General features: G+C 42.1%; 1 protein-coding gene across 2 annotated transcripts; it reads left to right on the forward strand.

The window, feature by feature from the left end:
* Positions 1 to 5,085: 5,085 nt before the first annotated feature.
* On the forward strand, positions 5,086 to 43,100 carry RAD21L1 (RAD21 cohesin complex component like 1; the record flags this gene model as incomplete). 2 transcript variants are annotated; one of them, XM_080716354.1, is made up of 13 exons in its annotated part: positions 5,086 to 5,229; positions 6,823 to 6,952; positions 12,087 to 12,180; positions 13,767 to 13,873; positions 22,563 to 22,733; positions 23,959 to 24,054; positions 24,580 to 24,690; positions 26,052 to 26,278; positions 26,851 to 26,947; positions 27,982 to 28,106; positions 30,563 to 30,652; positions 35,149 to 35,226; positions 42,912 to 43,100. In XM_080716354.1, 13 exons carry the CDS (start codon positions 5,086 to 5,088, stop codon positions 43,098 to 43,100), a joined length of 1,659 nt encoding a protein of 552 aa, XP_080572480.1. The 2 variants fall into 2 exon arrangements, with proteins under 2 accessions (XP_080572480.1, XP_080572479.1); XM_080716353.1 differs by having other exon boundaries at positions 30,566 to 30,662; positions 35,141 to 35,226.
* Positions 43,101 to 72,089: the final 28,989 nt, after the last annotated feature.

Genomic DNA, 72,089 nt, shown 5'->3' on the forward strand with positions numbered 1-72,089 from the left:
GCTTTCATGAGAACCAAATTCTGCCTTACACTTTAATATGTTTGATAATTGGAAGAATGTTCCATACCAGCTGCTGATTCTGTATCTTGCAAATCTTACTTTCTTTCCCATGTACATGTTTCTCATGCTAGGCGCTACCACAATTTATAGTTCTGAGCCCTCAGGCATATGGAGGGTGAGTCAGCTTGGTGGGCGGCATGTTCCTGGAAGCCTTTCCCACTGAGATGGATAGCAAGGACTTAACTATAGATGGAAGTGTTGTGGACCATATAAATAGACCTATCTAAACCTAAATTAAACACTTGTGTAGCTCTGCCTCTAATTATCTCTCAGGTACTCCACTGCCACCAAAAGGCAGTGAGTATGAGAAAAGGACAGTTGTATGGGGACATCAGTCTTAAAGGATCACAGCTGAATATCTTACTTCTGCAAAGTTTACAGAAATACATGCCCATGTGAACTCAGTGCTGTTTTTCCCAGGGCCTTCGAAGGGCTCATACAGTGTGGGTCCTGAAACCAAAGATTCATTATTGCCAAGGAAAATCCACTACTATTATTATTGCACTATCATTTATGAAATGAAGTCATAATAATAAGGGAGAGATCATGGGTGGGTTCTTTTATTTTTTGGTGGTACTGGGGTTCCTGGAAGCCCTTCTACCTCCGGGCTACACTCCCAGACCTATTTTATACTGTTATTTGGAAACAGGGTCTCTTAAGCCAGCAAGGCTGGCTCCAAACCTGCACGATCCTTCTGTCTCCGCCTCCCAAGCTCAGGGATTACAAGCGTGCACCACGCCCGGCTGTGAGGTTCTTTAAAGAGTAAATTAGGTAACCTATGAAAATGCCCAGCAAGGAGTATGGACCTTATCAATGACTTCATATTGGATATTAATACTGTTCCCAATTTTTTTTTATTAGGGGTGAAATCCAGGGGCTTTTCTACCTCTGGAATATACTCCCAGATCTATTTTGTGTGTGTATGGGATGGGGGGACTGGGGATGGAACCCAGGGGCTTTCTACCTCCGGGCTACACTCCCAGACCTATTTTATATTTTGTTTGGAAACAGGGTCTCACTAAGTTGCTGAGAGCCTCACTAAGTAGCTGAGGCTGGCTTCGAACCTGTGCGATCCTCCTGTCTCAGCCTCCCAAGCGCAGGGATTACAAGCGTGTGCCACCACTCCCGGCCTATTTTATACTTTATTTGGAAACAGGATCTCACTAGGTTTCTGAGATCGATCCTCACTCAGTAACTGAGGCTGGCTTTGAACCTGTGCAATCCTCCTGACTCAGCCTCCCAAACCCTGGGATTACAAGTGTGTGCCACCACACCCAGCGTGGGTTCCAAAATTTATTAGTATTTACAATGAAGCTCAGGGGAACAAACCAACCTTTAGTTTTTATGCTCCGGTATGGTTCTGCTTAGATTCTAGCAATTGGCTGTAGCTATTTAAAGTTGTGCTATTCCAAGCTGGAAAATGTTTGTTATTAAGCACTTTGTATTTCTTACAATACTACCCTATGGTGCAGGTACTTTTATCATCATTCCCATTTTACAGATGAGAAAAACTGAGGTTTTAGGGACTCAATTATTTCTCCTGGGAGTGAGTGGAAAACACTGGGCTGTGTTATAAGGAAGGGTGCTCAGAGATCGAGATTAAGGTGGTCTTTCATAGTGAAACTATATGGCCCAAGCTTGGTTCCTGTTGTACCCTTACACAAGTGTCAGAGATCTGTTTTCAGAACCCTAGCACAGAGACTGGTCACTTAGACGGGGCGCCACGCCCCTCGCCCACAGCCCCGCCCCTCGCCTCCCCGGGGGCCACGCCCCTCACCACAGCCCTGTCACCCTCCATCTTTCTGTCCCGCCTTCACGTCGCTCCGACACACCCTTGCCCCGTCCTGAAGCCACGCCCCTAAAGCCCCGCCCGGAGCCCCGCCCCGAGACCCCCCCCGCCCGGAGCCAGGCCCTGAAAGCCACGCCCGAAGCCACGCCCCTAGAGCCACGCCCCGGGCACCACACCTCGAAAGCCGCGCCTCCTGAAGCCGCGCCTTCTGAAGCCACGCCTTCTGAAGCCACGCCTCCTGAAGCCACACCTCCTGAAGCCGCGCCTCCTGAAGCCGCGCCTCCTGAAGCCGCGCCCCCGTCCTGCGGCGGCCGGGTGCCTCAGAGCAGACGCTCGCCCGCTACACCTCACAGCCCGGGATCGGGCGCTGAGTAGGCGCCACCTGCGAGGCGGGGCCCCGAGGGCAAGTAGGCAGGCTGGGCGAGGGGCGGCCGCCGCTCCCCTCACTGCTCGCGGCGCGGCGAGGGCGGGCCTGAGGAAGCGCGCGCGGGCGCCGCGGCCTGCGTTCCTGCCGAGGCCCCGACGCCGCCCGCCGCGCTCCGGCGACGCCGCCGCTCCTCGCCGCTGACCCGGGTCTCGCCGCCCTCGAGCCTCCTCCGCGGCGCGTTCCCCCCAGGAGCCCATCCTTGCCCCTGCTTCCTTGTACTACCGTCAGCTTTACTTTGCAGGGAGCACAAAGAAAACGCCCAGGGCTCGAGGGGTACCGAAGGGGTGTGTTTCCTCAGGGGGAGGGGTAATGTGCGCTCAGGAAAATCATTATCTGAAGAAAATTAAGTTTCAGGCTTTAGTCCCGCGCGCGCGCGCGCGCACACACACACACACACACACACACACACACACACACACACCTGTTAGGTCTACTACAAACCTGGGAGCACTTTTTAAAGATAAATTGGAGGCCGGGCGTGGTGGCGCACGCTTGTAATCCCGCGCTTGGGAGGCTGAGACAGGAGGATCGCGCAGGTTCAAAGCCAGCCTCAGCTGGTATAAGAGACCCTGTTTCCAAATAAAATATAAAATAGGTCTGGGAACTTAGCCTGGAGGTAGAAGGCCCCTGGGTTCCATCCTCAGTATCACCAAAAATAAATAAATAAATAAATTGGAATTTATTCCAAGATACCCAAACACACCTTGGAAAGTAGAGCAAACGCAAAGCATGAGCCATAAACAGCAAGATCTCTAGGTGTCCCATGGAGGAATGTGGTTTGGTAAATGCACAACTGTTGGTTTGGGCATAATGACTTGACCCTTGCGGTGGAAATAAATGGGCATTGATCAAAGTTTACCTAAGTTTTTAATTTTGTGGCTGACTTTGCTTTTATATTCATTTTGGTTCAGTGCACTTTTTTCATCAAAACTTTAAATAGAAAAGAAATGCCTACAGTGGCAGTTTAAAATAACTTATATGTGAGCAATAATTCTTTTCTAGAAGTCAACCAAAGTGCTATAACATCGCTTCTAATACTTGCTTCCTGATAGTTATCAAAAATGGTACTAACTGGGCGTGGTGGCCCACGCTTTTAATCCCAGCATTTGGGAGGCTGAGACAGGAGGATCGCAGTTCATGGACAGCCTCAGCTACTTAGCGAGGCCCTTTGCAACTGTGAGACACTTTTTCAAAATAAATTTTTTTAAAAGAATTTAAAAAAATAGGGCTGAGGTTCTAATTCGGAAGTAGAACGCCCTAAGTTCCAACTCCAGTACCACACAACAACAACAACAACCACCACAAAAGATTGGTACAGAGCGGCGGCGCAAGCTTGAAATCCCAGTACTTGGGAAGCTGAGACAGGAGGATTGCAGATTCTCAGCCAGCCTCAACTACTTAATGAGGCCCTCTGCAACTTAGTGAGACCCTGTTTCAAACCAAAGAATATAAGATAGGGGTGAGGGTGTACCTTGGAGATAGATGTCCCCTGAGTTCAATCCCCAGTACTGAAAAAAAAAAAAAAAAGAATGGTACAAATTGTAGACATGTACTGTAATTTCTTTAAGTCAGGATTTTCCTCTACCATTCTTATTCAAGACATTTAAATTTGATTGTTTTCTTTCCTTCTGGTTCTTTTTCTATAATTTTTTCTTCAGTTTTTACTTTATAGTCCTTTGGAATTTTATTATTTTAACTTCAAAATTTAATATGTTGTTGAATAAACTAGAGTATCTTGAAGAGAATAGTGGAATTCAACACCTGGATATAAATTAATGGTCCAACTCTTGCCAAATTCTTTGTGTGTGTGTTTGGGGAGGGGTACTGGGGATTGAACCCAGAGGCATTCTACTTCTGAGCTACACCCTGAGCCCTATTTTATTTTTATTTTGAAACAGGGTCAAATGTTGATTAGAGTCTCACAACTGAGAGGTTGAGGTTGTCCTCAAATCTGCAATCCTCCTGTTACAGCCCCCAAGTGCTGGGATTACATGTGTTGCACCGCCATGTCTGGCTTCAAATTCTTAAGTTTAAAAAAAAAACCTATTTCTTAGTTTTGCCCACCTTTTCCTATTTTATTGTTTCTTTCCTACTTCTGTCACCTATTTTTTTCAGCCTTCCTCCTTTTTTATTTGACTGCATTTGTAAAAGAGCTCAAAATTCTTGTGGGATAAAAAATAAAATCTAAGAAGAAATCATTATTAGGACACATGTAAACCAAGTATGGTTTACAGTTTACTAGAACTGTCATTAGTTTATAATTTTATAAGCTACGTAAATATCAGTTATTGGCATTTATCTTAGAATACTCAATACTTTTAAGTTACAAACTAAAGTTTATAAAATATCAAAATTCCCAAACATTCTAGAGTGCTAGAGATTTATAATTTTATAAACTAAATAAGGTCTCTTTTTATAAGAAAATAAATTAACTAACATATTGAATTAGATAATCTGTGGCTTTATAAAATTCATTAAAAGTATTTTGCTTCCAGTACTTGGGAGGCTGAGACAGGAGGATCACAGGTTCGAAGCCAGCCTCAGTTATAAAGCCAGCCTCAGTTACTTAGTGAGGCTCTCAGCAACTGAGTGAGACCCTGTTTCCAAATAAAATATTAAAAAAAAAAGGTCTGGAAGTATACCCTGGAGGTAAAAATCTTCTGGGTTCCATCCCCAGTGTAACCAAAAAAAAAAAAGTATTTTACTTGCTATAAAATAGCACTGTAAGGTTTTCATTATTAAATTTTATTTTAACTGTATTTTCATGTTTTCTGTAGTTTGTTGAATATAACTAAGAAATACCGGCAACATGTTCTACACGCATGTGCTTATGAGTAAACGGGGGCCACTGGCCAAAATATGGCTTGCAGCTCACTGGGAGAAGAAACTCACAAAGGCCCATATATTTGAATGTAATCTAGAGAGTACCATTGAAAAAATTCTTTCACCTAAGGTAAGTTACTCATTAAAATGATAGTTTGTATTTGCTTGGACTTCTGGAGAGGAAAGGAATTAAAATACATTTATATCGCAAAACATTTCCAAGACAATTTTACTTCTCAAATGAACTCTTTTCTTATTGCATTTATTATCTGAAAATAATCATACATTAATTTCTACTGGTAATTGTATAAATTTATCATAGATTAGACCCTGAAGGATAAAGGCCATATTTTATGTATATGTTATAATCTTACTCCACAACAAAACATACATAGTGGATACCAAATAATCCCACCCACCCCCATATTGAGGATTAAATCCAAGGGCATCCTACTGAAATACACCCTCAGCCTTATTTTATGTTTTATTTTGAAACAAGGTCTCACTAAGTTATGAGGCTGGCTTCAAACTTGTGATCCTTCTGTCTCAGCCTCCCAAGTACTGGGATCACAGTCATGTGCCACCATACCTGACTTCATGAAAATATTATCTTAATATTTTATAATTTAAGTATCTTTCTGCTTGTGAGGATGAATTATAATAAAAAAGCTACTATGTGTTAGGCACTTCATTTATTAATTTTCACAAAAGCCCTCTGAAATCTATTTCTTTTAGCCCCAGAGAAATGTGTTAAGTAGCATGAACTTTTGAGTTGGTCAAGTTTATATTTATCCTTTCACTTAATAGTTATAATACTTGGGCATGCTACCTGAGCCCAAATTTTTTCTTCTATAAATAGATATTGTTACCAAAATTAACTACTATGTAAAAAACTCTTAGGACAATGCCTGGCACAAATTAAGTATAGTTAAATTGTAACTACTTTTTTTGTGGTACTGTGGGTGGAACCCAGGGCCTTTTTCTACCTCTGGGCTCTATTCTAGACCTATTTTATACTTTATTTGGAAACAGGGTCTCACTAAATTGCAGAGGGCCTCACTAAGTAGCTGAGGCTGGCTTAAAACCTGTGTGATCCTCCTGTCTCTGCCTCCCAAGCACTGGGATTACAAACATCCACCACCACACCCAGCTTGTAACTATTTATTAATCTGAAATTCAGGAAGGTTAAATGACTTGGCCTCAGCATTGAGCCAAGGGGTGAACCCAAATCTGCCTGACTATAGAGTTTATATCCTTCTCATATTAATAATATCATACTTAGTGCGACATTAGATTGCCTTTACTGAATAAGCAAAAGAAAAGTTAATCATTTTACAGGACGGGGTAAAAATTAAGTGGTTTAGCCGGGCGTGGTGGCGCACGCTTGTAATCCCTGCGCTTGGGAGGCTGAGACGGTAGGATTGCACGGGTTTGAAGCCAGCCTCAGCTACTTAGTGAGGCTTTCAGCAACTTAGTCAGACCCTGTTTCCAAATAAAATATAAAAAAGGTCTGGGAGTATAGCCCGGAGGTAGAAAGCCTCTGGGTTCTACCCCAGTACCACCACCAAAAAAACAAACAAACAAAAAAATTAAGTGGTTTACTTTAAATAAGAATATGAAATGCCTACTTTTTAAAGAAAAGAAACTCTTATGATTCAGTAATTTTCATAGGATAGAATTTATTAAACTGATTTTTATCTTAATCCTTCAAAATTATTTAAAGGTGAAAATTGCACTTCGTACTTCAGGACACCTGCTTTTGGGAGTTGTTCGAATCTATAATAGGAAAGCAAAGTATCTTTTGGCAGATTGCAGTGAAGCATTTCTTAAAATGAAGATGACATTTCGCCCAGGTATACATGGAGTGTCATTTGCCTCACTCTTCTTGATTTCCTTGTACATTTTTATGTTGGGTAGGCTCTTATACTTGGCAGTACACTGTAATTTCAGGTGTGTATAGTAAATACAAACTTCATTTTGATTGAACTGAAGTGTCCATGGTTAAAGATAAGTTATATTCTTTACCTTGTTATTTTCCTGTATTTGCAGGAAAAAAAAGGTTATGCTTTCCAAAACTTGTAATCTTTCTGTGTATTTATGTAAGAAATATACTAAAAATCACTAGACTTGTGCAAGAAACTCTGATGCTGTGTTTTTAATGGTCCATATAGTCTGAATTATTTGGCTTTGCCATTGTGAGAAAAAATAGAAATAATATGATTGACAAAATATAAATATCAATGATTATCATTGTTTTTAGAATTCTCAAGTTGCATGCTAAGTTTATAAGATATCATCAAAATTACCAGGCATTCTAGAGTGCTAGAGATTTATAGATGTTATGGTAGCTGTTTTCTTATCTAATTTATATATTCCTTGATTTTTTTATCACCTACTTTGTGCTAAACATTATATTAGGCCCTGGATATAAAGACAAACTAACTAAAGTCCCTTTCAGTTTGAGCTCGAGGAAATGAGATGATGAAAAAGCTTTAAAAACTTATTGTAATAATTATAGATTGTGATTGCGCTATAAAGGAAAATGAACAGAGCACTAAAACAGAAAATAACAGAAATTGACGTTAACTAGGGTAGTTGGGAAAAGCCTTTCTGAGGGAATAAAATTTAAGCTCAGATTTGAAAACCAAGAAGAACCCAGTCATGTAAAAAAGTGCTTGAAGGAATTACTTAACAGGCAGACAAAATTGCAAGAGCAAAAAGAAAAAGAGCTGGGTGTGGCGGCACACGCTTGTAATCCCAGCAGTTGGGAGACTGAGACAGGAGGATCGCAGTTAGCAGACAGCCTCAGCTACTTAGTGAGGTCCTCTGCAACTCAGTGAGACCCTGTTTCAAAATAAAGAATAAAAAGCCAGGCGTGGTGACACACTTGTAATCCCATCATTTGGGAGGCAGAGACAGGAGGATTGCGCAGGTTGGAAGCCAGCCTCAGCTACTTAGTAAGGCTCTTTGCAACTCAGTGAGCCCTGTCTCAAAATAAAGGATAAAAGCCGGGCTGGTGGCTCACTCTTGTAATCCAGAAGCTGAGACCACAGGATCGCCTTTTGCGGACAGCCTCAGCTACTTAGTGAGGCCCTCCGCAACTTAGTGAGACTCTGTTTCAAAAAAAGGATAAAAAATAGGGCAGAGAGCGTAGTTCAGAGGTCAAATGCCCCTGGGTTCCATCCCCAGACCTGCAAATAATAAATAAATAAATAAATAAATAAATAAATAAATAAATAAGCAAGCCAGGAGTAGTGGTGCATGCTTGCAATCCCTGCGCTTGGGAGGCTGAAACAGGAGGATCAGGCAGGTTTGAAGCCAACCTCAGCAAGTTAGTGAGGCTCTCAGCAACTTAGTGAGACCCTGTTTCCAAATAAAATATAAAATAGGTCTGGGAGTATAGCCCAGAGGTAGAAAGCCTCTGGGTTCCACCCCCAGTACCACAAAATAATAAATAAATAAATAAATAAATAAATAAATAAATAAATAAATAAATAAAATGGGGCTGGGGGTGTCGCTCAGAGGTAGAATGCCCCTGGGTTCCATCCCCAGTATCACAAAAAAAAAAAAAGAAAGAAAGAAAGAACCAATCCTTGACATTTTCAGGGAAGAAAAAGGCTGTTTAAAGAAAGTATGAGTGAGGAGAGTGTCCTCAGATGATGCCTGATAAGTTTATAGGGCTGGAAAAGCCCCAGTTGGAAATTTAGATTTTGTTTTAATGTACTAGGGAAGTCACTAAGTTCATTTTAAGCATGAGAGTATTTTTTTTATTGGTGCATTGTATTCATACATCATAGTGGGATACAAACTTTTGTAGACATACATGCACACATCGCCCAGTCAGCCCCCACCCGATCCCCACCCCATTCTCTCCCCATCCCTCCCTCCCATGCTTGGCTTAGTGGTTGACGTCTAGAATTATAGCAATTTATCCAAAATTAAAAATGATAATCTCACATAACAGTTTCATATGTCTGATACCAAGCTTTTGATGACTTAAAGATAACATTTCAATATTTCTTTTTTACTTTCTTTCTTACCAGAGAATATTTTTTTTCTATTTTTTAGGTGAAACTATCATATATTTATATATTTATTTTTCAGAAAAAAATCTATCCTAATATGGAATATGGACTCTAGGTACCCAAAACGATCTTGAAAAAGAACAAAGCTAGAAGATATATATTTTCTGATTTCAAACCATATAAAGCTACAATAATTGAAACAGTGTAGTACTATTCTAAAGGCAGATATATAAACCATTGGAGTTAAATAAAAGCCTAGAGCTAAATTCTTCCCTATATTGTCAAGTTATTTTTGACAAGGTTTCCACGAACATTTGGTGGTAGAAATAATAATCTTTTAACTAAATATTGTTGAAAAATAATAATTACATGGAAAAGAATAAAATTGGACCCTTACCTAATCCCATATACAAGTATTAACTCAAAATAGATAAAAGACCTAAATATAAATCTTAAGACTATAAACTTTTAGGAGAAAATCTGGGTCATAAAACCTCACAACATTGAAATTGGCAGTGATTTCTTGGATATGATTTCAATGGCACAGGCAACAGAAGAGTATACAAACTCCCTAAAAAATAAAAAAAAATATTGTATATACAATGACAATGTAAACAGAGTTAAAAGTTACTAATAGAATGGGATAAAATATTTCCAAATGCTATATCTGAAGGTATAGTAATATTCCAACTAGAAATCCTAAAAATTAACAACAATAAAAGCAAACAATACAATTTAGAGATAGGTAAAAGACTAACATAAATAATGAATCTCCACAGATAACCAATCTTAGTTGTCTGTTGGATGGAAAGTCTTGTTTCTCTGGTTCTGGTGTGTGTTACCTATTTCTTCTTTGTAGTTAATCTCTTTGAGTATTTTCTCTAGCGCTGGTTTTGAAGACATAAATTCCTTCAGTTTCTGTTTGTCATGGAAGCTTCTTATTTCTCTATCTAATTTGATAGAAAGTTTTGCTGGGTAGAAAATTTTTGGCTGGAAGTTGTTTTCTTTCAGAGTTTGGAATATGTTACTCCAAGCCCTTCTGGCTCTCATGAATTGGTTTGGGAAGTCTGGAGTGATTCTAATTGGCTTGCCTCTGAATGTCACTTGGCCTTTTGTTTTTGTTGCCTTTAAGATTCTCTGCTTGGCTTCCACATTGGTCATTTTGACAATTATGTGGCGTGGGGATCCTCTTCTCCGATCCTGTCTAAAGGGAGTTCTATAAGTTTCCTGGAGCTGTGTATCAACCTCTTGCTCTATGTTTGGAAAATTTTCTGCTATTACTTCCTTGAAGAGATTGTTGATCCCTTTGGTTTCACTTTCTTTTCCCTCCTCTATTCCAATTATTCTTAGGTTAGCTCTCTTAAAATGGGCCCATATTTCTTCAATGTCAGATTCCTGCTGTCGTATATTTTTTCCTAGATTAGAAACTATGCGTTCATTTTTGGAATGATCATCTTCTAAGAGCGAGATTCTGTTCTCCATGTGGTCTAATCGGTTGTTTGTGCTTTGAATTGAGGCCTTTACTTCATTAATTGCATCCTTTATCTCTTTTTGGCTCTCTCTGAATTCTTTTTAAAGCACCTCTATTATTTCTACAGTTATTTTCCTGATTTGATCTTCTAGAAATCTCTGAATTTCTGTTTTATCGGGTTCTGATGTTGTGGGGTTGTGGGCATTCATTACTCCAGTATTATTCCTCTTTCCCATGATTTTGGAAGTTTTTTTTTTTTTTTTTTTTTTTTTGGTGGTACTGGGGTTCCTGTAAGCCCTTCTACCTCCGGGCTACACTCCCAGACCTATTTTTGCATTTTTATTTGGAAACAGGGTCTCCTAAGCCAGCGCGCGGGGCTAGCTTCGAACCTGCGCGATCCTCCTGTCTCTGCTTCCCAAGCGCGGGGATTACAAGCGTGCGCCACCACGCCTGGCGATTTTGGAAGTTTGTGCCTTCTCTGGGTTCTTCCCTTGGGTCACTATGACTTCACTTAAGGTGCTGTGGATCTCGAGTCTGTAGTATATCAGACCCCACTACTCCTTTACTGGGTTGTATCACAGAGTCTCCAACCCAGAGAGTCGATAGAGGCTGCTTTAGACTGTGGGGGGTGCCAGGTTGCACGTTCTCCTATGGTGTGATATCTCTGCCACCGCCCCTCCCCCACTGGGTCAAGTCCCAGGGAGTATAGTACTGGGATTTCTCCTCTGTGGCCCACAATTTGACTCACTGTTCTTGAGTACGCAGATGTAGCTGTACTGGACTCGGTGAATTTGCTGCTGCTGCCGCCAGTGGCAATATGGCGCCGCTGCTACGCCCTCAGCCGTGAGGCTGGCGTATTTCTTCTTGGTTTTGAGTTCCACTCTGAATCCCTGCAGCGTGTGCTGAGCTCAGCCACTGGGAGCTTTAGATGCTCCCTGCGCCGAGAAATCCCACCTGGCTGTTCCGCAGCGGCTCACCTCGGCTTGCTGTAGTCGTCCGGTGAACTCGCCGCTGCCACTGGCAGTAAAGCGCTGCTGCCGTGTCCTCGGGCGTGAGGCCGGTGTATCTCCTCTGTGGCTCTGAGCTTTGTTCTCAGTCTGCTTTCTCTCTCGAGCCTGGGGATTTTTTTTGTTTCTCTGGTGATGGTGTTTTCTGGCTATGAAAGGCGCTGATTTTGTGGTAATGGAGATTGGTTGTTAGCGGGGCTTTTAAGCCCCGCTTTTCTCGGTCGCCAGCATGAGAGTATTTTGATCTTCTTGCTTTTAAAATATAGTACTCTGGATGCCTTATAGAGAATGGACTGCAGAGGGATAAGAATGGATACAGGGAAACCCATTAAATAGACTATGTAGTCTAAGGTAAAAACAACAATTGGGTTTGCTAACCTAGAGATTATTTTTGTATACAGTAAGAAAAATAAAGATTTAATTGGGAGTTTTTTATTTTATACCATATCATTGCTAATTGAATGTGTTTTTTTATTCTTTTCAGGACTGGTTGACCTTCCAAAAGAGAATTTTGAAGCAGCTTACAATACAATCACATTGCCAGAAGAATTTCATGATTTTGATACCCATAATATGAAGTAAATTTTTTATTTACTTTCCCTCAATTTGATTTTTGACTGTTCATTGTTTTCATATTCAGATTTTTGTGAGGACAAATGGAATGTAGTTATCAGTCAAACAAGTAGACATACAGTTGACAAAGACTTAAAATGTGAAATTATAACAAAAGTGTATCATGCAATATGCCAAGAAATGATCAGATGATCAAGTTAAAGATAAATATAAGATAAATAATAGAATTTAAAAGATAAATAATAGAAATTATAACAATAAAAGAAAATAAGATAAATATCGGTAAAGATATTTCTGATAAGGTAAGAACTGAAACATGAAGGAGGCAAAGAAAAAAATCAGTAGTGTGATAGAAGACTGTTCCAGCACACTGGACGTTTTCATGAATAGCAGGGAGGCAAGTGAGACTGGAATGGAGTGAATGAAGGGTGGGGAAATGAGATCAGAGAAGTAGCATTAGGTACAGATGATATGGGATGTTATAGGCCACAACAGGACTTTTATTTCACTCAGAAAAGCACAAAAGGGTGTCTTTGTGTGTGTGGGGGGTGCTAGGGATAAGATCCAGAGTCTCAGGCATACTCGACAAACACCGAACCACTGAGCTACACCCCAACCCCAAATGGAGGGCTTTGAATAGAGGAGTGACTAGAGCTGACTTGATTCAACATGCTCTCTCTGTCTACTTAATATAGGGAGGCTAGAGAGGAAGCAGGGAGTCTGAGAAGACTATTGCAGCAAATTCAAGTGAGAGAAGATAGTGATCAGTTCTAAGTCTTATCATGGTCTTATTATGGATATGTATGGAAGGCACAGCCAACAGGATTTGCTAGTTAATTGGATATGGCTCTAATAAGAGTAAAGGACTTTATGATTTGGGGCATGAGAATAGAGTTGCCACTTAATGAAATTAGGATAGCAAGGGAATGGCAGATTTAAGAAAGGGGGAGAGAAAGAAGTAAATTAGGTTTTGCACACAAGTTTGAAATAACTATTACACATCTGTAATATGTGTTTCCTTAAATTCAGATGTTGAAAGCTAATCCCCAAAATGGAACTTAGGTGTGATGAATAGGTCTTGAGGGTGAAGAAACCTCACAGATAGGACTAATGTCCTTATGAAAGAGACCTAAGGAAGGCTTCTTTGTACCATCTACCCCTCTGAGGACAGCAAGAAGGTGCCTTCTATGAGAAACAGGCTTAATTTTTGACTTCTCAACCTCTAGAACTGGGCACAGTACATTTCTATTGTTTATAAATTTACCCAGTCTCATGACTTAATCATCTCCTGAAGATTTCACCTCTTAATACCATCACATTGGTGATTAGATTTCAACTGAATGATTTGGGAGAACACAAACATTCAGGCCATAGCAGGAGTAAACATCCATTTCAAAGTCAGCACAATTAAGATAAGGACTAAGAAGCACAATTGGATTTGCCAACCTGAGTTTATAAATACTACTGTCAAGAAAATTAAATCTTTTATTTTTACAATAAAACCTGCTTTTTGTTTAGATTTTTTCAGGATACCACAAAAATTGTTGTGTTCTATTCTTATAAATTTTCTTCAATCTTATATCCTCTGTAGTGTGATTGATATTTCAGAACACTTTGCTCAGAACCAAAGCAGACCAGAAGAAATTACACTTAGAGAGGACTATGGAAATGATCTCCTTTTCCAGTCTGGGAACTTTGGTGAGCATATTTGAGAAATAAAAATCATAAGTCATAATCAATTATATTTGCACTTTTGTGATGACACAATGCCAATATAAATATCCATAGAACGAGTATTTTCATGTATAAATGTAATCCAAATAAATATCCCCTTGCCTTTTTCTAGTATAAATGTAAGCACGAGGATTCAGACTTCCTTTCTCAGTGTACAACCGTCTATTGACTAGCTACTATATATGTAGGTTGTCTACTCTTGTAGACATGGGAAGTACCAAAGTTTTTTATTTTCTTCATAAGGTGTGTGTGTGTGTGTGTGTGTGTGTGTGTGTGTGTGTGTGTGTTGCTGGGGATTGAGCCCAGTGCTGTTCTACCTCTGAACTATACCCCTGGCTCTTTTAACTTTGAAACAGGGTCTCACTAAGCACTTTCTGGCCTTGAACCTGCAACCCTCCCATCTCAGCCTCCCAAGTACTAAGATTACAGGCATATGCACCACTGCACCTGGATGGCAGTACCAAAGTAGTTTAAATAAGTTTCTTCCCTCAACACGCTTCAGGTTGGGAGACAGCAAATAAATAGTTGCTATAATTTATATATGACGTGTGTGTGTGTGTGTGTGTGTGTGTGTGTGTGTGTGTGTGAGAGAGAGAGAGAGAGAGAGAGAGAGAGAGAGAGAGAGAGAGAGACAGGGAATTTACCCCAGGGGCCTTTTACCTCTGAGCTACACCCCCAGCCCCATTTTATATATTATTTTGAAGCAACGTCTCACTAAGTTGTAGAGGGACTTGCTAAATTTCTGAGACTGGCGATTAACCTGCAATCCTCCTGTCTCAGCCGCCCAAGTGCAGGGATTACAAGCATGCGCCACCACGCCTGGCATAAACTGATTTTTGAAATTTTAAAATATGTTTGGGCAAGGTGAGTATACTTTAAAATTGAAGTGATAAGATGTAATGCAGTTATTTTTCTGGTATCTACCACTGTAGTTCTTATATATTTATATACCTTCTCTATTGGTTAGCAAACTCCAGGAGAGTAGAATCTATATCATATGCATCATTAAATTTCTTATAGTTTCCAAAACAGTGAACTGTCTTGGCTCAGGAAGGGAACAAGAAGTAGTGGTTGAGCCATCAAGTTTCTCACCCTTCTCACTTCAGCTTCTCACCCTTGCTCTCTTCTATAACTCTTGCTATCCATACTAGTATTTCTGAAGCAATCTGTGGTAGGATTAGTTTTTGCAATTTTTGCTGATTTCTGATCTTTCAATTGTATTTTACTTTTCTATAAAGAAAATAAATTACCAGAACTGAAAAAGAATTATTATAAAAATAAAAATGCAAACGTTAATTTTTTGTTATTAGAGTTAACATATTTAAAATTACTCTGTCAAATTACTATACTGCCCTAGAAATGCTTTACAATTTACTCTGCAAGTGCTACTGTTTTTCTTCAGGCCTGAAACTTTTTTTTTCACTGAATTTGTTTTTATTTATTTATTTTTTATTTATTTATTTTTATTGGTGCACTGTATTCATACATCATAGTAGGATACATACTTTTGTAGACATACATGCACACTTTTCCCAGTCAGCCCACACCCAATCCCCACCCCATTCTCTCCCTATCCCTCCCTCCCATGCTTGGCTTAGTAGTTGACATCTAGTATTATGGCAATTTATCTAAAATTAAAAATGATAATCTCACATAACAGTTTCATTTGTCTGATACCAAGCTTTTGATGACTTAAAGATAACATTTCAATATTTCTTTTTGCTTTCTTTCTTACCAGAGAATATTTTTTTCTATTTTTTTAGGTGAAACTATCATATATTTATATATTTATTTTTCAGAAAAAAATCTATCCTAATATGGAATATGGACTCTAGGTACCCAAAATGATCTTGAAAAAGAACAAAGCTAGAAGATATATATTTTCTGATTTCAAACCATATAAAGCTACAATAATTGAAACAGTGTACTACTATTCTAAAGGCAGATATATAAACCATTGGAGTTAAATAAAAGCCTAGAGCTAAATTCTTCCCTATATTGTCAAGTTATTTTTGACAAGGTTTCCACAAACATTTGGTGGTGGAAATATTAATCTTTTTAACTAAATATTGTTAAAAAATAATAATTACATGAAAAAGATTAAAATTGGACCCTTACCTAATCCCATATACAAATATTAACTCAAAATAGATAATAGACCTAAATATAAATCTTAAGACTATAAACTTTTAGGAGAAAATCTGGGTCATTAAACCTCACAACATTGAAATTGGCAGTGATTTCTTGGTTATGATTTCAATGGCACAGGCAACAGAGGAGTATACAAACTCCCTAAAAAATAAAAAAAATTGTATATCCAAAGACAATGTAAACAGAGTTAAAAGTTACTAATAGAATGGGATAAAATATTTCCAATTGCTATATCTGAAGGTATATTAATATTCCAACTAGAAATCCTAGAAATTAACAACAATAAAGGCAAACAATACCCTTTAGAGATAGGTAAAAGACTAACATAAATAATGAATCTCCACAGATAACCAATCTTAGTTGTCTGTTGGATGGAAAATCTTGTTTCTCTAGTTCTGGAGTGTGTTACCTATTTCTTCTTTGTAGTTAATCTTTTTGAGTATTTTCTCTAGTGCTGGTTTTGAAGACATAAATTCCTTCAGTTTCTGTTTGTCATGGAAGCTTCTTATTTCTCCATCTAATTTGATAGAAAGTTTTGCTGGGTAGGAAATTTTTGGCTGGAAGTTGTTTTCTTTCAGAGTTTGGAATATGTTACTCCAAGCCCTTCTGGCTCTCATAACTTGTTTTGGGAAATCTGGAGTGATTCTAATTGGCTTGCCTCTGAATGTCACTTGGCCTTTTGCTTTTGTTGCCTTTAAGATTCTCTGCTTGGCTTCCACATTGGTCATTTTGACAATTATGTGGCGTGGGGATCCTCTTCTCCGATCCTGTCTAAAGGGAGTTCTATAAGTTTCCTGGACCTGTGTATCGATCTCTTGCTCTATGTCTGGAAAATTTTCTGCTATTACTTCCTTGAAGAGATTGTTGATCCCTTTGGTTTCACTTTCTTTTCCCTCCTCTATTCCAATTATTCTTAGGTTAGCTCTCTTAAAATGGGCCCATATTTCTTCAATGTCAGATTCCTGCTGTCGTATATTTTTTCCTAGATTAGAAACTATGCGTTCATTTTTGGAATGATCATCTTCTACGAGCGAGATTCTGTTCTCCATGTGGTCTAATCGGTTGTTTGTGCTTTGAATTGAGGCCTTTACTTCATTAATTGCATCCTTTATCTCTTTTTGGCTCTCTCTGAGTTCTTTTCGAAGCACCTCTATTATTTCTACAGTTATTTTCCTGATTTGATCTTCTAGAAATCTCTGAATTTCTGTTTTATCGGGTTCTGATGTTGTGGGGTTGTGGGCATTTATTGCTCCAGTATTATTCCTCTTTCCCATGATTTCGGATGTTTGTGCCTTCTCTGGGTTCTTCCCTTGGGTCACTATGACTTCGCTTAAGGTGCTCTGGATCTCGAGTCTGTAGTATCTCAGACCCCACTACTCCTTTACTGGGTTGTATCACAGAGTCTCCAACCCAGAGAGTCGATAGAGGCTGCTTTAGACTGTGGGGGTTGCCAGGTTGCACGTTCTCCTATGGTGTGATATCTCTGCCACTGCCCCTCCCCCACTGATCAAGTCCCAGGGAGTACAGTACTGGGATTTCTCCTCTGTGGCCCGCAATTTGACTCACTGTTCTTGAGTACACAGATGTAGCTGTACTGATTTGGTGAATTCTCTGCTGCTGCCGCCGGTGACAATATGGCGCCTCTGCTACGCCCTCGGCTGTGGGGCTGGTGTTTTTCTTCTTGGTTTTGATTTCCACTCTGAATCCTGCAGCGTGTGCTGAGCTCGGCCACTGGGAGCTTTAGATGCTCTCTGCGTGGAGAAATCCCGCCTGGCTGTTCCGCAGCGGCTCCCCTCGGCTTGCTGTAGCCGTCCCGTGAATTCGCCGGTGCCGCTGGCAGTATGGCGCTTCTGCCGCGTCTGCCACGTCCTCGGGCGTGAGGCGGATTATCTCCTCTGTGGCTCTGTTCTCAGTCCGCTTTCTCTCTGGAGCCTGGTGATTTTTTGTTTCACTGGTGATGGTGTTTTCTGGCTTTGAAAGGCGCTGATTTTGTGGTAATGGAGATTGGTTGTTAGCGGGGCTCTTAAGCCCCGCTTTTCTCGGTCGCCATCTTCCCGGAAGTCTCAGGCCTGAAACTTTAAGATCACTTTCAACTACACTCTGTCAGCTTCTAACTAGTACGGGTTGTTTGTTTGTTTGTTTGTTTGTTTTTTGGTGGTACTGGGGTTCCTGGAAACCCTTCTACCTCTGGGCTACACTCCCAGACCTATTTTGCATATTTTTTTAAATTTGGAAACAGGGTCTCTTAAGCCAGCGAGGCTGGCTTTGAACCTGCGCGATCCTCCTGTCTACATCTCCTAAGTCCGGGGATTACAAGTATGTTCACCACGCCCAGCTACTAGTACGGATTTTTAAATAAAATCAGAAATATCTCTTAAGTCTTCTATTTACTTAGCTACCAATATAGTTCACCAATACCAAAGACCCACAATACTATGCTACTCTCATAAACATCTTCTTCTATTCTCTTCCCTGAGAATAGTTTATACATCTATGCAAGAGCAATTTTTTTTAATGGTACTCAGAATAGAACCCGGGGGCATTCTACTTCTGAATTATACTCCCAGCCCTATTTTTTTTTTATTCTTATTTTGAAATAGGATCTTACTGAGTTGAGGAGGTCCTCACTAAGTAGCTGAGGCTGGCCACAAACTGCAATCCTCCTATCTCAGCCTCCCAAATGCTGGGATTACAAATGTGTGCTACCACACCTGACTCCAATTCTTTTTTTTTTAGATTGCAATACTAGGGATTGAACCCAGGGTCATTCTACTTCTGAGCTATACCTCCCGCCCTATTTTTTGCTTTTTATTTTGAAACAGGGTCTAACTAAGCTGCAGAGGGCTCACTAAGTAGCTGAGGCTGGCTGCAAATTTGTGATCTTCCTGTCTTAGCCTCCAGAGTACCAGTATTACAAGCATGCGTCACAATGCCCAGTTTAAATTCTATTTTTTTATGGCTGAGTAAAATTCCATTGAGTAAGTATCCCACAGTTTTGTAATCCATTCATCTGTTGATGGACATCTTGTCTGGTTCCATAATTTGGCTAGGTGAATTGTGCAGCTATGAACATAGATATGCATTTACAGGGAAATGGATGGAACTGAAGGACATTATGCTAAGAGAGATGAGTGAGTCACAAAAAATAAGAAATCAGATGCTTTCTCTAATATGAAAAAGCTAGGGAGAAATGGGTAACAGGAAGAACTCTCGATGAAGAAGGAGATTCTATAGAGGAGCAAATAAGGTGACCTAACTGAGGAGATGGGGGAAAGGAAGAGGGAAACTCTCTAAAGCACATGATGTACTTAAACAAACTTATCAAAGTCAATCACTAAGCCAAGCATGGGAAGGAAGGATGGGGAGGGAATGGGGTGGGGATTGGGTAAGGGCTAATTGGTGATGTGTTCATGTATGTCTCCACCATCTTTTATCCCACTAAGATGTATGACTATAGCCGTGGTGGTGCACGCTTGTAATCCCAGCATTCAGGAGGCTGAGACTGGAGAGTCGCAATTTGCGGACAGCCTCAGCTACTTAGTGAGGTCTTCTGTAACTCAGTGAGACCCTGTTTCAAAATAAAAGAATAAAGCCAGGCGTGGTGGTACACACTTGTAATCCCTGCGCTTGGGAGGCAGAGACAGGAGGATCACACAGGTTTGAAGCCAGCTGCGTGTGCTGGCTTAGGAGACCCTGTTTCCAAATAAAAATGTAAAAATAGATATGGGAGTGTAGCCCGGAGGTAGAAGGGCTTCCAGGAACCCCAGTACCACCAAAAAAAAAAAAAAAAGCGACCCTGTTTTCAAATAAAAATATATTTTAAAAAATGGGTCTGGGAGTGTAGTAGCCTGGAGGTACAGAGGTAGAAGGATTTCCAGGAACCCCTTTTCCAGTACCACCAAAATAAAGAATAAAAAATAGGGCAGGGGGTGTAGCTCAGAGGTCAAATACCCTTGAGTTTGATCCCCAGACCCACAAAAACAAACAAACAAAAAAGATGTATGACTACAATGCACCAATAAAAAATTATTTAAAAGATAAAATTATATTTTTATATTTATTTATTTATTTGTGTGTGTGGGGGGGTACTGGGGATGGAACCCAGGGTATTTCTACTTCTGGGCTACACTCCCAGAAATATTTCATATTTTATTTGGAAACAGGGTCTCATTAAGTTGCTGAGAGCCTCACTAAGTAGCCAAGGCTGGCTTCGAACCTGTGCAATCCTCCTGTCTCAGCCTCCCAAGTACTGGGATTACAAGCATGCACCACTATGCCTGGCCGAATTCTATTTTTTTTTAAATATCACATTTCTCTGCTTTCATACTTTAGCTCCTTATGATCTATTGTATCAAACCCCTCTGCCTATCTTCAAAGCCCTTGACCAATTTGTCACCTTCTTTATTTTATCAATTTTGTTTTACTATTTTTCTCTATTCAATCAAGTGTTTTACCATCTAATTAATAGAAATAATTTAGTTGTTTACAATTCCGTATGTTCTAATTTTAAAATGTGGGAAGAACATGTTCCTAGTAGATCAACAGACCTGGGTTTAGATCTGGATTTTCTTTATTGATTTGCTGTGTAATACTGGACATATTATCTGACCTCTAAACCTTACTCCCATGGCTATAAAGTTGAGATACTACTAGGAACATCATTGATTATTTCCTTTATTCTCACCTTCAATGCTGTCCACCAAAATGCGATTCTTCTTGCCTTCAAAAATTATCTTGAGCCGGGCATGCTACCAAATTCTTGTAATCCCAGTTCTTGGGAGGCTGACACAGGAGGATCTCAGGTTCAAAACCATCCTCAGCAGCTTAGTGAGGCACTCAGCAACTTAATGAGACCCTGTTTCCAAGTAAATTATAAAATATGCCTGGAGATGTGGCCTAGAGGTAGAAGGCCCCTGGGTTCCATCCCCAGTACCACCAAAAAAAAAATTATCTTAATCCAGGCATGGTGGTGCATGTCTATAATCTCAGTTCTTGGGAGTCTGAGACAGGAGGATCACAGCTTCAAGGCCTCTCATCTATATAGAGAAACTGTTTCAAAATAAAAAGTAAACAGGAGTGGGGTGTAATTCTGAGGCATAATGCCTCTTAGTTCAATCTTCAGCATCCCCCAAAAGAAATATATATAATTATAATATTTTCTGTAATATCAGATTCTTGTGATCCCTTATGCTCAGAATGATTAACCAGGGTTGAATTTTCTTTTGGGAGCTATCAAAATACTTGGAATTGTGAACATATTGCTAATTATTTTTTAAAAGTCACTTAATCTTTTCTATTGAGCAAATGTTCAGTATAGTGTGACAAAGGTTGCTTTTTTTGTGTGGCGCTAGGGATGAAACTCAGGGGCTTTCTACACCTGGGCTACACTCCCAGACCTATTTTATATTTTATTTGGAAACAGGGTCTCACTAAGTTGCTGAGAGCCTCACTAAGTACCTGAGGCTGGCTTCAAACCTGCGCAGTCCTCCTGTCTCAGTCTCCCAAGTGCTGGGATTATAAGCATGAGCCGCCACACCGGGCTCAAAGGTTGCTTTTTTTTTTTTTTAACTCTTCCTTTCTAAAAGATATAGGTGTATAAGAATGTTCAAGGTGAGTGATACCTCATGCTATAAAAAAAAAATCTAACACTATCCCGAGATGTTAGAGGGAAGAAAAGATCAACCTCTGATCTCTGGGATTTCAGACTCCTGGACCTAAAAATACAAGTCCAAGGAAGGAAAAGAACATATTAAAACTGGCTTTTGGTCTTCTGAAACTATTGGTGTAATGTAATTACTATCAGAATGTAGTTTTGGAGTTAGAGCTGGGTTCAGGTCCTAGCTCTTGTCATTTATTAGAGTGTGACTGTACACAAATTACAAAACCTTTCTGCTATGTGTTTTCTTATTTGTATAGTGATAATTATAATATTAGTTTCTATTATATAATATAATGCACATAAGAAGCACTCAATTAATGTTAGCTGACTGGATTTGTTGTTTTTACTGACTCCTATCAGATTCAATAAGGACTTACTGAAAAAAATTGTTGTACGCCCATTTAATAGTTTACTTTCCATTTCCCTAAGAAGATGAATATGTTTCTTATTTTCTCAACTCCCATTATGGAGAGTTCAGGGATTGCCTTTAACTGATAGGAAATAATATTTGACCAAGCAAAACTTGATCTACCTAAAATAGAGGAAGTCATTTTACTACCATAGTACCATTCTACTACCATTTTATTTTCTAGAAAATGATTAAACTATATCACAACTGAAAATTCTAGATTTTCCCCCTGTTGTATTAGAAAGAGTATTAAACTAGAAATCTAGTCTCTGCTGATTAACTGATTTAATTTCTTTGAATAGTTTAGTTTATTCAGCTTTCATTTTCCTACTCATAAGTTGGGGCTAGATTATGCTATATAATATCTCAACTACCTTCTAAGCTTAAAATTTTGCTTTTCTATAACTAATTTGGCATTGCTGATATTTGTTTAGGGGAAGAATCTGAAATTCTCAGAAGACATAGCTTCTTTGATGACAACATATTACTGAACTCCAGTGGTCCTTTAGTTGAACATAGTTCTGGAAGCTTCATTGGAGAAAAGTCTTTGTTCTATGAGAGTGGAGATGGATTTGGAGATGAAGGAGCTGCAGGAGAAATGATTGGTATAATGTCTTATCCTATATAAATCAAATATTATTTCAATCAATTTATTATAATGTATTAATAGATTTATTAAACTAAATTTCAGATATGTTTCCATGTCATGTATGTCCACTTATTTTTATAAATGATTCCAAAGTCTATGGTATTTAAGCTAATACTAAGTAAATAGCCAACTATTTAAATACATTTTCCACAAAACTTGGAAACTACAGCCTGTTTTTATTTTTTATAAATTTCTAAGCTGGGTGTGGTGGCACACACTAATCCCAGCATTCGGGAGGCTGAGACGGGAAGATCGCGGTTTGCGGACAGCCTCAGCTACTTAGTGAGGCCCTCTGCAACTTAGTGATACCCTGTTTCAAAATTAAAAAAAAATAAAAAATAGGGCAGGGGGTGTAACTCGGAGGTCGAATAGCCCTGGGCTCCATCCCCAGATGTACAGGGGGGAAAAAAATTTCTAACTTTTAGAGGGGAAGGAGTAAGGTTAGTATATCCCTCACAAAATATATTAGATTATATGCTAGAAAACACAGTTTAATAAATTGATAGCTATATCATAGAAGTAGGGTCAACAAAAACAGGGAAAATTAAATGTAGATATTTTCAAAGATTGTTTATTAACTGTTCATATCAAATATTTTTTTAAGTTTTCCAATTCACATTAAAAGTCTGGTTATTCGCTGAGTGTGGTGGCACATGCTTGTAATCTCAGCATTTGGGAGGCTGAGACAGGAGGACTGCAGTTCACAGACAGCCTTAGCTACTTAGTGAGGCCCTCTGCAACACAGTGGGACCCTGTTTCAAAATAAATAGTAAAGCTGGGCATGGTGGTGCACGCTTGTAATCCCCGCACTTGGGAGGCAGAGACAGGAGGATCGCGCAGGTTCGAAGCCAGTGCGTGTGCTGGCTTAGGAGACCCTGTTTCCAAATAAAAATGTAAAAATAGGTCTGGGAGTGTAGCCCGGAGGTAGAAGGGCTTCCAGGAACCCCAGTACCACCAAAATAAATAAATAAATAAATAAATAAATAAATAAATAATAAAAAATAGGGCTGGGGATATAGGTTGGTGGTAGAACGCCCCTGGGTTCCATTCCCACTGTTACACAAAAAAATATATCTGGTTATTCATTCACAATGCTTTACATAACATAATGCTAATAACATTTAGTGAACCAAGGACAGATTAAAATCTGTATGACAGAAGTATATATTGTGTTTTTCAAGATAATCTATTGCAGGATGATGATAATGTTCTGTTAGAAGACATGCATTTGGACAGAGAAATTTCCCTGCCTCCTGAGCTTCCCAGTACTATAGTGGGTATGTTGAAGGTTTTCTTTGTGTAGAATGTGAACAGATACTAATATTAGAATTAAGCCTCAGAATTTGTTTAGGCATCAGTATAGTATATTGAAAGATAAAGAATTTTCACAAATTTTATTTTATACTTGCTTTTATAACAAATAGTCAATATAAAATATAAAGAATTAGGTATAAAAATAGTTTTGGTTCTTTATGAGTCAATTGATAAATAATTCAACAGAATATAAATATCCAAATTTAAAACTTATGCCAGCCATTTATTATAATTATTATCACTAATTTCACTTTTGCTGACTGTAGCCTAGCCTGAGATTGCCTCATGTGTGTAAGAGGGTGTTGATACTTGACCCACCCAAATATTATGGGTCCCCAATCATATAATCTCTTAAGCATTTTCACCTTAATTGACTATATAATTCTAGCAATTCATAAATCTTCCATTCACTTTTACTTTGTCATAGAGTCCTCTAGCTCACATTACTGTGTTTTTATATTTACTTTTTGGGTGCTGTTAATTACTAGAACCAGATAATTCAGATGGCATGTGTCTACCTGAAAATGAAAAAATGGATGAAACAACATTATTATCAAATGAAGAGGAAGGATTTGCTCTTGAACCAATTGATATTTCAGGTCAGAGACATTCATGATTTTTTATATTTGATATGTTGCTGTCGTATTTACTTGAGACATTTGAATAATCCACAAAATATTATAAAAGATCAATCTAGTAGTATTATATTTGTAATATAATAGGGTATGAAGAGTATTTGGATGATTTTGTTATATTCAGTACTGTTCAAATACTATCAGTTATAATACAGATTGAGAAACTGGAAATTTTAAAACGTGTTTAATTCAAAAAGTTATTGAGTCATCATTCTATGTTGGACACAGAATAATGAAGGCATGGTTCATGCCTTTAAGAAGTTTACAGTCTTATCAAGATAAATAAATATGCAATATAATATAAGCTAAGGAAGAATAAAAGGAGCAGAAGAAAGACACTATGTTCTCTAACATGTGAGCACCCAACATGATTCTACAAATAAACAATAAGTATGAATCTAATATATAACTAGATCCTTTTAAAAAAACATTCTAGTTTTAAGTAGTATAATTGACATGAATTTTAATTTATAAATTTAGGCAAGAAATATAACATCCAAGTTTTTTCTTTTCTGAACTCCACTCTAAGCCTCTATTCCACAGGACTGGCAGGAAATTCAACCTGCTTAGCAATCCTCTCTGCCCTAGTCATGGAGTACCAAAGTTTGGAGGAGGGGTGAGGGAGGTAAAAGTGAACCTCTGGTCATCAGCCACACCAGTTTATAGTGCCCACTGTCCCAGGTACACACCCAGCCCTTCTAGGATTTTGTTATGTTCCCAGAATTTTACTAAGGTGCATCAACAAGCAGGTTCCTGTTCCTCCTGGCCCCATATGATCTCAGATCTTCATCTATAGGGAAATAATCCTCTCTTCTACTTTACAACTTTATAAAAGAAAAATTTGACTTCTGCTTTCTTCCTGGTAAAATTCTCTAAAGAAATTAAATCCCATGGACCTAGCTATCTACTTTGAATTTATATGTGAATTTCAGTAGGAAAGAGAAAAATACACTGGACTATCACAAATTAAAGTTTCAAAAATTATTCTATAATTATATAAGCATTTTAAGGGACCTCCAGATTAGTTAACTTCTCTCAGTATAGACACTGCCCCGTGCTTCCTCAGTTGCCTTACTTAGCAGGTCAACAGAGACCCTTCTAAGCACTTTCTAGCAATACCTTTTAAAAATATATCAGCTGCTCAGGCACTTTTGTTGTGTAAAAACCTCACAAAGCATAATTTTTGGTGAAGAAAAGAGAGATTTTCTTCCCTATGCAATTCAGCAAGATGTATCATGGTAGACATTTCTTAGATGTGCAGTGCCTAGAATACCATTTTATAAAACTGTATAAACAATCACAATTATACTTTTTCTCATATTTAGACATTGCTGAGAAAAGAAAAAGGAAAAAAAGGAGATTGCTCATAGATCCAGTCAAGGAGATCAGTAGCAAAATTATGCATAAACAACTTGCTTCCTTTGCGGACACACTCATGATTTTGGAACTAGCACCTCCTACCCAAAAATTAATGATGTGGAAGAAGAAGGGAGGAGTGGATACACTTTTGTCAACTGCTGCCCAGGATTTGATTCATGCTGAATTGAAAATGGTGAAAGTTTACTTCCTTTTACAAGAATGAGGTGTTTGTTTATAAATAAAGCTTATTTGTGTACATATATGCAACAGAATTTGAACTTGTGAGGAATAGCCCTTCATTTTAAAATTAATTTGTTGAATATGTATGTATGAATTATAGCTTATACTTTTTATTTTTGGTGGTATTGGGGTTCCTGGAAACCCCTCTACCTCCGGATTACACTCCCAGACTTATTTTTATATTTTTATTTGGAAACAGGGTCTCTTAAAGCCAGTAAAGCTGGCTTCAAACCTGCGCGATCCTCCTGTCTCCGCCTCCCAAGCGCGAGGATTACAAGCGTGAGCCACCCGTCCGGCTCCCAGACCTATTTTTATACTTTTTAAATTTGGAAACAGGGTCTCTTAGGCCAGCGTGGCTGGTTTAGAAATTGCGCAATCCTCCTGTCTTCGCCTCCCAAGCGCAGGGATTACAAGCGTGCGCCACCACGCCTGGCCTTAGCTTATACTTTTTAGCTTGTATAATTTTGCTTTATTGAAGTGTTTTACTAATACAAAAACAAAAACTAAAAATGTATGTTTTTACAGTTATTTACAAAATGCTTTCTGTCCTCTGGCTATAAACTTGGAAGAAAATTGATGCAGAAGGAGTCAGTAAGAGAAGAAGTGGAAGACCAAAATATAGGTAAGACTTCCTAATTCTATTGATATTGAAGGGAATGCTCTAGAAACAAAAATTTCATTTGCTATTTCAGGACAAAAATGAAATCCAATTCTACTTTTTTTTCCTATGCATATGTGTGTGGTGCTGGGGATTGAACCCAGAGGGATTCTATCTCTGGGCTATACCCCCAGCCCTATTTTACTTCTTATTTAGAAACAGGGTCTTGCTAGGCTGATGAGAGTCTCACTCACTGCTTGCTGAGGCTATCTTCAAACCTGTAATCTCTTCTCTCAGTGTGTGCCACTATGCCTGGCCCAATTCCACTTTTTCAAGTGTAAATGCTATCTCTGGAAGAGCATTTTAACTTAAAATAGTTATTTCAGTATTATATTTTTCTCCTTTCAGATTAATTTTTGTTCCAGAGACTTCATTAAAGAGATGAAATATATATGCTTTGTGAACCTTTCTTATTCTAACTTTCTCACCTCCTCTCTTCTCAAATGTAGTACTCACCTTTAAAAAATAAGATAGTTATATCTAGCAAGATAATGATTCACTTTAAAATAACTAATATGAAAAACTACATAAGGATAGGAACAATACTTATTGCGATTAAACTGAGGCATAGATATTACCAGAGGGTACATGGAGTATTAACAATGACTGATTATTGTTGTGACAATCATAAAGCAAATAGTAAAACCAACTTATTTCATGAATGAGCTTTTAAATCACCCTTTTTGAAGACGTTAAAATCTACTGAACAATATACCACAAGGAACTTGAGCTATTCGTGTTGTGCTGTGAGTGAATTGTGAGAGTGAGAGTGGAGGAGGTGGCTGGAAGAGGATGTGGAGTAGAGATGATAAAGAGGCAGAGGAGGTGAATGGGAAGATGAATATGAGAGACTCAGGGGAACCATAAAAGTGTTTGTATACCCTTTGTTTAAATTCATGGATTCCAGGTGGTCACACGTTTTCTTTTGTAACAACCATATCCCAATTGAAGCTTGAAAGGTAACTTAGTAAAATATTTTTACTTACTTGATAATTCAGAGACCTCCATGATGGAAGAGCCAAATTCCCAGGAAAACTTATTTCAGCTCCAAGCTTGGGAAGATATAATTGGTGAATCAAAGGATAACTTTCATGAGGATACCAACAGAAATACCAACTCTGAGGTAAGTTAATTGGAGAATCACAAAAATTTTTTTCTGGTACAGCTATAGTGAAGGAATGGACTATTATATAGGACTAGTATATATCTAATTTATATTTATAGTTTATATATTGTTTATACATTGTTTATACATTTATAGTTTATACATTGTTCTACAGTGTCTTTAGAAGGAGCAGTATGACAGGGTAAAACATTTTCATCTGTAAGACAGTATTCAGTATTTTATAGATGTTTAGAATAGTGAATCACAGGATAAGGTAGTTTTTTGCACAATACATTAAATAAATTATAGTCACTAAATGAATGATAGAATCTCTTAGGAGTCTAGCCAATAAACCTAGGTTTTGTTTCTCATCATAAATTTACCCTTTCTACCTCTAATAATAATGCTTTAGATTTGCCAGTTACCTTGATCTTGAGACTGAAAGACTGTACAAAAGTTTATAACCAAAAAATATACTTACAATTCTTTTATTTGAAAAATAGTCATTTAAAAATACAGCAGAAAAAAATATGCTTTAAAATATTTTCTCAATTGCTACTCTACTGGTTGTACAAATGTAAATATTATAGTAACACCAGATTAAAATAAACCATTATTTTTCTAGTGTTCCATCGTCCCTGTGTTTTGATAAACACTCAGGGAATTGAGTTGACTCACATTAAAACTGAATGCCCTTGGAAGGAAAGACAGTTTCATAGTACCTTAAAATTGAAAGCATACTAAACACTTGATAATATAATGGATACTGACATACTGGTTTGCCAGTACTAACTTCCCTATTTGGGCTTGGATATTTCTTAGAATGTTTGTACTGAAAATTATAATTAGACAAAACTTGTTTGGTTTATGATTTGGAGAAGGAAACTATAAGTACTTACCATAGACTTTTTTTGCCATATCAGGGTCATTCTACCTCCAAGCTATACCCCCTTCCCTATTTTTATCCTTTATTTTGAGACAGGGAGGGTCTCAGTAAGGTGCAGAGGGCCTCACTAAGTAGCTGAGACTGGCTACAAACCTACAGTCCTCCTGTCTCAGCCTCCCAAGTACTGGGATTACAAGTGTGCCCCACCACACCCAGTTTATCATAGACCTATTGACAATATAGATTTTTCCCATGTGCTTGAAGTGAAAATAATGAAAGAAATTGATGTACCATTTGTTTTGAACCATTACTCCTGTAACCTATATTTTAGCCATCAATTCCATTCTTATTTGCAAGTATGAGATACAGTGAAGTGTGGGAGCTCAGTCAGTTTGAAGGGACAGGAGAATAAAGATTCTGATTAATCATTTTTAAATCCTCATAAAACAAATTTTAGTAATAGTAACTACAAAATTTAGAGTACCTAAAATTTAGGATATTTATAGAAATTAATAAAAGGCTCCAAAAATATGTGTAATAAAGAATAAAATATAGCTGGGCACTGTGGTGCATGCCTGTAGTCTCAGCTACTAAGGAAGCTAAGGCAGGAGAATAGTAAATTCAAGTCCAGCCTGAATTGGTGGGATCAAATAAAATTTTTGGTGGTACTGGGGGTGGAACCCACAGGCTTTCTACCTCTGGGCTATACTCCTAGACCTTTTTTATATTTTATTTGGAAACAGGGTCTCACTAAGTTGCTGAGAGCCTCACTAAGTAGCTGAGGCTGGCTTTGAACCCATGCGATCCTCCTGTCTCAGCCTCCCAAGCACCGGGATTACAAGCGTGCGCCACCACGCCCGGCTTTATATTCACTTTAAAAGCTGAAGTAGAAAATCAAGTAAACAAGATTAGAAGAAGTTCTTAATCAAGATCATGGATGGGAGCTGGGAAATGAAGCTTGAGATAGGTGAAATAGGGCTGACAGCAAAGGGGAGAAGATGATGGAGAATGGAGAATTTCTGGCTTTCTGTTTTCCTTCTTTCTTTATCTTTTGCTTCCCTTTTAGAGGACACAGTTTTTTCTTCTCTATTTCCAGGGACAGCTTCAGCAGTGGTGGCAGGAATCCTGTCATGGCCCTGGGTAGGGGTATTAATATGCCTTCCCTTACTCTAACTCTTACGGCTTACCTGTGGCAGACCTCTCCTCTGCCACCTGGTACTGGCCTGAAACTAGAGGCAGGGACTGGAACTAAAAAAGTGTTTCAAAGACAAGTGATCTCTGCAGCATAGCAGTAGAGACTTTTGACAAGGCCTGCAATGGAAAGTAAAATACAAAAAAAGGGGGGTAGGGGGAAAGGAGGGAAATGGGTGTATGTGTGCAAGTTCTTCATCTATGAGAAGCATAAGGGAAAAAGGAATATTTAAGTCAGGGACTGCCTATATGGAATATTTTAGAAATAAAATTTTGAGATTTTAGGTAGTATTTTAAATTAGCTTGAGAAATGTGCATTCATTTGATTAAAGCATTTAACAAAAATGGGCCATTTTTGTGATAAACAGAATTACTATCTTTCCTTAATTTACTTTAGCAGGATATTATTGGAATGGCTTCTCCAGCTGCTGAGGAATCACCTTTAATGAATGCCTTCTTGACCCAAGAAAATTGTTCAGTTGAATTGGTAAATATATGTATAGTCTTGGGTATATTCTTAAAAACTTTGTTTTTAAATATTTTATCTTAGCCAGGTGTGGTGGTGCATATGTATAATCCCAGCATTTGGGAGACTGAGACAGGAGGATCGCAGTTTGTGGCCAGCCTCAGCTACTTAGGCCCTTTGCAACTCAGTGAGACCCTGTTTCAAACTGAAGAATAAAATAATAGGGCTGGGGGGGGTGGCTTGGGGGTAGAATGCCCCTGGGTTTCATCCCCAGTACCAAAAAAATTATCTTACTTATCTAGAATTTTGTTTTTATAGATGTCACGTTACTTTCTCAATTTATAATTTAAATTTATGATTTCAGCAGAGATGTGGGTTTGATAAAGCATTCAGAATTTTCCTGGCCTTTTGACTTTGTTAATTTATTTTGAAGTTCAAATAATTTTAAAGGGAAGTGAGAGATTTTATGCTCATCACAGGTAGCAACATCTTTTTAAATATTGAGAGCTGGGCATGGTGGCACACGTTTTAATCTCAGTATTTGGGAGGCTGAGACAGGAGGATCACAGGTTGGTGGCCAGCCTCCACTACATAATGAGGCTCTGTGCAACTTAGTGAGACTCTGTTTCAAAAATAAAGAATAAAAAATAGGACTGGGGATATAGCTCAGAGTAGAATCCCCCTGGAGTTAATACCCAGTATTGCAAAAAATAAATAAATAAATAAATAAATAAATAAATAAATAAATAATTGAGAATTACTCTTTTAAGCTATTCTTATGACATCTATAGAGAAACTATGCTGTATTAGGAGTATAGTTTAGAGCATTTGAAAATTTATTTTATTTACAAGTAAGTGGTGAGGGAAATTTTTTCCTTAACATTATATAACTCAAACCTATATCTGTATAAGACTTCTGTAAATCAGAAAAAAAAAGTGGCCTGCCATATGTTGATAGTAAAGCCAAAAGTAAAATATAACTCACCTGACTCCCTATGCATTACTGCCTTACTTCTCTGGTCCCTGAGTACTAAAGGCATTTTTAAGATTATAAGGAATTTTAGTAAACATTTTTAGTAAATAATATCAAAACATCTATTATGATGCTAATTTATTTATTTGTTTATTTTTAAAGTACCAGGGATGAAACTCAGGGGCATTCTACTTCCAAGCTACACCCCCAGCCCTATTTTTTTATTCTTTATTTTGAAACAGGATCTCACTGAATTGCAAAGGGCCTCACTAAGTAGCTGAGGCTGGCCTTGAACTGCAATCCTCCTGTCTCAGCCTCCCAAATGCTGGGATTGCAAGCATGCTAATTTATTTGTGTGTGTGTGTGTGTGTGTGTGTGTGTGTGTGTGTGTGTGTGTGTGTGTTTGTGGTACTGGTGATGGAACTCAGGGGCATTCTACCTCTGAGCTACACCCCCAGCCCTGACTTTTTTTTTTATTTTTTATTTTGAAAGTGTCTCATTGAGTTGCAAAGGGCCTCACTAAGTAGCTGAAACTGTCGCAAGTCACCATCCTCCTGTATCAGCCTCCCAAATACTGGAATTACAAGCATGTACCACCATGCCCAGCTTAATTTATTTTTAAATAAAGCATTTTTATAATCAGCTCCAGGACAATTAGATTGTTTTTTCACACATGGAAAGCAGACTGAATTCTCTAGGAAAAAATAAATAACCTAAACTCTTAACCTGAAGTGTTCAAACAGCTAAGCCAAAAGTGAGCAGGTTCATTTTGTCATTCTCTTTGTTTTCGTAGACACAGGCTATTTTCATACATGGTCAAGCAAACCACAACACAGCACAAGTTCAGCTGTTTTAATAATCCACTGGGCTTTCCACACAATGGCTTCAGTTGCATTGTGTCCTAATAGATCAAATGGACAGGCGTTAGCAAAATAGACTATTCTGACCCTTTTTTCTGGTTAGTTGTGCATCATAGGTGAAGCTTCAGTTTCATAGATCTTTAACAAAGCTTTTTAAATTTCAGAAATAACATCTGTGTATTTAACAATAAAATAAACATTAGTATATGGTTTCACTAATTTACCCAAGGACAGCCCAGAGGGGAAAAAACATGAATTATAGCTAGAGAGATTTTGAAAACTCTTTTTAGAAAAAATGTCACTATATTTTTAAATCAGTGTCAATGGGATGTAAAAAGGTTATAGCATAGATGGACCATGGTGTATAGCCAGTCCTGGAAACCAGCATAGCAGGTGGGAATGGAGATTCAGGAGTTCCTGAACTGAGTCAAAACATCCCTTTAACCTCAACTGATTTAAAATGTTGAGGAAGAGTTGGGTGTGGTGGCGCATGCTTGTAATCCCAGTACTTGGGAGGCTGAGATAAGAGGATTGTGCAGGTCTGAAGCCAGCCTCAGCTACTTAGTGAGGCTCTCAACAACTTAGTGAGACCCTGTTTCCAAATAAAGTATAAAAAAATAGGTTGGGAGTATAGACCGGAGGTAGAAAAGCCCCTGGGTTCCACCCTCAGTACCACAAAAAAAGGGGGGAGGTAGAATTCTCCTAGAGGTTCAGTCCCCAGCACTACCAAAAAAAAAGAATAAAAAATAAAATGTTGAGCCAGGCGTAGTAGTGCACGCTTGTAATCCCTGAGCTTGGGAGGGTGAGACAGGAGGATCACACAGGTTCAAAGCCAGCTTCAGCTAGTTAATGAGGCTCTCGGCAACTTAGTGAGACCCTATTTCCAAATAAATATATAAATAGGTCTGGGAGTATAGCCCGGAGGTAGAAAGCCTCTGGGTTCCACCCCTAGTACCACCAAAATAAATAAGTAAGTAAATAAATAAATAAATAAATAAAATGTTGAGAAATATAATTATATTTATTTTCTTGTAAACTATGATGGTAGAGGTGGTATTATTTGAGTTAATCATCACCTCAGTTTTTCCATCTGGTTGATGTTTAAATATTCATCTTTATTTTTAAACTATCTGACAATATAATAAAACCCCTTTTAGTACATATATATCAATTGGTCCATTTATTTTTCTTGAAGATAATCCTCTTGGAGCTCATCATTCTTTTGTTTTAATCCAACCTAGTTATTCTTTAGGTCTGCTTCACAACTTTTATCTTGGGATATTTATTTATAAATGTGGGAATTTTCAGAATATTCTGGAACTTTCTAAAATCATCTTGATTTCCATGAAATTTAAAGCACTTTGAGGAACTGTTTGGCCTCCAGAGTTTTCCACAAAGTTAGACAAACAGTGGACATGTGATAAGGGTAACACTGATGCTCTGGGGTGGCATGTCAGATATAGTCTAGGAAAAATGATGAAGTATATCAAATCTATACTACTTCCCTTCCCCCTACCCTTTGTGGGCCTGCTCTTTATCATAGTATCAACACCATTCCTATGACAATGTCTGTCCTTTACTCATAAAGTGTTAGTTGATAAAGGATTAGAGTAAGTTCTTATAAAGAGATTTCAACTTTGTAACATTAAATTACAAAGTGGTTGCTGGGCATGGTGGTACACACTTGTAATCCATATACTTGGGAGGCTGAGACAAGAGGATCACAGATTCATGGCCAGCCTCAGCTACTTAGTGAGGCCCCTCTGAAACTTAGAGCTCCTGTTTTCAAAATAAAAAACAGGGAGGTAGCCAAGCGTGGTGGCACATGCTTGTAATCCCAGCACTTGGGAGGCTGAGATGGAAGGATTGCACAGGTTCAAAGCCAGCCTCAGCTACTTAGTGAGGCTTTCAGCAACTTAGTGAGATCCTGTTTCCAAATAAAGTATAAAATAGGTCTGGGAGTGTAGCCCAGAGGTAGAAAGCCCCTGGGTTCCACCCTCAGTACCTTACACACACACACACACACACACACACACACACACACACACACACAAATAGGGAGGTAGAATGCCCCTAGCTTTAGTCTCCAGTACTGCAAGAAAGAAAGAAAAGAAAGAAAGAAAGGAAGGAAGAAAGGAAGAAGGAAAGAAAGAAAGAAAGAAAGAAAGAAAGAAAGAAAGAAAGAAAGAAAGGCATTAAGACTGAGAGGAATGTATCTGTTCAAATAACCTGACAAGCAGTGGGTTGGCCTTTTTCAGACAAGACATCCTTGATATATGAAACATTTCTAACCTAATTGTTGCAGACTACTAAATATCACTTAGAGCTTCCTGTGTTACCAGGTAAGTTTAGATAAAGGCCTTTACAAGGGAGTTTTTCTGTAGTTTTATATGTACTTTTGTCAATGGAGTCAGATTGACTAGAATACATTACTAATACAAACTGCAGCATCTCCTAGCTTGGATCTCCTTATCAGGAATCAGCCTGGGGAGTAGAGATGTAATCCTGCACAGGTTGATGTATACTTGTGTTATCCTTATTCTCTATTATCATACAGTAAGCTCTTTGTTTGGCAAGATTTCGTTATAGTTGTAGTTTTTATAGCAGCTAACACTATGCTTAACACATAGTAAACATTCAGTAAAATTTGCTTAAATGAAATATCTTGTTTATCATTCAAACAGGGGTCATTAGGGAGTGAACAAAATATTGAAGCAGAGAGATGGAATCAAAGATTTCTTCCATTGTTAAATAGTTTCCGGGTAAGACAGCAGTTTGACAACTCTATTTTTATTTTTAAAAATAAATATTAATTTCAATACCTAGACATTTATGAAAGCAAAACATTTTTTTGTGTTCTTATTGAAGCCAAATTCCATTAAATTGAGATGATTTTGAGTGGCATATAGAAGTTTGATTTTGGTGTCTTAATATTCTAACCAATTTCTAACCTCCACTAATGTCCCTAGACATCTATTCTGTTTCCCATTGTTATTTTTAGCAATCTATCAACTAATTCTAAATATGGGACAAAGTTTACAACTTTTTTTTTTTTTTTTTTTTGGTGGTACTGGGGTTCCTGGAAACCCTTCTACCTCCTGGCTACACTCCTAGACCTATTTTATTTTTTTTTTTATTTGGAAACAGGGTCTCTTTAAGCCAGCCTTTCTGACTTTGAACCAGCACGATCCTCCTGTCTCGGCCTTCCAAGTGTGGGAATTATAAGCGTGCGCCACCACACCCAGCAAGTTTACAACATTTTAAAAGTAATAACTCGGTTAATTTTTAAACTCAGTTTGTTTATCAAAATAATGCATGTATATTATTCAACAGTGCTATGCTGTAACTCTGAAAAGGGAAGATAGAAGTCCTTTACCTTCTAATTCCAGTGTCCTAGTTGGATGTGGTGGTGCACACTTATAATCCCAGCGCTTGGAAGGCTGAGACAGAAGGATCGCACAGATTCAAAGCCAGCCTCAGCAACTTAGTGAGACCCTGTTTCCAAATAAAGTATAAAAAAATAGGTCTGGGGGTATAGCCCAGAGGTAGAAAAGCCCCTTGGTTCTACCCCAGTACCACCAAAAACAATTTATGATAATAATAATTCCTGTGTCCTGCTCACAGAAGCAACTATATCAATCTGTTTATTTTAGTATTTATATCCACCTTTCTTTCTCCTTTATTTCTTTTCTTCTTTCTTTCTTTTTTTTTTAACAGTACTAGGAGTTGGACCAGGGGCATTCTACTACTGAGTTACACCCTCAGTCCTATTTTTATTCGTGTGTGTGTGTGTGTGTGTGTGTGTGTGTGTGTGGTGCTGGGAATGAAACCCAGGGGCTTATTACCTCCGGGCTATACTCTCAGACCTATTTTATATTTTATTTGGAAAAAGGGTATCACTAAGTTACCGAGAGCCTTACTAAGTAGCTGAGGCTGGCTTCGAACCTGCGTGATTCTCCTGTCTCAACCTCCCAAGTACTGGGATTATAAGCACATACCACCACATTCAACTTTTATTCTTTATTTTATTTATTCTTTATTTTGAAAAAGGGTCTCACTGAATGGTGGAGTGCCTCACTAAGTAGCTGAGTCTGGCTCTGAACCTGTAATCCTCCTGTCTCAGCCTCCCAGGAACTGAGATTATAAGCATGCACCACTATACCCGGTTTATATCCATATTTCTAATTAACGTGTTTTTACTGCTCTTTCTTCATCTTTTTGCTTTAATGCACACACACACACACACCACACCACACACACACACACACACACACACACACACACACACACACGGGGTTGAACCCAAAGGAATTCTACTTCTGAACTATACCTCTAGCCCCTTTTAAAAATGTTTTATTTTAGCCAGGCGTGGTGGCACACACTTGTAATCTCAGCATTTGTGAGGCTTACAGGAGGATCGTGGTTCACTGGCAGCCTCAGCTATTACTTAGTGAAGCCCTTTGCAACTCAGTGAGACCCTGTTTCAAAATAAAGAATAAAAAATAGGGCTGGGGGTGTCGTTTGAAGGTAGAACAGCCCCGGGTTCTATCCTTAGTACCTCAAAAAAAAAAAGTTTTATTTTGAAACAGGTTCTAGATTGCTGAGGGTCTTGCTAAATTGTTGGGCTACCCTTGAACTTGTGATCCTCTTCTCTCACCTTCCCAAATACTGGGATCATAGGCATGCACCACTACACCTGCCTTCTGCTTAAAATTTTACCTGTTGACTTCATTTGACAGAAAGTAAAAATTTGTCTTAGTTAACATTCCCTATTTCATGTATGTTTAGCAAAGCACTTAGTGTTTACAGTGTTATGTTTTTTATAGCTGTGATTAACTGTGGCCAGGATATCTTTTACTTTTAAAAGATAGAAATTAAAACGGGTGTGGAGGCACACACTTGTAATCCCAGTACTTGGAAGGCTGAGACAGGAGGATCACAGGTTCAAAACCAGCCTCGACAATTTAGCAAGGATCTCTGAAACTTAGTGAGACCCCGTTTCCAAATAAGAAATACAATTGGACTAAGGGTTTAAGCTAAAAGGTAAAATGCCTCTAGGTTCAATTTCCAAGTCCACACACACACACACACAAAAAAGATAGAAGTTAGCTGGGCATGGTCGTGCACACTTGTAATCCCAGTACTTGGGAAGTTGAAATGAGGATCATAGTTCATGGAACAGCCTCAGCAATTTAGCAAGACCTTCGGAAACTTAGTGAGACCCTGTTTCCAAATAAAAAATAAAATAGGGCTGGATGTAGCCCAGATGTAGAATACCCCTGGGTGGTTCAATCCCCAAGAACTAACACAAACACACACACACACACACACACACACACACACACACACACACAATAGAAGTTAAACCAGGTGCCAGGCTCATGTCTGTAATCCCAGTACTCAGGAGGGTGAGATAAGAGGATCACAGGTTCCTGGCCAGGTGCCATGGCTCACGCCTATAATCCCAGGACTCAGGAGGGTAAGGGTAAAACAAGAGGATCACAGGTTTCAGGACAGTGGATAGTAATTTAGCAAGACCTGTTTCAAAATAAAAAAATAAAAGGGCTGGGGGTGTAGCTCAGTGGTAGAATCCCCCTGGGTTCAATCCCTGAATACAAACACACAAACAAATAGGTTAACTTCTCAGGTAGGAATCCCTTCTTGTCTACAACCATGCTCACAAAGTTTTGTTTTCTTTTTTTCATTCTTTTTTTTTTTTTTTGCGGGTCTAGGGATGGAACCTAGGGGCATTTGACCTCCAAGCTACATCCCCTGCCCTATTTTTATTCTTTATTTTGAAACCGGGTCTCACTAAGTTGCAGAGTCTCACTAAGTAGTAGCTGAGGCTGTCCGTGAACCGCGATCCTCCTGTCTCAGCCTCCCAAATGCTGGGATTACAAGCGTGCGCCACCACGCCCGGCTTCTTTTTTTTATTCTGAAGATACAAAATGTCTGCTACCCACCATGTCTATATTTCAATCAGCAGCAATGTTGGCATAACCCAGAATTCTGTGTCACTTTTCATAGTGCACTGAGCAGCTTTTAGGCACATTGCCACTTCTAGCTAGGAAATGTAGTCCTGATTCAGTAACTGTAGGTGCAGCTAATAATTTATTACTATGGGAGAAGAGAATTAATATTAAGTGACAACTAAGAACTGCCTGCTACAAAGATTACATAAAGATTTGTTTACACTGAAGCTTCATAATGTAATTACATTTCTTGTAAACTTTATGGTAATTTTGCTGATATTATTATTTGACTTCATTACCCCATTTTTTCCATTTTTTAAAATTTCTATACACCAAACCTTAATTATTTTTCCAAACTGCCTGACAATATAACTCTTAGCATATATATCAAATATCAATCTATCCATTGGTTCCTTTTTTCCCCCCTTGACTGTAAGCTTCTTGAAGCTCATCATCCTCTTGTTCTAACCCAAACTAGTTGCTCTTTAGGTCTGTCTTACTTTTATCTTGGGACATCCCTTTATCATAAACATGGAGCCAGGCATGGTGGCGCACGCTTGTAATCCCAGCATTTGGGAGGCTGAGACCAGAGGATCAAGGTTCGCAGACAGCCTCAGCTACTTAGTGAGGCCCTTTGCAACTTAGTGAGACCTGGTTTCAAAATAAAGAATAAAAAATAGGGCAGAGGGTGTAGCTCGGAGGTCAAATGCCCCTGGGTTTCATCCCCAGACGCGCAAAAAAAAAAAAATAAATAAACATGGAAATTTATTTGTTCCCTCATTTCTTCTGTTTCTTGTGCTTTGATCTTCCTGTTTCTTAAATTTATTGGTAATTAACATCCTTGTTAATGCTTTCTTTTTTGAGGGGCACACTCAAAATTGTACCTAAGGACATTCTACCTCTGAGCTACACTCCCAGCTCTATTTTGTATTTATTTTGAAACAAGGCCTCACTAAGCTTCTAAGGGGCCTTGCTAAGTTGCAGAGGATGGCCTCAAACCTATGATCCTCCTGCCTCAGCCTCCCCAGTACTTGGGATTATAGTCATGTGCCACCACACCCAGCTTTATAATTTCTTGATATAAATATGTATGGAAGATAACAGATCTTGAAAACAAACCTGAAAATTTCTTTATTTTACCTTCAATTTGATTGGTTGTTTTGGACACAAGTTGGAAATAATTTCTTCCAGATGTTGAAAGCTTGTTACTGAAAAGTCAAATGCTGCCTTGGTTTGTGATCCTTTGAGGTAATATTTATTTTTTCTTTGGAATCTTTTAGATCTTTATCCTCAGTGCTCTGAAGTTTCATGATGATGTGCTTTTGTTTTGGGGGGTTTTTTTCTCTTGTTTTTTAGTTTGTTGTGCTGAGCATTTAGTGGGTTCTTTTAATCAGAAATTTCATGTCCTTAAGTAGAATTATTTTCTTGGACTTCTTTCTTGTTTATCAATTCTTTCTTGTTAGAGGGCCTGTGGGTCAGATGATGGATCTCCTGAATTACTCCTCTAATTTTTAAAAAATTTTTTATCCCATGCATTAATTTTCTTTGTATTTTTCTACTCTTTAGAAGATTTCCTCAACTTTATACTCCAGTCTTCATAAAATTTTTATTTCTGCTTTCACCTTTCTGATTTCCAGGAGTTTTTTTAAATTATTGACTCACTCTTGTTTTACAGAATCCTAATCTTTTATTTATTTAGTTAGTTTTTTAAAGCAAACATCTTTATTGAAATATGGTATGATACAATAAATGATATGTACTTAAAGTATAGTAAACAGGTAAGTTTCAACTTACGGATACACCTGTGAAACTATCACACACTCAAGATAATAAACATATCTAAAACCCCCCAAATTTGCTTTGTGTCCCTTGATAGTCCCTTGCCACATACCTCCCATTTCCTCCCTCCAAGAAACCATAGATCTGCTTTCTCTATCATCCTAATCATTTTTTGTGGATACAGGAAAAAAAAAAAACTTTTAACTTCAGAAACTACAGCTTTCTTCTGCTTTTTGGTTGTCTTGAATGTATTCTTTTTAGTTTTTTAATGTTAGGGATTTTACTCAAATACCTGGTGGATCCTTGTTGATCTGTTTTTATTTAAGAATAAGACACAAAAAACTGATTGGAAGTTATATGCACATTGGTAGGATGTGCATGTAGACTTTTGATCTTGATAGTTAACTGGGTGAAGACTTTTTCCACACGTCATTAAAGAATTTTTCTTAGTATGGTCACTTTTCTCAGAGCAATCTTTAAGTCTTCTGCCTAGGAAATATAATGATGATGCTCATGGTTCTGGAACCAAAAGGAAGTAAGGAAGACACTGCTTGTCTCACTATGCAGGTGTGAAATGTTACTTAATTCCCTAGTTTGTGAAATGCCATTTCCCTTCCCCAAGCACAGTGCTGTCATCCCAAGTCCAGAACCTTAGCAGTTGGTATCTCTAGTAAGATATCTTCTTTCACCCTGCTGTTTGAGTAGTAGTCTCTTTTTCTTTGAGGTCACGGAGTGAAAAGAGGGTTTAACTTCTCCTACGTAGATTCTCAGGAGTTCCGTCTTCAGTCTTACCCCTCATCCCCAGTTTATGACATTCTCCTGTCTTTAGTTCCTGAGTGTTCCCAAGGTTCTGGTGTGCCTTTTGCTGGCCTTCCTATCTGCTGGCACTGTGACTTCACCTCTCTCTGCAAAGCCAGGCATGTCTTTCACTTTCTTTATCTCATTGGTCACTTTTTATTCCTTTACCTTTACTCTAGAAAATTTCTGAAGAGAATAGAAATAAACACATTTGTTTAATCTCACTTATTGCCAGGCATAGTGGCACACGCTTGTAATCCCTGTGCTTGGGAAACAGAGACAGGAGGATCACGCAGGTTCCAAGCCAGCCTTGCTGGCTTAAGAGACCCTGTTTCCAAATAAAATATAGAAAATAGGTCTGGGAATGTAGCCTGGAGGTAGAAGGGTTCCATCCCCAGTACCAGAAATAATAATAATAATAATAATAATAATAATAATAATAATAATAATAATAATCTCACTTATTTTCCCCCTGAGGGTTTTTTAAAAGAATTTCTGAAATTAAAAAAGCTGTCTCTACTATCTCCCAAAGGAAAAAGCCACTTGGTTCATGTCTTGTCTCTCAAGGGGGAAAATAAATGATGGCTGGGTATGCCCTCTCTGAAAGTTGCTCACTCTGAGCCACACCTTTGGTTGATAGAAAACATAATAAAGTATTTTACATATTAATTTGTTAAATGTTATGGACTGGCAAACTTTGTAATATTTCTAAAAGTTCTTCACAATTATCCAAGGAGTACAATAACTATAGGGATACTGGACAATATTCACTGAAATATTTTTAATTAAAAAACTACTTTTGTAGACATCTGATTCCAAGGCCTAGTCTTTATGAAAGGAGATATCTTCATTCAAAATTAAACATTTTACGCCAAGTGTGGTGGCGCACACTTGTAATCCCCGCGCTTAGGAGGCTGAGACAGGAGGATTGCACAGGTTCGAATCCAGCCTCAGCTACTTAGTGAGGCTCTCAGAAACTCAGTGAGATCCTGTTTCCAAATAAAATGTATAATAGGTCTGGGAGTATATCCCAGAGGTAGAGAGCCCCTGAGTTCCATTCATGGTACCACAAAAATTAATTAATTAATTAATTAATTAAATATTTTATTATACAATTATTTCTAGTAGGTATATAGATGCCATATATCCTATATCTTTTAGGTCTGTATGAAGGAACTGAGAGATGTTTACATAGTTATATCAAATATTCTTCTACATTTACCACTAAGGTTATTTATAGTCATCCCTACCCCTAATACCTTTGAAAAGAAGAAGCCTGATAGGGTGATTCTTTTCATTGTATTTGAAGCCTATGAAAGTCCTGTGGAGTTGCCGGGCTTGGTGGTGTATGCTTGTAATCCCAGCGCTTGGGAGGCTGAGACAGGAGGATCACACAGGTTTGGAGCTGGCCAGATACTGAGTGAGGCTCTCAGCAACTTAGTGAGACCCTGTTTCCCAAAAAAAGTATAAAATAGGTCTGGGAGTATAGCATGGAGGTAGAAAAGCCCCTGGGTTCCACCCCCAGTACCACACACACACAAAAAAAAACATCCTGTGGATTTATTTTTTCTGCTTGCAAGTCTAAACTAATTGCTCTTTCCATAAGAGGCATTTATAGTAACATCATTTTTTAAAGACTTACTATTTTATATAACACATTATAAGTTTGTATAATACTTTGGAGTTCTTTTGCATGTATTTTCTCAATGAATCAACTCCTGTTCAGTGACCTATGGTGTTTTGTAAGTTTATTAAAGATTGTGTTTCTCCATTTAATGATATCAGAGTCTTTTATTAAAAAAAATCAATATTTGATTGTCCATTATGCATCCATAGCCTGCTTTACTTCTAATTATTGTGTTTCCTTTTTCTTTCCTCTTTTCTAATTATTTTCCTAGGAATCCAACAGGATGGGAATGCAGTCATTTAGTCTGATGCAGCTCTGTAGAAATAGTGACCGAAAACAAGCAGCTTTCAAGTTTTATAGTTTTCTTGTTCTAAAAAAACAGCGGGCTATTGAGCTGAGCCAGAGTGTTCCCTATGCAGATATTATAGCTACGGTGGGACCAATGTTCCATAAGTTATAAAGGAAACCTAGAGTATATGGGTTTATATCATCCCTGGCAATAATGCAGAAGCTGTGTGGAAGCAGCTGAAGGTCTGATTCATGTCATAGATAAGCTGACTCCTATTTCTTCTCTGTAAATTCAAAGTAATAGAATAGAAAAACTACACACTTACAGAAATACTTAATTATAGCTAAATATTCTCTAACGTAGCTGATCTGAATTATAGAACTTATTATTTTCCTGATTTCAATGTTGCATTTAGGGTACATTTAGTGTTATTTATTTATTTTTGTGGTACTGGGGATGGAACCCAGGAGCATTCTACCTCAGCTATACCTACAGCCCAATTTTTATTCTTTTATTGTGTGTGGGGGAAGTACTGGGGGTGGAACCCAGAGGCTTCTAACTCTGGGCTATACTCCCAGACCTATTTTATACTTTATTTGGAAAAAGGGTCTCACTAAGTTGCTGAGAGCCTCACTAAGTAGCTGAGGCTGGCTTTGAACCAGGTCGGTCCTCCTGTCTCCGCCTCCCAAGCACTGAGATTACAAGCGTGTGCCACCACGCCCGGCTCTTTATTCTTTTATTTTGAAACAGGATCTCACTAAATTGCAGAGACCCTCACTAAATTGCTGAAGTTAGCCATGAACCTGCTATCCTCCTGTCTCAGCCTCCAGCCTCCAAAGAACTGGCATTACAAGTGTGAGCCACCACCTGGCTCTAATGTTACATTTTTAAAGACTTTATGTCACTAAGAAACATCAAGGATATTTTTAAATGTTATTTTACATTGGATTAAATTATTTAAATTAGCTGGGCGTGGTGGTGCCCGCTTATAATCCCCACACTTGGGAGGCGGAGACAGGAGGATTGTGCAGGTTCAAAGCCAGCCATTCGGCTTAAGAGACCCTGTTTCCAAATTTTAAAAAAAGTATAAAATAGGCCTGAGAGTGTAGCCTGGAGGTACAAGGGCTTCCAGGAACCCCAGTACCACCAAAAATATTATTTAAATTAAAATATTGTGGGCTTAATGAATAATTAATACTTTCTTATTTCCACACAGAAAATAATTGACTCTAGTACATATCATCCTTGATAAAAATTAATGCCATGGTTTTTAATCTTAATATGTTAATTGAATAATTAAAAGTTATCTTTGTTTTAAATTACCTGAGTAACTTTCAGTCTATTTATAAGTTATTTACTATTTATTGATTATTATAACTACCATTAATGTCTCAGCAAAAATAAGTCTACCTCTTATGTTAAAAAATTAGCAGACACTTATTTAGCAAGTTAGCAGCTAATATTAAAATAAAGATCATTTGAAAATTGTTCTTTTTCTTAGTATTTGCTGTATACTTTTGACTTTTTTATTGAAGTTTGATTTAGAAGAATTTCATATCATGATATGAACTATGCCCTGTAAACTCCAGAGTACACTGTAAAATGAAGCCTACAGTATTCTAAAATCTAGTATTATGCTATAAACAACTAAATTCTAAATAGCTTCATTGATTGTAGTAATTATAAAATCTAAATGTTAAATATATATATATATATATATATATATATATATATATATGTTTTAATTAATCCAGGTGTGAGCCGTGCGTGGTGGTGCACGTTTGTAATCCCAGCATTCGGGAGGCTAAGACAGGAGGATCTCGTTTGGCACACATGTACACACACGTATCTTGTAATCATTGCCACAGTCAGGATTCAAGCAACATTACCTTTAAAGCCTCCCTTGTGTCTCCCTTTGTATTCATACCCTTCTCTCACTCTAATTGGCAATCACGCTTCTCTTCTCCATGACTATATCATTATGGGCTTTCTTTTTTTGGTACTGGGGATTGAACCCTGGGGTTCAATCATAAAATTGACTCTCAAGTGTGGTGGGTTTTTGAATATTCACCTTGTTATGTAATCATAGTCATTATCTAATTTTAAAACATTTTCATTACCCCAAATAGAAACCTCGTACAATTTTCTTCATTTTCTCTGATAATCAGAAGTTTCCTTTCCTAATCCTCATGTCAGAACCAGGGGGGTTATCTGTGAACTTTCTCTATGTTGATTCCCAACTTCAAATTTTGTTGTGTCTTGAGACCAGGCTGCAAGATATCAGAGGGAACAAAAATGGTCAACTCATCACTAATTCAGTGGTTCATCAAATTTTGGCCTTCTTCCCCAATTTTCTTGCTAGTATTTTTTCTTCAGAATACTTAAGCAGCTTTCACATGTATTTTGTTTGGGTTTTATTGCTACATTCAGTGGGAGGAGTGTGCCTAACCAGAATTGGAATGAAAATTGTTCTTTAAAAGAAATTTAAGTCTTTTCCAATTAGTACAAACCAAAACAAAGTTTATGATTTTTTGGAATAATTTTAACTTATTTTATACTTATAATACTTATTTGTTGCAATTTATAACAAAACACTGGTTCTCCTCTTAATTTACCTGCTTTCTGATAGAATTATTTACTACCTGATACCATCCCAGATGGGAATAATGTGGGTGAGGAGCTATCTTGCTTTAAGGACATTCCTAGTGGAGATTTCTGGGAAATGTAGTATTCTAAGTACCAACCAAAATAAAACATGAAGGAAAGAAAAAAAATTTTTAATGACAGTCTCAGAATTTTCCTCTGGTTAAACATGTAGTGATTACATGGCTTCCTTTTATTCTGTTTTAAGTGTAAAAACTGACTTATATAATTTGGGTGGACATTTTGACAGATAAAACATTTCATCAATTAACTTGCTAATTCAGCACTGGGTTTTATGACTGTAGGCCTCAGTATTTCACATGGCTTTTTCAACTACAGTTTCCTATTCCTGCTATTATTGTTCTGCTACATTTTCCACAATCTGTAATATAATGATAAACACCCGCTAAGGAAGTTAGTATAATCGAATAAGGGGAAATATGACAAACATCAAGCGAAAGTGATCCACATTTACTGAAAAAAACCTAACACACTTACTGCAAATTAGGGCTATATAAAAAGATTTGGCTTTGAAAATTACAGGGAATTTAAACTAATGATTTCTTCAGGTACATTATAAATGTTAACTTTCTCACCAGTACAATGATGTAAGAAGAAGTCAAGAAGTAAGCCAATGAAGTTACTTTGTAAACGCTTCTCTTGGAATAGTCAGCTTGGGGCAGATATCAAGTTCAGCCTTAGCAAGCGTAGACAAAGACGGAAGGACTTGGAGACTTCAGACATAAGGACTTCCAGAGTGCCATGTAGCTGAGTGCACTTATAGAAAATGTGGGCTTGTGATGTGTGCTTTCTCTTTTGTTCACTTAGGCAATATGCATTAAGTACTTTATTAAACCAAATACATATACCTTATCATAGGAGGGAGAGACCCCATCCTTGTGTGCTAGTTGAACTATTGGACCACTGTCCTAGGCAGTGGGGAGATAGAAAAAAAGTTATTTCCCTAATCAAATGTAGGTTTTAGGGAAGATGATAAATGAAACAACTAGCAAATATATACTATGTCAGCTGGTAATTTACTACAGCAAACTGGGGCAAAGAGAGTGGAGGAAGAAGGGCTAGTATTTTATATAGGGTGACCAAGGAAGGTTTCCCTGAGGACGTGACATTTGAGCAGAGACTGGGAGGAGGAAGTGAGGGACAAACTACGTGGTTATCTGGAGTGTTCCAGGCAGAAGGGACAACAAATAGGCCTGGAAGTGGAGGCCATGGCAGGGAGGCCAGATGAGGGGCAGAGTGCGTGGTGGAGGCCTAAGTAAGGAGTCCAGAGGCCAAGGGCAGAGCTGACAAGAAAACACCAGAAGGCCTGAGCGCAGGAATGGCTGACAAGACATTCCTTCCCACTTCACCCCACTTCCCAGAAGAGAAATCAGGCGCAGAGGACAAGTTATGTAAAGCTGCCCGGCTAGACATGGAAGGGCTGAAATGGAGAGTGGGGATCTATTTTTCTGGACTTTCACCCCTTGCTAACCCTGTGGTTTCAGATGGACGATGGAGTGGGAAAGACCCTTAGTGAACATCTTAGGTTGTGTTTCCATCTCACCAACGACTCACCATTTTTATACAGCAAAGAAGCTTCTGCCCTTGGATGTTTCATATTTCTGCCATTATTATTATTATTATTGTTGTTGTTGTTGTTGTTGTTGTTGTTGTTGTTGTTGTCTAAGTGTTTACACTTGCTTTGGAAAGTGGAAAATGTTACTAAAGGCATTCAGATGAAATCCCTACTTGACACAAGCCGACTGCACGAGGGCCTGAGATTGGCGTCCTCGTCCTGCTGCAGATGAGAAACTGAGGCCCAGAAAGAGCAAGGGCCCCGCCCAGGGTCACAGGACCGCCAGGGAGCTGACTCCCCGGCCCAGGGCCCGCTCCAGGCACAGGCTGCTGTGCAGGAGGGGAGACCCTCCCTGCTGCTAGGGTCCCGCCCGCTCCCGGGCCCTCGGGAGCTGGAGCGAGAGGCCAACTATCTCTTTAAGAAGGAAAGTGAATGCGGGCCGCTTACGCAGCTGCCGCGAGCCAACGACTGGCTCGTCCCCTCCATCCACCGCAGCTCCCTCCTCCCGGCTCCCGGCAGCCCCAGCCCGGCGCGCACGGCAGCCGCCTCCAGCAGGGGCTCCGGAGCTGCAGCCATGGAAGCCTCGGCAGGTGATGACGCGGACCCCGGCCTCGGCCCCGGGAGTGGAGTGCGGAGCCCGAGTGCGGCCCGGGCGGGGGCGGCGAGCCGCGTCGGGGCCCCGCCCGCGCTCACCCGCCCTTCTGTCTCTCTTCCCCGCCGCCGCAGGTTGCTGATCCCGGCCGGGCGGCTGCAGCGGCGACTGCAGAGGCGCTGCGCCAAGCGGGCCGGCCTGGAGGAGCCGGCGGGACTGCGGAGGGCGCGTGGACGCAGGTGAGGAGGCAGCGCGGGCGGGAGCCCTGCGCCGCCAGGGCGGCCCCTCGCTGCGGCAGAATCCCTCCGAGGGCACGGCCGGCCGAGAAGGATTAGTCGTGACTCATTCTGGTCCTCCCTTCCTTCCTGACACCCCCAGAGCGCCCCCACCCAAGCCGCGAAACTGACTAAAGAGAGGATGCTGGCTGCAGAAGGAAGATGCGCACGGTGGGCGATATTAGCAGGGCTTTTAGGGAGTTGCCCCCTCCCGAATCCTATTTATCTCTTCTCTGGCATTTGGCAAGCGTGTAAGCTCCTCTTTTTCCTTCTTGGAGGAGGAGCGGAGGGGGGCGGGGGGGACCCAGACCTGCTCCAAGGTCAAGTGGCAGTGACTGCTTCCTTCCCATTTCCCCTCAAAGAAGCGCCAGGGGTCTGCAGTGGGTCTGGAAGAAATGCCTGTGGCCCTGGAGTGGAGGGTCTTAGCCTCAGTCTCCCTGGAGCATCCAAGAGACGCGCTGCTTTCCCTAGCTCCCAGCCAGCCAGGGCTAGGCGTACTCCCCGCCTGAGCCTGAGCACTGCGGCTGAGGGAGGCCCATCACATGCTGCAGGTTTTCTTGGCCTACTCGGCCAGACTGATAGTGTGGGCTGGGCTGCAGGAGCTTCCCGTGGAAAGATGATCTCTGCAGGTAGAGCAGTGCAAGGATAGCACTAGGGATTGAGGTTCTTAACTTAATATTTAGTCCAGAAGTAGCCATCTTAAAATTCTTGAGGCGTGGGTGTCTGCTCATCTGTTAACTGCAGGAGTTGGGTTAAATGGTCTGTGCAATTGTAGTGTCATTCAAGCCACTCCTACGTGTCAAGGGGACCCCTCTACTAAATCAGCTTGAATTTAGGTCCATGACATAACTGGACCTAAGGAGATAATTAATATCCTTCCACTCTGAAATTCTTCCTGGAAACTGACCTTGTGGGCCTCCTGGCTCTGGAGGTGGCCAACAGGCTATGGGGACGTCCCTGCACCATCCAGTTGCTTCCTTTCACCAAGCTTCAGTCTCCTCATCTATAAAACCAGGACAAGGGACAAATGCCTCAAGGGTTCTCGCCAGGATTAAATGAGATGTGCACGGAGGTTCCTGAAATAATGGCTGTGCTTGGCATAGAGCAGGATCTCAGGAACTCGGAGCTGGGAGATGGACTGGAAGACAGAAGAGGTGGCTGCCTTCAGTCCTCCTCCCCGTCTCCTGCCAGTCTTCTCCACATCCCATGCGGATGGTGTTCCTGCCAAGGCATAGTGAGTACTGGGCCACCAGGCCGAGGCCCACACAGCAGCCAGGAGGTGCCACAGACCTTCCCACTGTGAGAGCTGTGACATAACGCTTGCAAATGATGGGCCTGTACAGCCAGGTGCAGGTCTGGAAAGGCCGGGCGTCCGTGGGCAAAGGCTCTGGGAACAGAAGCATTTATCTTGTGTGCTGGCAGGGAAACAGGGACCAGGCTTCCAGACTTCACAGGAATCCCGCTGGCACTCTCTTGCCCTCCCCAGAGCCTTTCCCAGACTCTCTCTGACTCACAAGAGTCAGGGTTTGGGTACAATTTGCTATCTTCCTCCTGTCGTCATTTCTAACCTACCACTCAGCCTTTCTTGTTCTAGTTTATTCCATAGATACCTTCTGCCCTTTGAGAGCATGATGAAAGAGGTTCCCCGCCGGGTGGGGGGGAGGTTGCTGCTGCACCATCTAGGCCAAAAGTAATTGTAATGTACCCCCTCTGTCCTAAATCCCTGTTAGAATGGAGTCCAGCCAACAGAGGCCTATCCAAGGCTCTGTGTCTCCAGCCTCCAGCACATGGCTGGACACAAAGTAGGTGCTCAGTAAGTGTTGAACTGAATAAATTTAGAAAATGATGTTCCTAAACCAACAAGGTTGGGGAAAGTCTGCAATGTAGCTATGGTGAAGGTAAAAGGACATTCAATATAGGACACTGTACAGGTGCTTGTTTCCATTTTATTGCTTTTAGTAATGATAACTAATAATGGCAATAAAAGTAATAACAATAATATTATTATTGCCCTTGCTAGTGGCTAACAGATATCTTACCTGCCCCACTACAGCTTCTGACTAGGGCCAGAGGGGACAGGGTGTCCTTGGGAAGGTGCTGGTATTGGCAAACAGGGATCCAGATGGTGCTGGCTGGCATAAGATGGAACTGAGAAGGGAAGAGGATTGGAAAGAGAGTGATTCCAGGCATTTCTGTGTGTGAGGGAGGGGAACAGAACAGAGCAGAGCAGGAGAATCAAGAGTATCAAGAAAGATGGGCAGCAGTGAAGAGTGCCAGCTGCCAGGTCCTGTTCAACCAGTGTCTCATTGTGTGACCTTGGGCCAGTCAGGCCTCCTCAAGGCCTCTACATCCCTGTCTGTATACTGAGGGGACTGGGATAGATGATCTCTAAGACCCTTCTGGTTCTGACATTTTGTCAGGTGGATTTCTAAAAATAAACACGGACAACCAGGTGTGGTGGCCCATGCCTATAACCCAGTACTTGGGAGGCTGAGACAAGAGGATCACAGTTTCAAGGCCAGTGTCAGCAACTTAGCAAGACCCTACTTCAAACTAAAAAATAAAATAGGGCTAGAGGTATAGCTCAGAGGTACAATGCCCTTGGATTCTATCCTCAGGACCTCCAAATTAAATAAATGAACAAACATGGACAACTATTTACTGCTTTTAATTTTATTTATGGAACGCTAGACCATTAGGTATCACAGGTAATCCTCACAGCAAGTTATAGTTATTTGAGAGATGAAGTGAATCCTAGAGAAGTCAAGTGGCATTCCCTTGGCCCTCACACAGCATTGGTAATCTCACACGAGGTCTGCCTGGCTCCAAAGCACCTGCTCTTCCAAAGGTCCCACTGCCCCCGTGAGTACCTTGCCGCTGTGTGCATGGTGTGTGCACTTGCGCACACACAGGTAGGATACTGGAGGCAGGAAAGCTGTGATGGATTCATACTGCGAGAGCAGGCATTTCCAAAAAGCAGTCACTGCAGAGGACTTGCTGAGTTGAGTCAAACAGCCTGTGAGTCAAGGCTGCAGAGCTCTGCACGGGCCCTGCTTCGCGGAGGGACCAGTGTGCGTGGCTCTGCCAAGGAGAAAGGCTGCGTCTTGTTCCTGTGTGCTGTGCTTTGGTTCACAGCCTCAGTTTTTACTCCTCAAACCATTCTGATGTGTAAGCATTGTGCATGATTTTACCCATGTTACAGGTGAGGAAGCCAGGGCAGAGAGGCCAAGGGGCTGCTCAGGGCTGTACAGTTCATGTTTTACAGAATTTGAAGACTTAGCTGAAAGCACACTTGACGAGGTTTTAGTTTGCACTGGAGTGTTGCTTTTAGTTTGAGTAAAACTGATTAACCTGTCACCTAGCCTCTGAGAGTCAGTGTTGTGACCTTATTCCGGTGTGGTGGTGTAGGGTATTCCTGCCCTGACTGAACATTGTTTGGTCTCTGGTTGTTGTTTATTAGCTCTACCCTGGGCTAAGTGCTACACAGGATATAGGAGAGAGTCAGAATCAACTCCTAGCTCCCAGAAGCTCATATCTAACAGAGGGAGACAGATACCTAAACATGAAGGTATAAAAAAATATCTAGGCTCTTGGAGGCCTCTGATCTGGTGTGATAAGGGAAATAGGGAAGCTGAGGATGGTCTTCCTGCCCACTGGGCCAGAAAGGCTTTAGAGGGATGAGGCCATTGTCATCTTAGTTCTTGTGTTGAGTTCTAGGATAATAATAATGGTGGTAATAGAGTTCTACCCAGCTAAGGATATTTCCAAGTCATTCTAGAGATATGTTAGCTCTTGTGCCCAGCAGCTCAGAATGTGGTCACAGACTCTGAATGACTATTCAAGCTCACCCTGTGACTCAACACCAATTGGACTCTCCATTTGTCCCAGGCAGACCTGGACCTTTCCTGTCCTGAGAGGCTTTCTGAAGCAGGACTCTTTTTTTTTTTTTTTTTTTTTGTGTGTGTGTGTGTGTGTGTGTGATATTGTGTTGAACCCAGGGTGTTCTACTCCCAAGATACACCTCTACCCCTTTTTATTTTTTGGTTTGAAACAGGGTCTCACTAAGCTGTGAGTTTCACTGAGTTGCTCAGGCTGTGAACTTGCAATCCTCCTGTCTCAGCCTCCCAAGTGCTGGGATTTTAGGCATCTACCACCATGCCTAGCTAGAAGCAGACTCTTAAATTCCTGTTGGAAAGCCTTTCTGGTACCCAGGGCCATCCACTAGCCTAGGAGAATTCTTCCTGCTGTCTACTCTTGGCATTTCACCTGTCTGGAAGAACATTCACCAAACAGCTGGATAGGTAAAAGCATTGCCCAAGATTATTCAGCAGGGCTGGGGTCACAACTGTGGACAATGGTGAGTGCATTTCTGAGCCACATGGGCTCTTTCTGCATCGAGGCCACCAGGGGCCTGAGGGGCCATTTCTTCATCTGATAGGCACCTGGTGCCAAGTGAAGTTTTGCTGCAGGTGATACTGAGCTGAGGGCCCTTAGCATGGGGAGGCCTGTGTCCCAGGCTGCTTTGCATCTCTTGATGGATAGATATTTATGAAGTGCGTGTCACATGCTCAGCACTTTCCTGAATTGAGGTGCTGAGTCAACCAAAAGGGAGTGTAAGGAAGCAGGCTGGGAGGTACAAAGAGCCGGTGCCCAGGTGTTAGGACACTTGGTCCTCACCTCGGCTCTGCCACCTCTGGCTTGCACCTTGTTCTCCCACACCTGCAAAACATTGAGTGAGAGGTGGTGATGTACAGGGCCTCACAAGCTCTGGCAGGATAACAGCTCTTTTTCTGTTCTGTAGCCACTTTAGGGGGTACAAGGATGGACAGGGTACAGGTAACTGTAACTTGAGGAAGAATGAGATAAATGTAACAAGAGGCAGGAACCGATGCTCTGTGGATTTGCTGGAGGGAAAGGGCTTGGGAACGGCTTGATTCAAACCTTTTTAAGATAAGACAGAGAAATGCTGTTGTGGTATGTTTCGTTGTGGGCTTCAAACCAGGAGAAGCAGCAGAAGCCTGCTGTCATATGGGGACAGGAGGGCTGCAGAGCAAGACAGAGAGAGCTTCCTGGACTCTCTTCCTGGAGCTCACATAGGTCAGTGCATCTGGGGATCTTCCTAGCTTGGACAGCTTTTCATTCTGCTAGATAAGGACATTTCAGATAACACTTGGAGTTTTCTATACTATCACATAGAAAGTATTTTTGTGTGTGTTTGGTACTGGGAAATGGAACACAGAGTCATTCTACCTCTGGGTTACACTCCCAAACCTATTTCATATTTTATTTGGAAACAGGGTCTCTTAAACCAGCTGAGGCTGGCTTCGAACCTGCACGATCCTCCTGTCTCAGCCTCCTAAGCGCGAGGATTACAAGCGCACACCATCATGCCTGGCAAGTATTCTTTATTTTGAAACAGGGTCTCGCTCAGTTGCACAGGGCCTCACTAAGTAGCTGAGGCTGGCCATGAACCACAATCCTCTTGTCTCAGCCTCCCGAATGCTGGGATTACAAGCGTGCACCACCACGCAAGGCCATAGAAGCATTTAAATGCCTTTATCCCCCAAGTAAAAGGCTACAATATCCAAAAAGAAAGAAAGAAAGAAAAAAGGTGAAAAGGTGTCACTTCAAGCTGAACATTTCCTTTTTGAAGACTCACTCTAGGCTGGGGATATAGCTCAATGGTAAAGTCCTTGCCTAGCATGCACAAGGTCCTGGGTTCTGTCCCAGAGAAAATGCGCGCGCGCACACACACACACACACACACACACACACACACACTCCATATTTTGCTCGTTTTATCATAGATGAGTGTCTTTATGTTGCTCCAGAGTCGGGCTGCTTGGGTTTGAGTAAATTTTTCTCTTAGAGCCGCTGTTTCTTCATCTGTAAACTGGGAAGTTGGTGCTTTCTATCTTTAAAAGTGACTAGAAGGTCTGTATGCCAAAATAAAATGTATAAAACAAACAGAGCTTCAACTGCAGTTGTCTACAAAGGCAAAACAGGTCGCCTGGGCTGTGTGGGGATTGGAGTCACTAGAAAGTGCTTGAAAGGGCAGTGGCTGCCCTGCTCTCCCATTCTTATCCAGGGATGTGGGCTGAGTGTTCTCAAGCCTTCTGATCTATAACACAGAGATATGGGTAATTGTGGTATCTGCTAACTTTTAAAATGTGGCCAGGAGGCAGTCTTATCAAATGCATGTATTAAAACAAGTTTGTGGGGCTAGGGTGTAGCTCGGTGCTAGAGCATTTACCTAGCATAAATAAGTACTGCAAAAATAAATGCATGAATTCAAAAGCAGAATGTGTCTCTGATGGGCCACCAGTGAGCTCTGCTCAGTAGCTGGCAGGCTGGCCACAGAGGAAGGCAGAGGAGGGACGGCAAGAGAGGCAGGCCCAGTGTGCAAGACCTTTCTTTGGCAGCTTTTAATTGTTTGCTTCTAGGCCCCCAACTTCAAAGGCCCAAATTGTACTCCTTTGCTTTGGATAGCACCGTCAGGGCTGAATCTCTGGGGACTGATCCTCCAGGCACCTTGGTTCCCCCTTGAAGCTGACCCTAGCCAGGGCTCCTTACCACAGCGCCTCTGAGGGCCTGGTGGGCAGCCTCAGCAGTGTCTTGGCAGATGGCCTGGGAAGCCTGGCACAGAAGGCACCTTGAGGGCCTGTGTGTGAAGAGGTGTGCGGCAGCTCCTCTCTGGCTGGGGCGGCAGTTCCTGTCTTTAGACACCAGGCCAGCCTGGCAGCTGAGGCTCAACAGCCTTCTGTGTGGGCAGTGACGTGGTCAGGCCAGTGAGCAGTCTGTCTGTATGCAACTCTGCCATGTAGCCCCTGCAGAAGAAGAGTTGGGCTTTGGCTACATAGGAAGCCTGGAACATTCTCAGAGAAGGACCTCAGAAGAGCTTCTAATTAGCAAGAGGAACCCCATTGGCAGGGTTTGGGAGCCTTCTGAGTTTCAGATTAAAGCCACTGATGACAATTTACATTCTTCTTTTCAGGGGCGGGTACTAGGGATCGAACCCAGGAGTACCCTGGGTTTACCTTCCAGGCTATACTCCCAGATCCGTTTTACTTTTTATTCAGAAACAGGGTCTTGCTAAGTTGCTGAGAGCCTCACTAAGTTGCAGAGGCTGGCTTTGAACCTGCAATCTTCCTGTCTCAGCCTTCCAAGTACTGGGATTACAAACGTGCACCACTAGGCCCAGCTGACAATTTACATTCTTGTGGTCCAGTTAATCAGACATTCATTGGGCATCTAACATAGTAAGGTTCTATTCTGGCCTGATGCAAGGAGCAAAGAAGTATTTACATCCTTTCATTCAGCCAGTGCTGTGTCTGCTCGACCTGCAGGCACCGAGATGTGGTCCCTGCTCTTGGGGAGCTGGCCAGCCTGTGTGGAGAGAAACTGCTTAGCTGGCCACAGGGCCTGGCATAGAAAGGCTGGCAACCGCTGCCATGGACTGTGGACCTCCTGAGCATGAGATGCCTCTAGCACCTGTGCCAGAGGGCGGCGGTGGCAACTGACAGAATACTCAGCACAGAACCTGCCCCTCAGCGAAGAGCCATTTCATCATTGACCTGGAAAACTGGGCAGACCTAGAAGAAAGGCGAAACACTGATGGGTCAGAAAGAAGAGTCACAGCAATCCAAGGGGCGGGGGCCAGAGCTCAGCGGGGCATGCATGCTTTTGCACAGGCAAGACTCCGGGTTTGAGCCCTAGCACCACAAAACAACCCAAAGAAAAACCCACCAGTTCAGGCCCACTTAGGAAACGTCCACATTTCACAGGTGAGGACAGAGGCTTGGGGGAGGAGGCGTTTGTTGGGGTTTGACGCTGCTGCGTAGCAGCGCCTACATGTAGACGCTGGTCTTTTTGGCATCAAAGCTGTGCTCTTTCCACTAGGCAGTACTGCCTCTAATAAGTAATTCATGAATGAAAGAAATGAAACTGCTGTTTGCTGAACACACGGGGCAGGTGCAGCATGGTGCTACCAGGTGAGGTAGAAAGTTTTATATCTGAGGAAACTGGGACTAGAGAAGAAACTGGCCCAGAGTTAGGAACCCACAAAGTGGTGAGATCGGAGTTCCCACCCCAGTGTGTTGGATGTGGTTTCCCACACTGCTGTGGCAAATAGCACTCTGCAGGGGACTGGGGATTGTCTGCAGGCACCGCACAGTCCTGGGAGGAGCGTGGGTTCCCACTGCCAGGGTTCCTGAAGACACATCACAGACCAGTGCTTGCCAGAGCTAGCAGGGAAGGTGCATCCTGGCATATTTCAAGGGAGACCATTCTTAAACCAAAACCATCTAACAACAAGACAGAGTGTTTTGAGAGCCAACTCATCGTCTCCAAGCTGCTCACAAGGGACAGGATGTCCCCACAGGAACCCGACAGTCTGCGATTCTGAGGGGCTGGAATTCCAGCATAGGGCTGGCACCGCAGTGATGTGACAGTGTCTGCAGGACTGCTGGTGTTCCTGGGAGAAACAGGAGGTGTAGGTTGGGACTGTCCAGGAAGGCTTCCTGAAGGAGGAGGGACTAGAGCAGAATAGAAAGAGCTACAGAAAGTGGCATGGTGGCATGCCTGTGACCCAAGTACCTGGGAGGCTGAGACAGGAGGGTCACAGATTAAAGGACAGCCTCAGCAATGTAGCCAGACTCTCAGCAACCTAGTGAGACTCTGTTTCAAAACAAAAAACAAAAAGGGTTGGGGCTGTAGCTCAGAGGTACAATGCCCCTGGTTTCCATCCCCGTTACCACAATAAACAAATGGTAGGAATGGAAGCACAGCCAATCTCAGGTTCCTCCCAAGGCCTCGGTAGGAGACCAGGTTGCCCAGTTCTTACCTTACTTCCCACCGGCCCCATCTTCTCTCCCTGGCACTATTCTCCTCCATCCTTCCACCCCCTCCTGGTGAGAAGAGGTGGACTTTGGAGGCTTGCTAAACCTCGCCTCTGTGTGACAGAGGCCATTTCCCTCACTTTGAGGGCACAGAGCCAGGATGGGGAGGTGGGGGACTCTGCTCAATCCACTGAAATAGCCTGGTCTCCTGGGAGCCTTGGGCACGGGCTTCAGAGTCAGGCCTGGCTCATGTCCAGTCCCGCCACTTGTTAGCCTGGGACTTGGGACACATTGTGTTACCCCTGCCTCCCACCCTGGGCCCTTTTCCTGTCTATCAGAGAGGATCGATTCTTCCTGCCTGAAAGGAGGTGCTCCAGTCGCTGGCAGCCTCTGTGTGAAAGGCCTGGCGTGCAGCAGGCCCCCCACAAATGCCATTCCCTGTTGTTTCCCTCTGCTCCTCAGCGGCTTCTCTGCCTCTTGTTCAGGAGAATACTGTGCTGCATGCAGGACGTGCCCACCCTGGAGCCTTCTGACAGCCTGGCAAGGACAGTGAGATTGCGGAAAGGCAGCTGAGCTAGAGGGAATCCCAGTGGCTTCCCAAGGCCCCACAGCTCTACCCAGAGCCTGAGCCACCACACTCTGACCCCAGAGCCCAATGCCCCTCACCCCTTGTTTTGTCCTCGTGCTCTCTCCCACTCTGGCTCTCCCTCTGTTTCCAGAGGAGGCCTGTGCACATCTTCCCTCCCTCCTCCTCTCTTAGGCCCTGAGGGAGCTGAGGGCTAGAGAAGGACATTGATGCTTCCTGACCTCAGAGAAGTCCTCTGTGGTGCTGGACGCATCACCCAGGCCAGCAGTCTCCCCTCCACTGGTCCTTTCGACCTCCACTACTTTCACTTGCCGTGTTCCCTCCCTGAAGCTTCCTTCCTGCTTCCCCACATCCATGTCCACCCCAAGACCCAGCTCAAATGCCGCCTCCAGGATTTCCCAATTCCCACACCTGCAGAGTCTCAGGCTGAGCTGGTGCTGCCAGGCGGGAGGACCTCCCCACCTCACACAGGGGCTGCTCACCGGGGGGCGCTGGCCTGAGTGGGACAGGATCAGTGTCATGTCCTAAGGAACCCCAGAGGTCAGCTGCACAGTAGAAAGGGACCAGACACAAGCCTCAGTGGAGAGCAGAACCCCTCACCCTGCTCCCTGAGTGGACAGAAGGACAGACTGAGCAGACACACTTATATTGCCCTCTTGACCTCTATTGTGGACTTTGTTTTTGGCCATTAGTCATCCCAGGAAGAGAAAAAAAAAAGGCATCCTTATTAATCTAAGCATTATAGAGCAAAGCTGGCATGAAGATTGAACTAGATTAAAACCCCTTGCACAGGGTTTAGCATATAGTAGGTGCTTAATAAGTGCCAGGCCCTTCTATCCAGAGTTAGAAAGAAAGAACTTCCCTGCCTTGCAAAGCTCCCATTCTCACTTGACTGGTGGTGGTCCCTCCACCACCAGGCCTGGTGTCTGCAGAACAGGATGGTCACCCAGAGAAATCACCTGGGTGTGGGGCTCTGGAACCTTCAGATTGTTTCCTGGCCCAAATTCCTGGGATTCTGCAGACTTGACTCAGCTCTCATTAGTCAATTATTAGAAATCAGTTGGGCTCATCTTGGATGTCTATTTAGCACAGATAAAAAGGCAGAATCTGCTAGAGCTGTGAGCTAAGTGAAGGTTTCCCAAGATGAGGCAAGGCTACAAACACATCAGGGCCGTGAGGGATCTGTTGGTGATGGGAACCTGGGTGGAGTACATGGGCATGTGGATAAATGTTTGGTTGAATTTGGGGAAGGCTACACTGTAGCCACTAGAATGAATTTGCTAGGGCAAGGACAGTGTTTCGTTGACTTCTGTGTTCCCTCTGCTCAGCGCAAGGCAGTCAGGCAAAATGGAGCACACTGGTAATCTTGGCTACTTGGGAGGCTGAGACAGGAGGATAACAGAGCACCTTAGCAAGACCTTGTCTCAAAGTTTTAAAAAGGGCTGGGGCTCAGGCATAGTGGCTCATACTCATAATCCCAGTACTTGGGAGGCTGAGACAGGAGGATCTCAGATTCACGGCCAGCCTCAGTTACATAGTGAGGCCCTCCACAACTTAGTGAGACACTGTTTCAAAATAGGGCTGGGGTGTAGCTCAGTGTAGAATGCCCCTGGGTTCAATCTCCAGTACCACAAAAAGTAAAAAGGGCTGAGGGTCTAGTGGTAGTGCACTTGCCTAGCATGCATGAGGCCCTGGGTACTACAAAAATAGAAGTAGTTCTGATGTCCCGATCAAATGGAATCTTCAGCTGAGAGACTCTTGCATGTCCCAGAGGTCATGTGACAATTTCATACTCATTGTGCTTGAGTGTGTGTGTGAGTGTGTGTGTGTGAGTGAGTGAGTGTGAGTGTGTGAGAGTGTGCGTGAGTGTGAGTGTGTGTGAGTGTGTGAGTGAGTGTGTATGGATGTGTGTGAGCGAGTGTGTGAGCATGTGTGCGTGTGTGCGTGTGAGTGAGTGTGAGCGTGTGTGTGCGTGTGTGAGTGAGTGAGTGTGTGCGCATGTGAGTGTGTGTGTGGATATGTGCGTGTGGGTGTGAGTGTGTGCGTGTGGGTGTGAGTGAGTGTGAGTGTGTGAGTGAGTGAGTGTGAATGTGTTGTGTCCTGGCTTCCTAAGACAACTCCTATTAGTGGCCACTCCCTTCCTGTTTCTAGATTTACCGAATAGTTAATATATAATAGTAGTTTCTAGATTTACTGTATAGTTAATATACAGCAAGCTGCACATATTTAGGATATATGACTTGGTAAGTGTTGATGTATGTATATACTCATGAAACCATAACCACAGTTAAAATAATGAACATGATGCATGCCTGTAATCCCAGTACTTGGGAGGCTGAGACAGGAGGATCATAGGTTTAAGGCCAACTTCAGCAATTTAGTGAGGCCCTCTACAACTTCATGAGATCCTCTTTCAAAATAAAAAATAAAATAGGGCCCGGAGTTAGCTCAGAGGTAGAGCATCCCTGGGTTCAATCCCCAGTAGCACAAATAAAAAGAAGAAAAAAAAAAAGATAACGAACATGTCTGTCATTCCAAAAAGTTCCCACTTAGCCCCTTGTCATTTCTCCCTCTCCTCAAATTCCCAGGCAACAACTGAGCTGCTTTTTCTCACTAAAGATGACTTTGTGGTTTCTTTGTTTATTTGCATTCAGTACTGGGGGTTGAACACAGGGTTCCCCACCTGCTAGGCAAGCACTCTACCGCAGAGCTACACCTCCCGTCCTACTTTGCACTTTTTCGTTTATGTAAACAAAATCATACAGCATGCACTTTTTAATTTTGTGGTCTGGCTTCTTTCATTCATCGTAATTATTTTGAGAGTCGTGTTGTTTACATCGTTTCTTTTCATGCTGAGTGGTATTTCTCCATTGTATGAATAAAAGACCAATATGTTTATCCACTTTTCTGTTCATGAACAGATCATTTTCCAGCTTTTTGCTATTATAACTAGAGAGCTCTGAACATGTATGTATAATCTTTCAATGGATGTATATTTTTTTGCTTTCATGGGTAAATACTTTAGACTGGCTCTATCATTTGGTAAATATGTCTTTAACCTTCTAAGATACTGCCTGGGTGTTGGCACCATTTTATGTTCCCACCGTGAGTGGTCCAGTTCCTCCGCATCCTCTCCAGCACTTGGAATGATCAAGCTTTAATTTTAGCCATTCTGATAAGTGCATAGTGATACCCCTTTAATTTTGCATTGACTAATGATGTCACTGGCCATTTTGTATCTCTGTTTGCCACCTATATATCTACCTTGGTGATTTTGCCCATGTGGAAAAATGAGGTGGCAGATCCGAGCCTCCTGGCTGTGGCAGTGCACTCTCTGTGTGGTGTCGGCTGTGTCCCTAGAAGGGAGCGGGGCTCTCTCAGGACCCCTCTTCTGCAACCTGGATTGCCTGGGGCTCTTAGGACTCACAGGTCATGTGCTGGCCACCTGACTTCCTTCAGCCAGTGTTTGCTGAGCCTTGTTCCCCACACCAAGCCATTAAAGGCATGGTGCCCACTGCTCCTTCAGCCCTTGCAGGGAATGGACACCAACCCCATTTTCAACTTTCCATCCAGAACTCCCACTGCAACTGTGGATACAGGGCGCAAGAGCAGCATGTCTGTCTGCTTGTCTGGTGCTAAGCTGTATCTTGCCACCCCTGTACAAACATGGAAGGAGAAGGAATCTGTGTGGGGTGGCAGTGATCAGTGCCCACCCTCAGCCCTCGCAGGGACTGGACATCATGGAGGGTCTAGCTCTCCTCTTCCCAAGGTCCAGGTGCTCTGGGCCCTGCGATGCTCCTGCCCAAGTTTCTCTCAAAGTCATCTTTGCTTCTGTCCCCTTCTCTCCCCTCATTTGAACTCCTACAGCCCTCTATTTATTTATTTATTTATTTATTTACTTATTTATTTATTACTAGGGATTGGACCCAGCAGTGTTCTATCTCCAAGCTACACCCCAAGCCTTTTTTATTTTTTTGAAACAGGGTCTTACTAGGTTGCCAAACATCTCAGAAGGTTGCTGAAGCTGGCCTCAAATCTGAGATCCTTCTGTCTCAGCCTCCCAAGCCTTTGAATTCCAGCTGTCCTGAAACCTCACTGTCCCTCAATCTCCTGATGCCTCTCCTCATTCCTTCCCCATCAGAGCTGGTACAGACTCATCTTTGCTAATATAATCCTCAGCTTCAGCCTTCAACCTGCCTTGACCTTAACCCTGAAACTTGACCTTGACCTTAAACCTACTCACAGCTTTTTCTATAGGCTCTACAGGTCCCCCTCCCCACCATCACGCCTCCTGGCCCAGCCCTCCTGGCTGCTCCCCCTTTACCCTAACTCTGTTGGCCTCGCAGCCCTCAGCCCACCGGAAACATCAGCCTGCTCTGCACTCAGTCTGCTGGGCTCCTTCATAGGCAGCTCTTGGATGTCGGGGGCGACAGTGTGCATCCATCTTTCAGAATCCCACTCAGGGGTACCACTCCTGCTTCCTGCAAAGACTTCCTCCCTCCTCCATCAAACTCTTCTTGGGCCTGGGTCTTGATCGCTAGGACAATCTATTGTCTGAGATAGATACCCCAAAACGCAGTAGGCTTGATCAATATTGACAGACACAGCCCCTTCTTTTTTTTTAATTGTACTGGGGGTGGAACCCAGGGACTTTTCTACGTCTGGGCTATACTTTCAGACCTATTTTTTACTTTATTTGGAGACAGGGTCTCACTAAGTTGCTGAGAGCCTCACTAAGTAGCTGAGGCTGGCTTTGAACCTGTGCAATCCTCCCGTCTCAGCCTCCCAAGCACTGGGATTACAAGCGTGAGCCACCACGCCCGGCTCAGACACAACCCCTTCTGAGCTGCCACACAGACAGGAAGTGCTGTAACTAAGAGAAGAAGCTTTGCAAGTCTTGCTTTCAGCCTTGGGGCGAGGCCACATTTGAGCCCACCCTCAGTTTCTCCCTTTGCCACAAAGTGAGATTATCTTGCATGACTCCTGTGTATGAGCTTGAACTCTTTGCCTCTTGAGGCTTTGGCCAAGTGCCAGTGGTTTTTTCAAGTGTAGATGTCATGAGAGAGAATTAGTGGCAACCCAGCCCTTCAGGAAAGCACTATGGTGGCACATTCAGATTTTTTGACCCTCTAAAACCCACTAGCAGGGATCCAGCCTGAAGAAGTAATCCTAAATACAGAACTGAGTGAGAAGATTGTCACATTATTTTTGGTAATAAGAAATTCTAAATACTCAACAGAAGGGGAAACACAAACATGCCACGTGGACAATTCTTACACCATGTTAAATTTTTTTTAAACCCTTCTACCTCTGGGCTACACTCCCAGATCTATTTTATATTTTATTTGGAAACAAAAGCTGCAGACTGGATGTGGTGGTGCATGCCTGTAATCCCAGTACTTGGGAGACCAAGACAAGAGGATCATAGGTTCAAGCCCAGCCTCAGCAGCCTGGTGAGACCATCAGCAACTTACTGAGACCCTGTTTTAAAATAAAATAGGGTGAGTCTGGGCATGGTGGCACATGCTTCTAATCCCAGCGCTTGGGAGGATGAGACAGGAGGATCGCACAGGTTCAAATACAGCCTCAGCTACTTAATGAGGCCCTCTGCAACTTAGACCCTGTTTCCAAAAAAGTACAAAATAGGTCTGGGAGTTAGCCCGGAGGTAGAAAAGCCCCTGGGTTCCAAATAAATAAATAAATAAATAAATAAATAAATAAATAAATAAATAAAATAGGGCTGGGGGTATAGTTTGGGAGTAGAATGCCCCTGGGTTCCATCCCCAGTACCACAAAGATAAACAAAATAAAATGATAAATGTGAACTCGCATTAAAATAGAGACACATACAGGCGAAGGGAAGCAGTGGCAGCAGGCTGCAGCCTGGGCTGCCCGTGGAGACGCTGCAGTCACTGCTCTGAGCACCTTCCGACCTGACCTCTGGTTCTGGGGCTCCTGGCAACACTGCTGCAGCCAGTTTTGAATAATAAGGCCCAAGTACTTGGGAGGCTGAGACAGGAAGATGAGAGTTTTGAGACCAGCCTCAACAGCTTACATCAACCTAGCAAGACCCTATTTCAAAACAAAAAATAAAAAGGGCTGGAAGTTTATCTCAGAGATAGAATGCCCCTGGGTTCAATCCCCAGTACCAAAAAGTAGAAAACTAGGTCCAGGCCTGGGAGAGCAGGAGGGCCCGTGTGCTGGGCAGGAGGAAGCAAAGAGAAGGCCCGAGCTTGGCTCCGCTCAGCCTTCCTGCTTGTCCTGGCCACACGCAAGTCTTCAAAGGCTGGCTTGCCCCTGCAGGAGGCCCTGTCCCAGCTGCGACACACTGCACGTGCCCAGGGCAGCGCAACATCCCTGCACTGCTACCAAGCAGTTAGCCTGGGGCAGAGCTGGGGTTTGAATCCAGGAGCACCTAACCCCGCCTGAGCACTTACTAGTCACTGCAGCTCTGGGAGGGGCCTGCTGGTGCTGAGGCATGTCTCTTACCTGGAGCCAAGCACACGCAAACAAGAAGGAATACAGTGAGTCCTACTGTGTGCAGATCCACATTGATTCTCATTGCTTACAATAGTTACAAGCTACATAGTTGCTCAAACATTGATTTTTTTTCCCCCCCTGCGGTACTGGGGATGGAACCCAGGGGCATTCTACCCCAGCCTGATTTTTTATTCTTTATTTTGAAACAGGGTCTCATTGAGTTGCACAGGGCCTCACTAAGTAGCTGAGGCTGTCCCCAAACCACAATCCTCCTGTCTCAGCCTCCAAATACTGGGATTACAAGTGTGTGTCACCACGCCCGGCTTCAAACATTGAATTATCAAGTGAGCTGGAGCTGGGGGTCAGGTCCCCATGAGCCTCTGTCACACCATCTTCATCAATGCAGGGTCTTTTTCTATATGCACTCCTATATAAATAGAAAGTATTTAATCTGTATACTGTTGACTCACTGACGTGAACACCAGCCAGCAGTGCTCTCATGCACACCCACATGAAGCCTCCCTAATCCTTGCATCTCCCCTGCAGGGCCCTGCAGCCTTTGTATGCATGGGAATACAAGGTAGCACTTAAATGCTGTGCTTGGGCTATTTTAAATGTGAAACCGCCAACAAAAATGTGGGCAACACGTAGTAAATAGACCTCAGAAAGGACACTTGTAAACCGGGTGGTGGTGCACACCTGTAACCCCAGTACTTGGGATCGCAGATTCAGGACAGCCTCAGCAACATAGCAAGGCTCTTAGCAACCCACTGAGACCCTGTTTCAAAAACAAAAACAAAATAAAAATAAAAAGAAAGAACATGTGTAGAGTACAAGAGCTGAAACTTGAAGTCGTTTTGCTTGACTGCAACTGGGAACGTGCACATCAGGCAACTCAAATTTTTGTCACCGTGTGTCTGAAAATGACGGCAAGAGCGTGACAAGTGTGGATTTGGGGATTAACAGATTTTTTTTTTTCAGTGCTAAGAATTGAACCCAGGGGCATTCTACCTCTGAGCTATATGTAAGACCTATTTTTTATTTTGAAATGGGGGCTCACTAAGTTGCAAAGGACCTCAGTTAGTAGCTGAGGCCAGCCTCCTGTCTCAGCCTCCCAAGTACTGGGATTACAAGCATGTGCCACTATACTCAGTGATTACCAGGAAACTGTAGCACCTACCTGAATTCATAAACACAGAATCTAAGAATAACAAAGCTTGATAGTAATTGTTTCTCTTTGATCTTTCTCTGAGAGCTGCTGTCAGGACCTGGGGTTGTTGACACAGGATGTCCTGAGTGTGGAGAAGTGATTTGGAGGGCCAGGTGGAGTCATTTTCAAGCTCCAAAGCCTCCCTGGCCTACAGGAGGGTGTGGGGGGGGAGTTGAGAGATTGCGCACGGAGCACCCAGGATCCTGCCTGGCACCCAGTAGATACTGATTAGGTGGAGGTTGGCAAGTTCGAGGCCAGCCCAGGCAATTTACTAAGACCCTGTCTGGAAATGAAAATATAAGGGCTGGTGGTGCACCTCAGTGGCAGAGACAAGTAACTGTGCTGCTTTTGTTCTTTTGTTCTTAAGATTCGGTGCCTGGAGTTTTGACTACAGTCTCTGCTAGACCCCGAGCACTCGGAGATGAGGGAAACCCTCCCACTCATAAGCTGGCAAGAGACAAATTCACAAAATGGTGCACTGCATATAGGAAGGACAATAATCACAAAGCTTTGTCCATCCCTTTGTTGTCTTGCTAACAGTGTATACTTGAGTGGCAGTATCAACCCAAGTGGCCATGGGCCCATTTATTTGACAGACATGTCAAACCTAGCGAGACCCTATTAACAAATAAGAAATAAAATCGGGCTGGGGGTGTCACTTGAATGTAGAATGCCTCTGGGTTCAATCCCCAATACCACAAAAAAAAAAAGAAAAAGAAAAATACATTTTTGAAGGAAAAAAACAGAAATTTGTATTTCGGACATGTTAATTACAAGATGCTCTGTTGGACTAATGTGATGATGTGTTGATTCTGTTGTTTTGTAGATAGCTGTTGGCTTATAACTTTTTTCTTTTATTTTTGCTTGTAGAACTAAGAAGATATAAAATGAGTCAACAGTTAGGAACCTCTGAACTATAAACTGTTCTAATACTTCAGATTAATATTTTAGATTTGGATAAAGATGTATGAATTTCATTAGAATCAGGATATTAAATTAAGTAAATACATAATCACATCTGTATGTGGAGTATTTTTTCTATGCCCAGATCTTGCAAGGTATTTAATATGCATTATTGCTAATCATGGCCATCCTTGTGCACAAAAGCATAATTAGCCCCATTTTATAGATAAGGAAACTGAGGCTAGAGAAGTACAGTTGCATTCCCACTGTCGTGACTACCTGGCTGGTGGAGATTGGAGCCCAAAGCCAGGCTATCTGAGTTCAGAGCTTTGCTCTCCTGTAAGGTAAGCTGGCCTCTCAGCAAAGCAGGAAACTCATTCTGAGGCAGGGGGCTTTTTTGGTGCTGGGGACTGAACCCAGGGATGTCCTACCTCTGAGCTACACCCCCAGCCCTATTTTATTTTTATTTTGAAACAAATTCTTACTAAACTGCAGAGGGCCTAGATAAGTTTCTGAGGTTGACCATGAAACTGCAATCCCCCTGTCTCAGCCTCCCAAGTAGTAGGATGACAAGTGTGCGCCACCACACCCAGCTGACACGGGGCTTTTAAAACAGGGTATGAAGTGGGGTGTGGTGGCCCATGCTTATAATCCCAGTGCTCAGGAGGCTGAGGCAGGAGGATCGCACAGGTTCAAAGCTGGCCTCAGCTACTTAGTGAGGCTCTCAGCAACTTAGTGAGACCTATTTCCAAATGAAGTATATAAAAAAACAGGCCTGGGAGGATAGCCCGGAGGTAGAAAAGCCCCTGGGTTCCACTCCCAGTACCACACACACACACACACACACACACAAAAAAAAAAAAAAAAAAAAAAAAAACCAGGGCATGAATATTTGCAAAAACTCCCTTTCAAAGTATTTTAAAATATTCACGTTGGCTAAATGAAGAGGCAAGATGGCTTCTCCCAAGAAGGCAGATTTCTGGGTAGAGGGTCTGATTAATCACCCACCTCTTCCAGCAAATATGAGCCACACCAGGCTGTGCGGAAGGCCCTGGGTCTATGTAAGGTGAAAGAATCCAGCATGACATGGGAATGGCCACTGGAAATCAGCTGGACACAGAGCAGCTGCTGCAGATGCAGGGCAGCTGGCAGCTGCAGGAGGAGACATGGGGAGTGCTGACGGGAGACGGCACAGCCCCCAGCTAGAATGGGCGCAGCCAGGAGAGCTGCACCAAGTAGCCCTGGGAAGCTGAGACGATAGATGAGACCTGGCTGCCAACAGCAGCAACAGCCTGGAGCGGCTGTGGGATGGGCACGATCTGGCCCACCTTTCCATCTCCTATCCCTGATTGGTAATCAGGGATAATCAGGGATAGGAGAAACTGGAAAAAAAAAAAAAAAAAGCCCCTGCCTCAGAATGAGTTTCCCGCTTTGCTGAGAGGCAGCTTACCTTACAGGAGAGAGCAAGGCAGGTCCTCTGCTTTCTGCTTATTAAAGGTGACAATTGGGCTAGTGTCATAAATGCTAGGACACACACATACACACAGAGGAGAGAGAGACGTGTGTGTGCGTGCGTGTGCGTGTGTGTGTGCGCGCGTGTGTGTTGTCCTGTTTTAGATTCCCAGGAAGATAAGATCTCTCGCAGGTTGGTTCGTACTCCATGGAGAGGAGCTGTGGCCCCAGGAAGATCTGGTGACATCCCACATCCCTTTAGCACTTTGATCCTTGTGTCCAGGGTTCTTCAGTTTCCCATGAGCAAAGCACAGTATGCCCACAGTGGCACCATGGTTGAACTCAGAGGGCACTCTCTTTTTCCACCTTTGGACTCTTACAGGTTCCCAATGGGCAGGTTTCTTCTCCTGCAGCAAATGCCATGCACAGATGTTTCTCTTAACATTCAGTTTAGGGATGTCTTTACTTCTAAAGAATTAGTCTGCTTCCTTTTCTCTCCTGTCCATTAGAACTAGACTAAGTATAACTTCTTTTTGCGTCACTGTCCCGAAAGCTCATAATGAAATTTGGGCCTCGTTATGCTTCCATATTTGTACTTGTGCTCAGGCTGTAGTACCCCTTCTTTCCTGGGCCTCAGTTTCAATGTACATTTTCTTTTTTTTTTTTCTTTCTTGTGTGTGTGTGGTACTGGAGATGGGACCCAGAGGCATTCTACCACTGAGCTACACCCCCAGCCCTATTTTTTTTTATTTTGAAACAGGGTCTCACTGAATTGCAAAGGCCTCACAAAGTTGCTGAGGCTGTCCACGAACCGTGATCCTCCTGTCTCAGCCTCCCAAATACTGGGATTACAAGTGTGCGCCACCACACCCAGCTCAATGTACATTTTCTTGTGTGTTATTTGTGAAGTGCCTTAAAGACAGGACCTGGCCTATTATATTGCTTGGGAGGTTTTCCTCTTAAGACTTCTGAACTTGAAAATCCACCTTTTGTTCTTATTTTATTGAACTTTTATGCCTGGATTTAAGTGGGAGTGACAGGTGGAAGTTGTGATACTGAAGGCTTGTCTCGAGTCAGGAGTCCAGCTCCCGGCTGGCTTGCTGGGCAGCCTCAGGCAAATTGCATGATCTTTCTGGATTTCAGTTTCTCTCTCTAAAGTGAAGAGTTGTGACGAGGTCTACCCAAGGTCCATTCTAGGCTTTTGAGTTTGTTGCCCCTGGTGGTTCTGGGATAAATGCTAGGGGTGAGTAGGGAAACTTACCCAAGAATCCTAAGAACCAAGGCAAAGATCTGAAAAGCAGGGAGACCCATAGAAATGCAAGTGTTCCCATCTTCTCTTCCTGGGACCCTTTAGAACTGAAGCCGTGGGGAGAGAGGCAGAGAGGAAAGGGGCTGAGGCTTGACAGCTCTATCCATCAGGAAGCCTGGGGAAGCCTACGCTGCGCCAAGGCTGCTGAAGGCCTCCATCTGCCAGGGGCCACGTGCCAGGCAGCCACCTAGCTGGCCCAGCTCTGCGGCCCCTCTCTTCCCGACCTCTGTGCAGTGTTTGCAGAGGGGCTGTCCTGGAGCAGCTGGGATGGGGAGGAAGGAGACTAGCATCCTCTGCTTCTCCCTACCCATAGAAGAGGCCTGCCATACATTGCCCAGGAGCTCGCTGGGCAGTTGGCATGGCAGAGTTGCCAGTGGACATGCTCTGGTTCCTTGCAGTGATCCACAGGACAGACTCTGAATGGGAAAAAGAAAGATCCCCTTCCAGAGGTAGTGCGAGTAGTAGCAGGAAATGATCATCCCTCTAATTTCCCAAAAACTGCCCCTTCCTTCCATTTATCATCTTGGTTGGATCCCATAGAGACAGGCAGGGCCCCGAGGGTGATTCCCACTTAGTGTGTGAAACAGTGAGACTTAGAGATGGACGGCCCAAGGTGACCAGTGGGGGCTGTGTGGTGTGGAGGGAGTTGCTGGCAGTCTCTCACAGAGCTCCCAGGGCAGCCGGGAAGTTGCAGCCATCATTGGAAGAGGCGCACATGGTCAGTGGTTCTTGTGCAGGGACTTCTCTTTGGCTTACGAGGCTGATCCTATTCAACTAATTTATTTATTTATTTATTTATTTATTTATGTATTTATCGTGGTACTGGGGATTGAACCCAGGGAGTTTCTACCTCTGAGCTATACCCCAAAACCTGTTTTACTTTTTATTTTGAAATAGGGTCTCACAAAGTTGCAGAGGGCCTCGATAAATTGCTGAGGCTGGCCGCAGACCCATGATCCTCCTGTCTCAGCCTCCCCAGTACTGGGATTACAAGTGTGTGCCACCATGCCCATATATGTGCCTAGGACCATTGTATTTTGAGACCTTCGTGATGCAGTGGAGCTGCAGCTGCCACCGTGTGACTCTTGCAGGTTCAGGTTTTCTGAATGTCAGGGCTGACCTCTGGAAGGAATCTGGAAGCCACGGTCTCCATCACCTGGCTCCTCCAGGCTGAGCCAAGGCCCTGCCCACAGTCGGGTGCAGGGGAGTCGCTGGCTCCCATCCCACTGCTATTTGCTGAGTTGTTCTGGGCAATTCCCTCCACTTCCTGGACTAAGCCTCCCTTCTGCAACTGCTCACTCAAAATAGGTGCTATGTGGAGCCAGGTGTGGTGGTTCGTGTCTGTAATCCTAGTATTGGGGGGCGGAGACAGGAGGAGGAGCAGGCTTAAGGCCAACTCCAGCAACTTGGTGAGGCATTCAGCATCTTGATGAGACCCTGTTTCAAAATAATACAGAACTGGGGTATAAATCAGAGACAGAATGCCTCTGGGTTCAATCCCTAGTGCCACAACAAAATAAAAATAAAAGCCGGGCGTGGTGGCGCACGCTTGTAATCCCCGCGCTTGGGAGGCAGAGACAGGAGGATCGCGCAGGTTCGAAGCCAGCCGCGCGCGCTGGCTTAGGAGACCCTGTTTCCAAAATGAAAATGTAAAAATAGGTCTGGGAGTGTAGCCCAGAGGTAGAAGGGCTTCCAGGAACCCCAGTACCACAAAAAAATAAAAATAAAAATAAAAATAAAATACGTATTAAGTGGATTTTAAAGTTTTTTATTATTAAGATACAATTCACAGCTGGGCGTGGTGGCACATGCTTATAATCCCAGCATTTGGGAGGCTGAGACAGGAGAATCGCGGTTCAAGGACAACTTCAGCTACTTAATGAGGCCCTTTGAAACTCAGTGAGACCTGTTTCAAAATAAAGAATAAAAAATAGGGTCAGGGGTATAGCTTGAAGGTAGAATGCCCCTGGGTTCCATCCCCAGTACCTTAAAAAAATACAGTTCACATACTATAAAATTCCCCCTCCTTTTTCTATGGTACTAGGGATGGAACACAGGGGCATTCTACCTCTTAGCTATACCTCCAGGCCTATTTTTTATTTTTTTATTTTGAAACAAGGTCTCACTGATTTTCAAAAAGCTTCACTAAGTTTTTGAGGCTGGCAGCAAATCATGATCCTCCTGTGTCTCAGCATTCCAAATGCTGGGATTACAAGCATGCACCACCATGCCCAGCTTAAAAATCCCCCTTTTAGGGAAGGGAAACGAGGGGGGGAGAGAGCACCAAATACAGATTAAATGTATAACATTTACTTTCAATAAAATAAATTTTTAAAAATCCCCCATTTATTTATTTATTTATTTATTTATTTATTTATGTGTGCAGTACTGAGGATGGGACCCAGGGGCATTTCTATCTCCGGGCTATATTTCTAGAACTATTTTATACTTTCTTTGGAAACAGGGTCTCACTAATTTGCTGAGAGCCTCACTAAGTAGCTGAGGCTGGCTTCGAACCTGTGCGATCCTCCTGTCTCAGCCTCCCAAGCACGGGGATTACAAGCATGCGCCACCACGCCCGGCTTACACAATTTTAAATCTGAAAACTGCTCCCCCTTTTTTTGGTGATGCTGGGGATCAAATCCAAGGCTTTGCTCATGCTAGGCAAGGGCTCTACCACAGAGCCACGCTCCCTGCCCCAAGCCCCCAGACCTGTGGTATTGGGGATTGAACCCAGGGGCATTCCACCTCTGAGCTATACACCAGTCCTTTTCTATTTTTTGTTTTGAAACAGACTTACTAGGTTTCTGAGAGGTAAAAATGCAGTTTCTCACTGTATTGCTAAGGCTGTCTTCGAACCTGCAATCTGCCTGTCTCAGCCCCCCAAGTACTGGGCTTACAGGTGTGCACCACCCTGCCTGGCCCCCCAGCCTTTTGAAAAATAATCTTACTTTAGATATTCTATGTGTAGAGCAGATAGGAACCAGGTGAAAGGGGAAGTAGGCTGAGTCTGGCCTGCTGGGCAGTCCTGGTGCCAGTCTCCTGGGACAGTTTGCAGGCCTCGGCTCCATGCCAGGAATCTGAGTCTGACCATGGAGGCTTCCTGGGTGGCCACTTGGGCCCTCCAGCCTTTCTTGGTTGCCTTGGCATTAAATGGCAATTTAGCAAGGTTGTGGGTCTGTCCTGCCGCGGTATTAGGGTTGCCATAGCAACCCTAGTACCTAGCTCCCCATCACTGTCTCCAGCCCTGAGGGTGGCTTGTGTGGGAACCAGAAAACAAGCAGGACAGTCCTGGGA

The sequence above is a fragment of the Muscardinus avellanarius genome, assembly GCF_963383645.1.
Source record: "Muscardinus avellanarius genome assembly, chromosome: 19".
Taxonomy (NCBI): Eukaryota; Metazoa; Chordata; class Mammalia; order Rodentia; family Gliridae; genus Muscardinus; species Muscardinus avellanarius.